This window comes from Oncorhynchus keta, chromosome 27 (genome assembly GCF_023373465.1).
Source record: "Oncorhynchus keta strain PuntledgeMale-10-30-2019 chromosome 27, Oket_V2, whole genome shotgun sequence".
NCBI classification, from domain to species: Eukaryota; Metazoa; Chordata; class Actinopteri; order Salmoniformes; family Salmonidae; genus Oncorhynchus; species Oncorhynchus keta.
Window position 1 is genome coordinate 35,635,827 of NC_068447.1, and position 70,559 is coordinate 35,706,385.

General features: G+C 44.9%; 4 protein-coding genes across 11 annotated transcripts; 1 reads left to right on the forward strand and 3 right to left on the reverse strand.

The window, feature by feature from the left end:
• Positions 1-4,274: 4,274 nt before the first annotated feature.
• Positions 4,275-5,424, reverse strand: LOC118359460 (urotensin-2-like). The gene is made up of 4 exons (XM_035737979.1): positions 5,319-5,424; positions 4,676-4,801; positions 4,509-4,552; positions 4,275-4,388 (listed from the first exon to the last, which is right to left on the reverse strand). The coding sequence occupies exons 1-4, from the start codon at positions 5,422-5,424 to the stop codon at positions 4,275-4,277; spliced, it is 390 nt and encodes a 129-aa protein (XP_035593872.1).
• Positions 5,425-17,980: 12,556 nt separating this feature from the next.
• ccdc187 (coiled-coil domain containing 187) lies at positions 17,981-43,402 on the forward strand. 5 transcript variants are annotated; one of them, XM_035738730.2, is made up of 13 exons: positions 17,981-18,111; positions 19,328-19,446; positions 27,476-27,538; positions 27,648-27,786; positions 28,758-28,851; positions 33,844-33,919; positions 34,863-36,260; positions 36,700-36,815; positions 36,934-37,017; positions 37,223-37,357; positions 40,304-40,392; positions 42,703-42,809; positions 42,903-43,402. In XM_035738730.2, exons 2-13 carry the CDS (start codon positions 19,398-19,400, stop codon positions 43,052-43,054), a joined length of 2,502 nt encoding a protein of 833 aa, XP_035594623.1. In that variant the 5' UTR covers positions 17,981-18,111; positions 19,328-19,397; the 3' UTR covers positions 43,055-43,402. The 5 variants fall into 5 exon arrangements, with proteins under 5 accessions (XP_035594623.1, XP_035594626.1, XP_052338188.1 ...); XM_035738728.2 differs by lacking the exon at positions 17,981-18,111 and adding an exon at positions 18,134-18,562; XM_035738733.2 differs by lacking the exon at positions 34,863-36,260.
• Positions 43,403-46,039: 2,637 nt separating this feature from the next.
• LOC118359869 (tumor necrosis factor receptor superfamily member 9) lies at positions 46,040-50,212 on the reverse strand. The gene is made up of 8 exons (XM_035738734.2): positions 49,411-50,212; positions 49,013-49,154; positions 48,471-48,590; positions 48,204-48,347; positions 48,004-48,076; positions 47,669-47,793; positions 47,435-47,575; positions 46,040-47,279 (listed from the first exon to the last, which is right to left on the reverse strand). The coding sequence occupies exons 2-8, from the start codon at positions 49,146-49,148 to the stop codon at positions 47,167-47,169; spliced, it is 852 nt and encodes a 283-aa protein (XP_035594627.1). The 5' UTR covers positions 49,149-49,154; positions 49,411-50,212; the 3' UTR covers positions 46,040-47,166.
• An 8,203-nt stretch (positions 50,213-58,415) lies between these two features.
• LOC127912530 (segment polarity protein dishevelled homolog DVL-3-like) lies at positions 58,416-66,544 on the reverse strand. 4 transcript variants are annotated; one of them, XM_052482231.1, is made up of 4 exons: positions 66,430-66,544; positions 63,637-63,682; positions 63,309-63,393; positions 58,416-61,952 (listed from the first exon to the last, which is right to left on the reverse strand). In XM_052482231.1, the coding sequence occupies exons 3-4, from the start codon at positions 63,340-63,342 to the stop codon at positions 61,390-61,392; spliced, it is 597 nt and encodes a 198-aa protein (XP_052338191.1). In that variant the 5' UTR covers positions 63,343-63,393; positions 63,637-63,682; positions 66,430-66,544; the 3' UTR covers positions 58,416-61,389. The 4 variants fall into 4 exon arrangements, with proteins under 4 accessions (XP_052338191.1, XP_052338192.1, XP_052338190.1 ...); XM_052482232.1 differs by lacking the exon at positions 63,637-63,682 and adding an exon at positions 64,354-64,399 and having other exon boundaries at positions 66,430-66,469; XM_052482230.1 differs by lacking the exon at positions 66,430-66,544 and adding an exon at positions 64,440-64,460.
• Between the last annotated feature and the right edge of the window lie 4,015 nt (positions 66,545-70,559).

The following is a 70,559-nucleotide window of genomic DNA, read 5'->3' on the forward strand; positions in this document are numbered from 1 at the left end:
TCTTAACTCCCTCCCATACTCCCCCTCCCCTCTTAACTCCCTCCATACTCCCCCTCTTAACTCCCTCCCAAACTCCCCCTCCCCTCTTAACTCCCTCCCATACTCCCCCTCCTCTCTTAACTCCCTCCCATACTCACCCCTCCCCTCTTAACTCCCTCCCATACTCCCCCCTCCCCTCTTAACTCCCTCCCATACTCCCCCTTCCCTCTTAACTCCCTCCATACTCCCCTCTTTAACTCCCTCCCATACTCCCCCCTCCCCTCCTAACTCCCTCCATACTCCCCCTTCTCTCTTAACTCCCTCCCATACTCCCCCTCCCCTCTTAACTCCCTCCCATACTCCCCCTCCCCTCCTAACTCCCTCCATACTCCCCCTCCCCTCTTAACTCCCTCCCATACTCCCCCTTCTCTCTTAACTCCCTCCCATACTCCCCCCTCCCCTCTTAACTCCCTCCATACGCCCCCTCCTCTCTTAACTCCCTCCCATACTCCCCCCTCCCCTCTTAACTCCCTCCATACTCCCCCTCTTAACTCCCCCCAAACTCCCCCTCCCCTCTTAACTCCCTCCCATACTCCCCCTCCTCTCTTAACTCCCTCCCATACTCCCCCTCCCCTCTTAACTCCCTCCCATGACCCCCCCTCCCCTCTTAACTCCCTCCCATACTCCCCCTTCACTCTTAACTCCCTCCCATACTCCCCCTCCCCTCTTAACTCCCTCCATACTCCCCTCTTTAACTCCCTCCCATACTCCCCCCTCCCCTCCTAACTCCCTCCATACTCCCCCTTCTCTCTTAACTCCCTCCCATACTCCCCCTCCCCTCTTAACTCCCTCCCCCCCCCCCTCCCCTCTTAACTCCCTCCCATACTCCCCCCTCCCCTCTTAACTCCCTCCCATACTCCCCCCTTCTCTCTTAACTCCCTCCCATACTCCCCCTCCCCTCTTAACTCCCTCCATACGCCCCCTCCTCTCTTAACTCCCTCCCATACTCCCCCTCCCCTCTTAACTCCCTCCATATTCCCCCTCTTAACTCCCTCCCAAACTCCCCCTCCCCTCTTAACTCCCTCCCATACTCCCCCTCCTCTCTTAACTCCCTCCCATACTCCCCCTCCCCTCTTCACTCCCTCCCATACTCCCCCCTCCCCTCTTAACTCCCTCCCATACTCCCCCCTCCCCTCTTAACTCCCTCCCTACTCCCCTCTTTAACTCCCTCCCATACTCCCCCCTCCCCTCTTAACTCCCTCCCATACTCCCCCTCCCCTCTTAACTCCCTCCCATACTCCCCCCTTCTCTCTTAACTCCCTCCATACTCCCCCCTTCTCTCTTAACTCCCTCCCATACTCCCCCCTTCTCTCTTAACTCCCTCCATACTCCCCCCTTCTCTCTTAACTCCCTCCCATACTCCCCCCTTCTCTCTTAACTCCCTCCATACTCCCCCCTCCCCTCTTAACTCCCTCCCATACTCCCCCCTCCTCTCTTAACTCCCTCCATACTCCCCCCTCCCCTCTTAACTCCCTCCGATACTCCCCCCTCCTCTCTTAACTCCCTCCCATTCACCCCTGCCCTCTTTACTCCCTCCATACTCCTCCCCTCCCTTCTTAACTCCCTCCCATACTCCCCCCTCCTCTCTTAACTTCCTCCATACTCCCCCTCCCCTCTTAACTCCCTCCATACTCCCCCTCCCCTCTTAACTCCCTCCATACTCCCCCCTCCCCTCTTACCTCCCTCCATACTCCCCCTCCCCCTCCCCTCTTAACTCACTCCGATACTCCCCCTTCCCTCTTAACTCCCTCCATACTCCCCCTCCCCTCTTAACTCCCTCCATACTCCCCCTCCCCTCTTAACCCCCTCCCATACTCCCCCCTCCTCTCTTAACTCCCTCCATACTCCCCCCTCCCCTCTTTACTCCCTCCATACTCTCCCCTCCCTTCTTAACTCCCTCCCATACTCCCCCTCCCCTCTTAACTCCCTCCCATACTCCCCCTTCCCTCTTAACTCCCTCTCCACTACTCCCCATTCCCCCTCCCCTCTTAACTCCCTCTCCCATACTCCCCCCTCCCCTCTTAACGCCCTCCCATACTCCCCCCTCCTCTCTTAACTCCCTCCATACTCCCCCCTCCCCCTCCTCTCTTAACTCCCTCCCATACTCCCCCTCCCTCTTTTCTCCCTCCCATACTCCCCTATATACAAAAGGCCTTTCTCTAGCAACAGGTCAGAAAGACAAACATAACAACAAATAATATTAATGCTGTACTTGTATTATGTAATGTGTACTTGTATTATGTAATGTGTACTTGTAAGTGGTCCAACCACCATGCATATTAAAGAGGATCTTGATTTTAATTACTGTTAATGTCTCTCTCTGTCTCTGTTTCTCTGTTTCTCTCTCATATTCTCTCCTGCTCACGATATCTCTCTCTCTTACAATGTCTCTTTCTCCTTCTCTCCCTCCATTCTTCCCTCCACCTCTTTACCTTTCCGTTGTCCAGAAAGTCTACAACAAAGTCTCAACCTGCTTTTCATTTGTTTCCCTTTCAAAAAAAACACATCAACATATACAGACAAAGGACAAGAGACAGACGCACACAAACATCAACGACATCACACCCACCCAGACCCACATGTTCCCTCTGCATCTATCTCTAGTGCTTGTAAGACTCTATGCCGTATGGCCTCAAATGGTGCTTTTCTGTTTCTCTCTATCGCCCACACATTTTCAATATTTAAATATTAATGCATTTGATTATTCCACTGTCTTAACGATGAAGGGTCATTTGATTCCCAGTTTTTAAGTAAACTTTTTTTTTCTTTCAAAATGATTGATGAGAAAAGTATGGTCCAACCTATTGGGTATCTCACCGCACCGTCATATGGCATGTCTTGAAATATGCAGATAGACGGATTCAAAGTACATTTACATTGTAAAACTCCCGACAGACAACTTTCCACTTTCTAGCTCCGCCCATAACTCATAACTTTTGGACTTTATAGAATTCTCAGAAGGTATGAATTATTGAGCCATTGTTCATTTTACACTTAAGACATGACTCTGCCTTTGTGCTGTAGAATTGGTGAACTTTGTGTATTGTATAATAAATGATATACATTAGTTCATACTGGATTAAGCGTACATTTTCGTTACCTGTAATTTTGTTAGTTATGTGTCAACATCAGTTATCAGTTATTTTTTATTCTTGGTTCCAGTAGTTTATATCTGCTTTTCCAAGGGAGTGGATGGACTGTTTCCGGGGTCGATGGACTGTTTCCGGGGTCGATGGACTGTTTCCGGGGTCGATGGACTGTTTCCGGGGTCGATGGACTGTTTCCAGGGTCGATGGACTGTTTCCGGGGTCGATGGACTGTTTCCGGGGTCGATGGACTGTTTCCGGGGTCGATGGACTGTTTCCGGGGTCGATGGACTGCCTTGCAACACAATGAGATTATACCTCCGTATCATTTTCTAATTCATCTGATATTCTACATATCTGCTTCTCAGAACTACAGTAAACAGTAGGACTTATTTGCATGTCTTCTAAACTGAACCACATACACTTATGATTGAAATAAAGACTAATGTAGATATTATCATGTTCTTCTTACATGTCTTTTCAATTATTATTTTGTCACATGAGATGGTGCGTAATTGCATTTGGTAGTTCAATGAGTCATTGAATGTTGAAAAACAATTCAAATCTCTTTTAAAAACTGATTTTTTTTTCGGGGACCAGGCATCCAAACAAAAGCTTTTCCAAATAGATGATTTTATTTCTGTTGAATATACAGCCATTTCGTTCTTCAACCTGGTCACGTTGCAACATCAAACAGTTATATTTTAAACATACAGGCATGACAGGGAAATATAGAGAACAGCATCAAAACGAAACAGTCCTCAACCCTACTGTAGAATATATCAACCTGTGGGATATCGATTCAGTCCATCACTGTCTGTGTGCGCATCCGTGTATGTGTGCTTTCCTGTGTGCCTTCCTGTGTGCCTTCCTGTGTGCATTCATGTGTTCCTGTGTGTGTGTGTGTGTGTGTGTGTGTGTGTGTGTGTGTGTGTGTGTGTGTGTGTGTGTGTGTGTGTGTGTGTGTGTGTGTGTGTGTGTGTGTGTGTGTGTGTGTGTGTGTGTGTGTGTGTGTGTGTGTGTGTGTGTGTGTGTGTGAATCTACAAATGTGCGTCGTGTGCAATAGAGGGGTTGTGTCTCAGTACAAGCCCCATCGCTTTGTCATAGTGTACGGTGGGAATGCATTTCTCTAAGGACGGTTGACTGTGTTAGACACAGTACTTCCAGAAACACTCTGAGTTGCCTCCTCTCTTTCTGAATGGCTTCCTGATGCCAAAGAAGCGACTGACGGGACTTAGGTGACTCTGTTTCTCCAGCAACACCTGAAACAGACAAGAATTACAGCTGTAGTACTTCATGAGTCATGAAACAGGTGTTCCCAAAACAAAACATGATCGTTTCTCAATATGTGCTTCTTATCTTCTATTGGTTTCAAAACTCACATCTGTTTTCATCTGTCTTGGTAGTAGTCCAGCTGCACTGAGACCTGAGGGAGACGAAGGGTGAGAGAGGATGTGTTGTAATATTTCTCTTGAATTGAAGCATCACAGTCTATACATTTATGATGTAACTGTTGAGGCAGGAGTCCAACTAGTTTGTATGATCTCACCATCTCTGCTCAGCTCTCCAGACAGTAAGGATGAGTATCTGAGTCCAGGGCCAGACTGGGGCAGGTATGTCTGCTCAGAGAAAGACAGCTCGTCTGGACTACCTGCACCACCATCCTCCAGAGATACTGAGCACAGAGGAAAACACAGTCAACCTACAGTCAGCGTACAGTTAACACACAGTGAATACACAGTCAACACGCAGCAATCTAGTCGAGATATACACTCTGGCTCTTCACTCTCCACTGAATAATCGATGATAAGGGTACAGTTGTGTTTATGTTAGTCCAACCATGATGATTAATGACTAATAACTAAGAAGCAGCGATGGCATTGATGGCATTAAAAGTGAATGGAACATTGCCACCATAAGCAAACATCATATTGCACATTCGATATTAACACTGCTACAGTTCTCAGACACAATCAACCAGGTCTCAAAGCAATTATACCATAACAGAAGGTCACTGATTACAAATTGTGTGTAATCCTCAAGATTGAAGTTTAATTAAGACTCACACAGGCCTTAATTACATATGAGACTATTGAACTACTCTGCCTAATAACCTCATAGTACAACAGCCTTTCCCAGCAGCTTGGCCTGTTAAGGAGTATGTTTATAAGGGTGGAGAATCTGGTACTCACCAGGACCCAGGTAGGGCATCTCTGCAGAGTCTGTGATGGGATGGGCCAATAGCGAGCCAGAGGCTACCAGCAGGAAGGTCCATGATAGTAGCAGGTTACACATCATCTCCACGGGCCAGTTGTGTCTGGGTTTTCTGGGTGGGTGATGGGTCCTCCTGAGGTCTGGAGAGAGTGGTCTTCTCTCTGCTCTGTCCCCCAATAGGTTATATACCCCATCGACTGCCCCCACTCCACCTCACGTCCCCACTCCGTCTTTAGTGTCACCACAATAGGGTGACTACGATAGGCCCATCTGATCTCACACTCTCTCTCTCTCTCTCTCTGTATGATAAATCAACATCCAGTCACTCAGGTGAGTTATTGGGAACTATAAAAAGGACCGTGGGTCTACGCGTCAGGGCCAAAGACGTATTTTACCATCCCGGTGGATTGATTGACTAGTTTTACTGAATCTGTAAATTGGATTTGCCCAGGTGTTCAGAACGCCCTCCTCTCATCTGCCTGTGGAGGGGCATCAGGTGGATAGACTAGGGCAGACAAATGGCTGTTTATTTTATTAATTAATCAACATGCTCTGTGACTCCACATCCATCAAGTTAGCCGACTCAATGCGTAACTGGCTTTATGGAATAGCGTTTAGCTCCTTCACCCCAGCTTCCTATCCTAACACAGGACTCGGTGGTCACTGTTCAATGCATTGAAAGCAGTTAGTGGGAGGTTATATAGGGGAGAGTGGGGTAAGGTGAGCAAATTTTTACATTTGGCATAACTCCATCAAGGGAAATATAGTACTCTTTCTAACAAAGATATCTATCTACATATAGAGTCGGAAGTTTACATACACTTAGGTTGGAGTCATTAAAACTCGTTTTTCAACCACTCCACAAATTTCTTGTTAACGAACTATAGTTTTGTCAAGTTGGTTAGGACATCTACTTCGTGCATGATACAAGTCATTTGTCCAACAATTGTATACAGACAGATTATTTCACTTATAATTCACTGTATCACAATTCCAGTGGGTCAGAAGTTTACATACACTAAGTTGACTGTGCCTTTAAACAGTTTTAAACAAACAAATTATGGAATGGTTTAGAAGCTTCTGATAGGCTAATTGACATCATTTGAGTCAATTGGAGGTGTACCTGTGGATGTATTTCAAGGCCTACCTTCAAACTCAGTGCCTCTTTGCTTGACATCATGGGAAAATCAAAAGAAACCAGCCAAGACCTCAGAAAAATAATTGTAGACCTCCACAAGTCTGGTTCATCCTTGGGAGCAATTTCCAAATGCCTGAAGGTACCATGTTCATCTGTACAAACAATAGTACGCAAGTATTAACACCATGGGACCACGCAGCCGTCATACCGCTCAGGAAGGAGACGCGTTCTGTCTCCTAGAGATGAACGTACTTTGGTGCAAAAAGTTCAAATCAATCCCAGAACAACAGCAAAGGATCTTGTGAAGATGCTGGAGGAAACAGGTAGAAAAGTATCTATATCCACAGGAAAACAAGTCCAATATCGACATAAACTGAAAGGCTGCTCAGCAAGGAAGAAGCCACTGCTCCAAAACTGCCAAAAAAAGCCAGACTACGGTTTGCAACTGCACATGGGGACAAAGATTGTACTTTTGGGAGAAATGTCCTCTGGTATGATGAAACAAAAATTGAACTGTTTGGCCATAATTATCATTGTTATTTTGGAGGGAAAAGGGGGAGGCTGGCAAGTTGAAGAACACCATCCCAACCGTGAAGCACAGGGGTGGCAGCATCATGTTGTGGGGGTGCTTTGCTTATGGAGGGACTGGTGCACTTCACAAAATAGATGGCATCATGAGGGAGGACAATTTTGTGGATATATTGAAGCAACATCTCAAGACATCAGTCAGGAAGTTAAAGCTTGGTCGCAAATGGGTCTTCCAAATGGACAATGACCCCAAGCATACTTCCAAAGTTGTGGCAAAATGGCTTAAGGACAACAAAGTCAAGGGATTGGAGTGGTCATCACAAAGCCCTGACCTCAATCCAATAGAAAATGTGTGGGCAGAACTGAAAAAGTGTGTACAAGCAAGGAGGCATACAAATCTGACTCAGTTACACCAGCTCTGTCAGGAGGAATGGGCCAAAATTCACCCAACTTATTGTGGGAAGCTTGTGGAAGGCTACCTGAAAAGTTTGACCCAAGTTAAACAATTTAAAGGCAATGCTACCAAATACTAATATGTAAACTTCTGACCCACTGGGAATGTGATGAAAGAAATAAAAGCTGAAATAAATCATTCGCAATACTGTTATTCTGACATTTCACATTCTTAAAATAAAGTGGTGATCCTAACTGACCTAAAACAGAGAATTTTTACTCTGATTAAATGTCAGTAATTGTGAAAAACAGTTTAAATGTATTTGGCTAAGGTGTATGTAAACTTCTGACTTCAACTATATTTCAGGATGTTGTGTATTCCTGGAAGTAAAGTCATCAGAATTCATGTAAACATAGCTTGTCCGGGTATGGGGTACGTTTAGCCGTGGGACAAGGTAAATGAGGCCTTCTACACATTTCTGTACTGAATGAAATATTACCACAATCACAATCACTTTTTTGTCTTTTAATAATTTGAATCATATTTTAACTCTGGCTTAACACCAAACAAACGCTTTGTGCTTTTTTTAACACTCTGAACATAGTCCAGGCAGGTAGTTACGTCATATCCCAGGGATAATGCCTTGCATTACGCCTGGGAAGAACATTTGCTCAACTTGCAATTGGCTCAACCATTGGCTCAACTTACCCCATGGCCATTGGCTCAACTCACCCCATGGCCATTGGCTCAACTCACCCCATGGCCATTGGCTCAACTCACCCCATGGCCATTGGCTCATTTACTTAATTAGCAGGATGCACTTTCATGCTAGGTTAAGGACCTCATATTGAAGTGTATAGAGACCCCAACTGATTTATAGAACAATCTTAAAAGTATCTACTTTAGATACAAGCATCATGAAACCTCTTAACATAATGAATTCCTTTAACTTGGTGAAAATGTTTTTTTTCGACCTAACTTACCTCATTTTGGTATAATATTTGATCAAGTTATTCATTTTGTGTATGGTTTCCGAGAAACAAGGGTGGCTTAATTTACCCCTTTGGCTCAACCCACCCTACTGTCCACTCCATGAGGATTGATGTGTTTATGAATATCAGTCAATGTTACTCTCTTGGTGGAGGTGTCATGTTGTTGTCTCACATTGGATTATTTGGACTATTCATCAAGGGCCCGATTCAGATTTAGGAAATGAACACCTTTCCTATGGTTTTGATTTAAGCACTTCACAGTATTTTGGTATTCAGACTTATACCGGTGCGCAACAAGCTCTTTAGGAGTGGCTCCCTTATGCACACTGAGTGTGTGACAATAAAACATCCTTTTCTTCTTCTTTTTTTTAACTGCTGAAAACCCTCCCACTTGCCATCCAACAGATTTCCTCATGGAGTTTTCATTTAATGGGGTTTTCAGTACATTTATCAAAAGCCATCACTTTAAATACAGTGTGTAGCTTTAATTCTAATTTTCTCGAACAGACTCAATAATATATAGAGAGAACGGGTTCAGCAGAGCGCCTGCTAAATGACTCAAATGTAATCAATGACAGAAAGCCATCAAAATATAAGCATGTGCATATCTCCGTTTCAGCAGCAATTGGTAGATTCAAAAATTCTCTAATCTTGTAGATTATTTATCGTTACAAACGTACACTGAACAAAAATATCAATGCAACATGCAACAATTTCAAAGATTTTACTGAGCTACAGTTCATATAAGGAAATCAGTCAATTGAAATACATTCATTAGGCCCTAATCTATTTCATGTGACTGGGAATACAGATATGCATCTGTTGGTCACAGATACCTTAAAAAACGGTAGGGGCGTGGATCAGAAAACCATTCAGTATCAGGTGTGACCACCATTTGCCTCATGCAGCGCAACACATAGTGTTGATTGTGGCCTGCGGAATGTTGTCTCAATCCTCATCAATGGCTGTGCAAAGTTTCTGGATATTGGTGGGAACTGGAAAACGTTGTCGTACACGTCAATCCAGAGCATCCCAAACATGCTCAATGGTTGACATGTCTGGTGAGTATGTAGGCGGGAAGAAGTGGGACACTTTCGGCATCCAGGAATTGTGTACAGATTCTTCCAACATTGGGCCGTGCATTATCATGCTGAAACATGAGGTTAATGGAAGCAGATGAATGGCACAACAATGGGCCTCAGGATCACATCTCCCATCTGCCCGGTACAGTTGGAACCGGCATTTATCTATGAAGAGCACATTACTCCAGCATTCCAGTGGCGTCGAAGGTGAGCATTTGCCCACTGCAGTAAGGTCAAGACCCCGGTGAGGATGACGAGCATGCAGATTAGCATCCCTGAGACGTTTCTGACAGTTTGTGTAGAAATGATTTAGTTGTGCAAGTTTCATCAGCTGTCCGGGTGGCTTGTCTCAGACGATCCCACAGGTGAAGAAGCTAGAATGGAGGTCCTGTCCTGGGCTGGCGTTGTTACACGTAGTCTGTGGTTGTGAAGCCGGTTGGATGTACTGCCAAATTCTCTAAAATTATGTTGGAAGTTGCTTATGGTACACAAATTAACATTCAATTCTCTGGCAACAGCTCTGGTGGACATTCCTGCAGTCAGCATGCCAATTGCACACTCCCTCAAAACTTGAGACATCTGTGGCATTGTGTTGTGTGACACGGCAGTGGTTAGACCGTTGGATTAGTAACCGAAAGGTTGCAAGTTCAAATCCCCGAGCTGACAAGGTACGAATCTGTCGTTCTGCCCCTGAACAGCCAGTTAACCCACTGTTCCTAGGCCGTCATTGAAAATAAGAATTTGTTCTTAACTGACTTCCCTGGTTAAATAAAGGTAAAAAATATATATTTTTTAAAAACTGCACATGCTAGAGTGGCCTTATATTGTCCCCAGAACAAGGTGCACCTGTGTAATAAACATGCTGTTTAATCAGCTTCTTGATATTGACAGCCACTGCTGTCAATGGTGGATGGATTATCTTGGCAAATGAGAAATGCTCACTAACAGGGATGTAAACACATATGGAACATTTCTCGGATCTTTTCTTTCAACTCATGAAACAAATCTTTACACATTGCGTTTATATTTTTAGGAATCTGCAGGTATGCTTCAGTTTGCTGCCATATGACTGGTTTCACATTTATCTCCAGCGATCATAAGGTAAAATGTATCTATAACAATTGTAATTTATTTACTATTATGCAAACTGATTACTCATTTACCTAACTCTTATCAATAGCTCTTATGGAGAATGGTATTATCTGAAAATAAGATGTTTTTCTACTTGAAACCTAGAGGCTGCTCGACTTTATTTATAGTTTCCTCGGGCAGAGAGGTGGTGGAATAGAGCTCCACCGTGGAGGTGTCATAAACATCCCCATAAATACCCATAAAACCTAGCAGAGAAACAGGGTAATGGTTAGGGAGAAAAGTGCATTAAAAGGGAATTCAGTTCTATTTACGTGTAACTCAGGTCTGAATTCCCCCTGAGTTGCACTGGGGCTGATGTTAAAATGTATGCAAACTTCTCTTAAAGTAAATCACATTGAACACATAACACATAAAAAAATATTTATATTCATTTTGATATTTATACTACAATACTATATCTGACCGAAATGTCCTACAGATGTAGGATCTTAATTTGCAACAGGAAATGTGGATTATAATTCATGGACATTTTTGTAGGGGTTGATAAAAAAAAATTGTAAGAGAAAATCAAGTCTGAAATTTCAAAGTGGAAATTACAAACTTCTTTTGTTTGTTTTTGTTTGAATTTGACCCCTTTTTCTCCCCAATTTTGTGGTATCCAATTGTTTAGTAGCTACTATCTTGTCTCATTGCTACAACTCCCGTACGGGCTCGGGAGAGACAAAGGTTGAAAGTCATGCGTCCTCCGATACACGAGCTGTGCTTCTTAACACAGCTCGCATCCAACCCGGAAGCCAGCTGCACCAATGTGCCGGAGGAAACACAGTGCACCTGGCAACTTTGCGCCCGGCCCACCACACGAGTCGCTAGTGCGGGATGAGTCAAGGATATCCCTACCGGCCAAGCCCTCCCTAACCCGGACGACGCTGGGCCAATTGTGCGTCTGTTGCGACAGTGCCTGGGCGCGAACCCAGAGTCTCTGGGGGCACAGCTGGCGCTGCAGTACAGCGCCCTTAACCACTGCGCCACCCGGGAGGCAAAATTACAGAAGCCTTTAATAAACCCCACTTATCCTGGAACGTGGTGATGAAATTAAGATCGTCTCGAGCTTGATGATGAGTTTGGAAGGTACTATGGTGTTAAATGCTGAGCTGTAGTCGATGAACAGCATTCTTACATAGGTATTCTTCTTGTCCAGATGAGTTAGGGCAGTGTGCAGTGTGGTTGCGATTGTGTCGTCTGTGGACCTATTTGGGCGGTAAGGAAATTGGAGTGGGTCTAGAGCAGGGGTGTCAAAGTCAAATGGACGGAGGGCCAAATAAAAAATTTAGCTACAAGCCGAGGGCCGGACTGTTCGAATGTTCATTGAAAATTTTTTAAATGACGCATATAGTCTAGTGAACCTAATTGAACCTACTGAAAACCTAACAAATATATTCCAATATGATCAGATAAATAAAGCAATATTTTCTTATGGCTCTGTCAGTAATCTTTAATTTTCAACAGACACAAAAGACAAATTTCCTTTATATAAAAATCCCCATAACATGAACATTAAATGAAAGAAACCGGTATTCAAGGCACCATCAGTAGCCTATATTTTCTATTTTAGCAAAAGTGGGCTAAATTTACTTCAAAGAAAAAAACAATAATAGCAATTTTCTATCATCCACTCAACTGAAATATTTTTAAAATATAATTGGATTGAAATACAATAAAATAAAGTGCAAAAATCTATTAATCAAAAACAACACTTTGTTTAAGGAGAAGTAACATGCAGTGAAAACAAATATTAAACTTTAACTTTTAAACTTGAACTGAGTAAAAACTCTAAATATGTGATTGCACAGTAATGTTCACTTGTTTGAGGTTGAGGGTGATACTTGGTGGTGTCCCATCTTTTCCACAAGTTCATCAATGTTCGGGGTAAGGCTCTGAGCTGAGGAAATCCTCAGAATTGAGTGGAGGTGTTCAGCAGTAAGTCGACTTCTGTGTGATGTTTTGTTCAAGTTCATCAAAGAAAACAGTTGTTCACACAGGTATGTGCTGCCAAACATAGACAACGTTTGAGCAGCCTGGATGCGCAGCTGGGGCATTGTGTCGGGGAGGAAACGGGCGAACTCCGCAGCACCCACTGCCGCATATTTTGCCCTCAGTGCATCATTGCATTGGAGGTCAATCAACTCCATTTGGAGGTTTGGTGGTGAGCTTTCCACGTCAACAGCAAATGGGTTACCGAGCAGTTCCAACCTGCTTTTTGTGCTTCAAAGTCAGCAAATCGGCGTCGAAAGTCAGCGGCAAGCATACCTATTTTATCAGCCAACTGTGCGCTCGGGAACGCACTGGTAGAGAGCTTCTCTTTCATGGTCTGGCAGCTGGGAAAGTGGCTCAAATTTTCTTTCCGCATCTGCGTCTCCCACAGAGTCAGTTTGGTTTTAAATGCCTTCACTGTACTGTACATATCAGAGATGACACGATCCCGACCCTGCAGCTGCAAGTTCATTGCATTCAGATGACTCGTAATGTCACACAGAAAAGCCATTTCACACAGAAACATTTCGTCTCGGAGTTGTGTTGTGTCTTTCCCTTTGCTGTCCAAGAACAGACAAATCTCCTCACGAAGCTCGAAACATCTTTGAAGCACCTTTCCCTGGCTTAGCCATCGCACCTCTGTGTGATAAGGCAAATCACCATGCTCCGTTTTTAACTCCGTCAGAAATGCCTTGAACTGGCGGTGATTCAAACCTTTGGCTCTGATAAAGTTAACTGTGCGCGTGATGATGCTCATTACATGCTCCATTTTCAAGGCTTTACCGCACAACGCTTCCTGGTGTATGATACAATGATAAGCTGTCAGCTCACCTGTCGCGTTTTCCTCTTGCATCTTTTCCCGTATCTTCGCCACCAGTCCGCTCCTGTGTCCACACATCGCAGGTGCTCCGTCGGTTGTCAAACCCACGAGTTTTTCCCAAGGCAGCTCCATCTCATTTACACATCTTGACACCTCTTCATACAAATCATGCCCCGTAGTTGTGCCATGCATAGGACGTAAAGCCAAAAACTCCTCTGTCACGCTTAGGCTGGAGTCCACTCCGCGGATGAAAATTGACAACTGGGCAATGTCAGAAATGTCGGTGCTCTCATCCACAGCCAAGGAATATGCAATGAAATCTTTTCCCTTTTTCACAAGCTGCTCTTTTAGATTGATGGACAACTGGTCTACTCTCTCGGCAATGGTGTTTCTGCTCAGACTCACATTTAAAAAGAGTTGCCTTTTTCTGGGCAAACTTCGTCACAAACTTTAATCATGCAGTTTTGATGAAATCCCCCTCCGTAAATGGCCGGGCTGATTTAGCGATCTCTTCTGCCAAAATAAAACTGGCCTTGACAGCAGCCTGGCCTTGTGATTTGGCTTTTTTGAACAGAGCCTGTCGAGATTTGAGGCCTCGTTTTAATTCCTCTGCCTTTTGTAGCCTTTGTTCCATGTCCATATTCTTGTTTTTGTCCGCGTGTTTCGTTTCATAATGTCGTCTCAGATTATACTCTTTCAGTACCGCCACACTTTCTCCACACAGAAGACACACAGGTTTTCCAGCTACCTCCGTGAACAAATACTCCGACTCCCACCTTGTTTGAAACCCCGGTTCTCAGTGTCCACCTTCCGTTTTGCCATTTTTGATGGGTATCTGAAAGTTAATTTTACTGTGATGCTGACAACTGCTGTGCCAATAAATATTGAAATGAAGCAGCCTACTGCTCGGTGCGTCACCGTTGCATTGTGGGAAATGTAGTATTGGTGCGTGTAAAAGATCTGCGGGCTGCCGGCTTGCTGCGGTCTGCGGGCCGGTTCTAATAATAAATCAAGATCATCCCAGGGGCCGTAAAAAACCTTCTCGCGGGCCGGATGTGGCCCGCGGGCCTTGACTCTGACATATGTGGTCTAGAGTGTCAGGTAGGGTGGAGGTGATATGGTCCTTGACTAGTCTCTCAAAGAACTTCATGATGACGGAAGTGAGTGCTACGGGGCGGTAGTCGTTTAGCTCAGTTACCTTAGCTTTCTTGGGAACAGGAACAATGGTGGCCCTCTTGAAGCAATATCCCATAATGTCAAAGTGGAATTATGTTTTTAGACATTTGACAAATTAATTAAAAATGAAAACTGAAATGTCTTGAGTCAATAAGTATTCAACCCCTTTGTTATGGCAAGCCTAAATAAGTTCAGGAGTAAAAATGTGCTTAAAACCTGTGTGGGATAGGGGGCGGTATTTTCACATCCGGATGAAGCGTGCCCAAAGTAAACTGCCTGCTACTCAGGTCCAGAAGTGAGGATATGCATATAAACTGTTAAAATGATGTCTGTGAGTATAACAGACCATATTTGGCAGGCAAAACCCTGAGGACAAACCATCCAGGAAAAGTTTTTTTTGAGGTGACTGTGTTTTCAATTGCTTTTCTATGGGAATCTAGATTTCTGAGGCATCTGGTTGCAGTTCCTAGGGCTTCCACTAGATGTCAACAGTCTTTAAAAATTGGTTGATGTTTTTCTTTTGAGTAATGAAGAAGTATGGCTGTTCAGACTGAGTGTCGAGTCTAGTGTACTGTTGTGTTTGGGGCACACGACCTCGCGCTCGCCCCACTTTCATTTTATCTGCTATTGAATACAGTTTATATTTGATTGATTATTTACTATATAAAATACCTAAAGTTGGATTCGAAAAGTTATTTGAAATGTTTGGACCAAGATTACAGGTAATTTAGTAAATAATGTGTAGTCATGTTGGGCAAGTTGGAACCGGGTTTTTCTGAATCAAACACGCCAAATAAATGGACATTTTGGGGATATAACGAGGGAAGTAATCAAACAAAAGGACCATTTGTGATGTTTATGGGACATATTGGTAAGGCATGAATTATATCGTTATTTCTGAGTTTTGTGTAACGCTTGGTGGGTTGAAATATGATTGTCATGTGTTTGTTTTATGGGGTGCTGTCCTCAGATAATAGCATAGTTTGCTTTCGCCGTAAAGCCTTTTTGAAATCTGACACGGTGGCTGGATTAACAAGAAGTTATGATTAATTTTGCTGTTATTGCACTTGTGATTTTATGAAAGTTAAATATTTGTAATAATTTATTTTGAATTTTGCGCTCTATAATTTCACCGGATGTTGTCGAAACGTTCCGCTAGAGGAACCCCTAGCCGTAAAAGGTTTTAACAAGTCTTTTGAATGACTACCTCATCTCTGTACCCCCCACATACAATGAATTATCTGTAAGGTCCCACAGTCGAGCAGTGAATTTCAAACACAGATTCAACCACAAAGACCAGGGAGGTTTTCCAATGCCTCGCAAAGAAGGACACCTATTGGTAGATATAAAATACATATAAAAAAGCAGACATTGAATATCCCTTTGAGCATGGTGAATGAATTACACGTTGGATGGTATATCAATACACCCAATCACTACAAAGATACAGGCGTCCTTCCTAAGCCAGTTCCTGGAGAGGAATGGAACTGCTCAGGGTTTTACCGTGAGGCCAATGGTGAATTTAAAACAGTTACAGAGTTGAATGCCTGTGATAGGAGAAAACTGAGAATGGATCAACAACATTGTAGTTACTCCACAATACTAACCTTACATGCCAGAGTGAAAAGAAGGAAGCCTGTATAGAATAAAAAATATTCCAAAACATGCATCCTGTTTGCAATAAGGTACTAAAGTAATACTGCAAAGAATTATGTTACTAAAGTAATACTGCAAAGGACTCAGGGGTGTGAATACATATGTAAATTAGATATTTCTGTATTTCATTTTCAATAAATGTCCCAAAATTTCTAAAAGCATGCCCCTTGTGGGGTATTGTGTGTATATGGATGAGAAAAAAAGTCAATTTGATCCATTTTGAATTCAGGCTGTAACACAACAAAATGTGGAATAAGTCAAGGGGTATGAATACTTTCTGAAGGCACTGTGTGTCTATAAAGGATTTTATACGCCTCCAGAAGGCTCATTGGCCCAGATGACATTTGAATTCAGTTTAAGTCAGAGCAGGGTTTGCCATGGGTCATTTAATCAGTTTGATTGATTCTCAAACTGTTCAACGGCCTTCTTCTGGCAGGATGTTATATTTGGGCTTTCACTTTTGCCTAGTCCTGCAATAAAACCTTTTTTATGTGTGCGTCAATACCAAATAGGCCTAGACACAGGCAGACGTAGCCATTGGCTGAGACGCTGGAGAGACAAGTGGGGGTGTGTTCATTAGAAGGTAACATTTCCCAACAAACGTACTGACGTACGTCCTCCTTTTTTAACATTTTATTAGACGTCTCTGACGTCAGTCCCCTGGCCTCTCGTATGATAATGAGGGTGACGGAAGCGACTGGTGACATTTATTTTACTGTTGGAAGGCCAAACAATTAGTTTGTTGGTGATTTACAGACTGTATAAGTCAATGGCCATCTAATTCATCTCAGTTTTATTGCCATTCAAAGAGCATGTTTTAATAAGTCTATTTAGTTTTAAATTGGAATGATTGTGTCCCAGTGCAAAAGGCTCAGATGATGGTCTCAACTTTGACCTGAGGAATATTTAAGGACTTTGCAGCAACAGGACACATTTAAAAGAGATTTAAAAGAGAAATGGCTTGAATGTTGTATAGAGTAGAGAGGTCTACAGCATACATTAAGGAGTACAAACCCATATCCAGAGATGGCTGATGATTGTGTGAGAAACAGATGAGAAATGGTGGGAGGAAAGGCTGAGAAGAGGGTGTCACACACCACCAAAATAATTGTCTCCTTTATTTTCTATAAGGATATGGCACATGACCTGGTGCGATTCAAATGGAGGCTGGTAATAGCAAGGCTTATTTGTTAACATATTAATGGAGTAGCCTGGATACTATCAAATGCTAGACTATGGCCAATAGATCCTCTTGACACATTGTATTTATAAATAATGCACATTCATGTTTGATGTATAACACTCCCCACACATTGCTAAACAGTTCCCTAAATGTTGCAGTGTGGCTGACCTTTGACCTTGTCTGTTCCACAAACAACTCAGGCCACTCACTTGTCACACATGTTGTCATCCCATGACCACAGATTCTTGTTTTTAGATAGCACCAACAGACGGCAGAAAATACCTCATTCAAATATGCATTGTTCAACTTTAATGCGAAAAATATCATTCCTATTTTAAACTGTTAATTTGAACTTTGAATTAGAAGGGAACCCCTGTATCTTATAACTGGTGGCAACGTTTTTTTTTGGTGAATCACAGACAATTATTAAAACGATGTAGTGTTCAGTCCCAGCCACATACACAAGTCTGTATAATTCAAAAATAAAAATGATATTGATAATAAGCGCCTATATAAATATTTACAAGTGTGTGCACGAGTTTGTGAGAGAGCACAACAGGTTAAAAAAAGGGATTCCGCACGCTGTCTATACATGGCTGTTGTCTAGTGCTACGGTCCAAGCTATCTGGAATACATGGGACTTGCTACCCCGTTGAGGTGAAAATGTAAAATGGTTAAGGTAAATGTTACGGTTAGGTAAGGGTTAAAGTTAGGTAAGGGTTAAAGTTAGGAATTAAGGGTTAAAATGAGGAATTAAGGGTTAGAGGTTAAGGGCGTCCCAAGGATTCCGGATTGCTCCTGCCAGTGTTTAGTGCCACGAGCCAAACAACTCGACAGAGATAGTGTGCTAAGTTTGTCCCCGCTGGCTTCCCATCAAACTACCAGACTGACGGCTTTGTTTCATTGATAAACTAAAAAGATAGTTGTATTAGGTCGAGACGCCTGGAATAGGTTTGCGAGACGTATCGGAGACTATGGCCAACATGAAAGGATAACTGCGGATAAAGTGTCTGGAAAATAAGGAACTTCGACAGAATCTCAAAGTTTATACTTTACTGTCATGTTTATTGTTGAATGCGCTTTTGTGTGCGCGAACAAACGATATTCAGGACTGTGGGCTGCGGATACAGGTAGGCTACAGCTTTAGGTTTTGTTTTGGTTGGGAATGTTTTTAGCGATTGATTGATGAGCTTGACAGACACGCATTAAACCTTTGATGTTTTTATTCATTTGACAAAGACCACATTGTGTCGACATTATCATAATACAAATGTCATTACAATGTTGTACATTGCCTTTGGAATGGAATTGGGTCCATCTCGTAGCGATCCTGCTGTAGAAAGCCTTTGCATTTAGGTGCGCGTTTCTCGACCTTTTCACTATTGTTCAGTAGAGTGTAAGTATTACATGTGTAACAGTGTTAAACGTTACAATATTGTCTCGAGTTTAGACTTTACCTTCCAACCATAACAGCTTATGTCAGTCAACAACCTTCATAATAGTACTTGAATGTTTAACATAAACATAGGAGAGTCTATAGGAATGATGTAATGTGTGCTTCTTCAACTGAATGCCTACTGTACAGTCGTCTGTCCAAAGAAACACCTGTAAGCCAAATTAAGATTTGAGGACTATGAAAGTCCACTGCTTAAGGTGCCTGCTGTGAAGTGTTGTCTCCTGTAAGAGTTACTACTGCAGATCAGTGTTGATCAGTGTTACAGGTGCTTCTACACCTGCATTGCTTGCTGTTTGGGGTTTTAGGCTGGGTTTCTGTACAGCACTTTGAGATATCAGCTGATGTACGAAGGGCTATATAAATAAATTTGATTTGAACATTACTTTTTTAAAATGATACTGGACTCTCTTATCTTTATGATATATCCATCATTCCCTAGGGTCTTGCTGTACTGATACTGCTGTGGGCAGCACTGAGGACAATGAGGCTGTGACTGGCCTCCTGCAGCCATGACAGAGCTGGAGATTGATCAGTCCCACCTGCCACGGGTCCAGGAAGGCAAGTAGAGAACTAGACTCACTGGCCAGGTCAACAGGTGTGTGTGGAAGTAAAGGTGTAGCACTTCAGGCCAGGCTACATATGCCCTGACCATACCACCTCGCCCTCACTTCAAATAATGTGCCAATGTGTGTGACTTTGGATTACTGTGAAACTAAACAAAAAAGCCAGACCCTCATTACGTAGAACTCCTGAGGGATTTCATGGAGGGAGGTGGGTGTTCGTTAGCAACCCAGAAGCCTGTAAATGTGTTTCAGTTGTGGCCTTGTCCTTCTCTCTGTCTTCCACCAGTAAGGGCTTTGCTTTTTGTCCATCTGGGATAAGAGGTGCTTGTGATGTCTTAGCAAGACAGGCAGGCAGGATTGTATACTGTCAAAGCCAAGGCTGCTGTGTAGCGAGTGGCCTGTGCACTGAAGATAAGAGCCTGGAATGGGATGGACATTCCAGAAATCCCCCCTCTCCCCTCTCTCCCACTGCAGTTGAGGGTGGATCGCCCCACTGGCTAGGTGCATATTAGATCTCTCTCCCCCCTCTCCCACTGCAGTTGAGGGTGGAGGATCGCCCCACTGGCTAGGTGCATATTAGATCTCTCTCTCCCTGCAGTTGAGGGTGGAGGATCGCCCCACTGGCTAGGTGCATATTAGATCTCTCTCTCTCCCTGCAGTTGAGGGTGGAGGATCGCCCCACTGGCTAGGTGCATATTAGATCTCTCTCTCCCTGCAGTTGAGGGTGGAGGATCGCCCCACTAACTAGGTGCATATTAGATCTCTCTCCCTGCAGTTGAGGGTGGAGGATCGCCCCACTGGCTAGGTGCATATTAGATCGCTCCCTCTCTCTCCCCCCACTCTGTATTGTTAGGCAAACTTTGCTTTTTTAACTTGCTACTATTTTGTTGGTACTTAATGCAGTACCGATACAAACTTACTGTTTTCAACCGATGGGTTCGCATTTTCTTACACTGTAATGACAGTCGTAGGTCATAGCTTTTTTTTTTCTTTGGCATTTCTGCATAAAAGCTAACTAATGAGCAGGACAGCATTAGATGTTGAGATAATTGCTCTTTCTGTACTTGTTTCCATTGACAATGGGCACAGTGTGTAAGAGAGCGTTTCCATGCTTTATTAAGCAGAGAACAGTGGACAAACAAAGCCCACTGTAGACTCTATTGCACCACTACACTACTTGCTAAAACAATAGCAGCACTCAAAGATGTCTTTCACTTTAAACTTTACCATCACAATACATTTTTACCAAAATGATTTGTCAGAATGCATTCATTGTTTTAGTTTGGTTTACTCAAAAGGGTTAAGTTATTTAATTTCCTACTGCTAGTTTGTGTTTTGCCTCTATTTCCTGAAGTGCTGTTCCCACTGTCCCAATTGTCCTTCCCAATTCTAGAAGCTCAGCCAAGTAAACTTGCTTAGTTTTCACTCCCCCCTTATCTGTTCCTGTTTTTTCTTCTCTGCTTTCCTGATATAGTCTGCCTCATCGGAGGAATGTAGCTCCCTAAGGAAGGCCCCCACCCCCCTCTGACCCCCATCCCAGTTACTTGTTTTCCACTATATAGCACAGCGAATGTCAATATTAGCTATATTGTAAAAATTCATGAAAACAAACTTGTGCTTTTTGGTTTTAATTTAAGATTAGGTATACTGTTAACAGTGTGGTCAGGTTTAAAATCACATTTTAAGGAGAGAAATTGTAGAAATGGGCGAGGGGGGTTATGACTTTGTGGCTGTGGCAACTAGTGACGGCCCAGTTACTCTCTCTCCCAGTCCACACATCCCTCCCTCGCTCTTCCTCTCTGCTCTGTGACAGCTCTAGCCCACACTGATATTTACCGTACAGTGTCTGAGCACACAGGAGCTGATGGTCCCATATCTAGTTAAAACATTCAAACTTATAGAGAGGGACGAAAGGCAGTGGCGCAGTGGTCTAAGGCACTGCATCGTCACTACAGTCCCTGGTTTGAATCCAGGCTGTATCACATCTGGCTGTGATTGGGAGCCCCATAGGGCAGCGCACAATTGGCCCAGCGTCAGCCAGGTTTGTTCTGGGTAGGCCGTCATTGAAAATAAGAATTTGTTCTTAACTGACTTGCCTAGTTAAATAAAGGTAATTTATTTTTTATAAATAAATAAAAAGAGCAAGGCCTGGTTGCATAAAACATCAAGTTTATTTCCTCATTTTTTCCCCCCCTTAAAGTTTCCTTGACTTAAAGTCAGTTGCACAAAACATTTAAGTGTGAATTTTCCCCTTAAATTAAGTAAAAAGGTTAAGGTCAAAACTACCATTCCAGTGTTTTACTTGCTATATTGTATTTACTTTGCCACCATGGCCTTTTTTGCCTTTACCTCCCTTCTCACCTAATTTGCTCACATTGTATATAGACTTGTTTATACTGTATTATTGACTGTATGTTTGTTTTTACTCCATGTGTAACTCTGTGTCGTTGTATCTGTCGAACTGCTTTGCTTTATCTTGGCCAGGTCGCAATTGTAAATGAGAACTTGTTCTCAACTTGCCTACCTGGTTAAATAAAGGTGAAATAACATTTTTAAAAAAGGGTGCCCATGAGGTCCCTTAAGTGCGTCATTAATTTTGGATATCAATGCAAACAATGTTTGTGGCGCCGAGTATTGTTTTATTCTGCCCTGTTTTCAAAAGGAAAACGTATACCAGCATGCTAGCTGCTTAGCTAAACAATGGAAGGTGTACAATCCATGGCTACAAAGCTAGCTACTCTGTAAGTTAGTGTGACATGCTAGAAATGAAAAGAAACAAGTTGAGGAGAAAAAAGTTACTGAAAGAAACGTTATCATTATTTTGCGATCTCCCAAAATAAATGCATTCTCATTGAGACATTCGTTCAGTAAATCGGGTCATCTCCATGGTAACCATAGACTCTTTCTGCCATACATGCCTTTAAACTACTGTAAAATCCCTTAAAATATGCAATTACCTAAGGAAATGTTTGAGGGGCTCTGTGCAACACCCTTAAGAGAAACACTTAAGATGTTTTATGCAACCGGGCCCAGGAAGGGAACAGTGGTGGGGGGGGGATTTGGCCTAAAATAGAACCCCTTTTCACTTTCTCCCACTCTCCCTCCACTTCTTTTGTCAACCAGCCACTTCACATCCACAGGCCAAGTGGCTGGGGAGATAAAAGCCAAGTGTTTCACCAGTGGCTTCCTCTCACTTTCGGTTGGTTGGACAGATTTGCACGTTACTCATTGTTTTAACACCAATCATTTTCCTAGTGCATGATTGACATCCCCGGTGGAGGAAGATTCATGATAAGGGAGGTTGTTTTTACCCAGAGGTCGTAAAGGTCATGGCTTCCTGCTTCTGACTCTTCACTTCAACATTTTACTGACTCTTCCTCTGGAGAGGCTGTAACAACAGACTTTGGAAAACAGCTACTGTCTGGAACCCTCATCAACCTGTTTCTCTCTTCTTCAAATGTTGGATCTATCAGAAACCCTGGATGTCGTCCCCCTTACTCCCTCATCTTGACAATTTGATACCGTGTTAACCCCTACCCACCAATTTGTCCTTCCTTCAAGTGCCACTACCAATTCCACCTGATCTCTTACTCCCTATCCTCTTACGAAACATGCTTTATAAGTCAGTGCCTTTTGTAAAGAAGCTTAAGATCCCCTCCCCTGTAAGATAATGTAAACAACATATTTGTGCTGAATCTATTCTCCTCGCTCTGTTTTTATTGTCACCACAGACTACTCCCTCCCAGCCCTGTCATGCAGTGTGTCCCTCCCCATCCACACCCCTGGATGTGGAACTTGAGCATAGTTTAAGTGTTGAATGAGTTCCAGAAAACAAGTTGGTTAACACACCTACCCAGGAAGCCCGCCAGTCACTTCCACCTCCACTGCTCTAGGGCCTGAGGGAACTGAGTTGAGCTGTCACTGCCTTCTGTTTAGCATGATGATTTTGCATTCAAATAATGTATTTCAAGATAGATGCACTTCTCGTGTGTGTGTGTCCCATCAATATAATTTTTCTGAGTGAGTTGAGGCCTGGAAAAAGACTTCAACTCCTGAGCTGTCCTGATTCCAAGCCAGATTAGGGACTAATCCTACTCCTTCCATGGCACAATGGGCAGTCTGGACACAAGGGCGGCTGGTCGATCAAGTTAGTGGTAAAGTCTCTCTAGCCATATGGCAGGTGTGTGTTGTCTGTCTGTCTGGATGAGGGTTAATGCTGGGCTTAAACTCTGAATACTGGCCAGACTCAGACTGGCATTCCTCCACAGTGATCGTGAAACTTAATGTGTCTCGGCTTAGTGTCAGAGAGAGTGGTCACCTTTTGACCTACAGTATTGAGCACTTTTGCATGCTGCCTTCAAAAAGACTACGGCCGGTATTCAATCTGATTATGCTTTGTCGGCAATGCACGTTTTAAAGGCAATTTTCACGGCGAATGCTGCAGATGTCGGTGCAATCGGAAATGACCTTTTTAAATAAAGCAAGATCTAATTGAATCCCGGCCTAAATTGACCAACTAGAAACGTCAGTCTTTGTTGTGGTACATGGTTTGAACCCCTGTATGAAAGGCCCAGGGTCGTGGGCGTCCTCCCTTCCCTGTTTACAGAACAAGAAAAAAGGGAGACATCCTCGATTTGACTGAACTTGGGCTGCTTGTGTAAACCCAAAATGTAACATGGCATTATTAGAGCAGGGTGTAGTGCAGGTAACTACAGGGCAACATTTCCCTGCTACTACAGTTCACCAGAGAAATGGTGGCTTCAGTCTCAACCTATTTAGAAAGGAGAGTTCGAGACAAGTTAGAGGGATACATGGAGACAGACAGAGACAGGGGTGTTGATCATTGACCGTTAACATGGGACTCTCCCAGTCGATGATGACAGCGGGTGTTTTAATTGGAATTTCACAATCTCCTCAAAGAAATGACTCCTTTTCATGACATCTGTAGTGTAGGCTATTTGATGTGTGTGTGTTTGAAAAAAGGACTGTAAAAGCTCCGATAGAATGTCAGAACTGAGGAACAGGAGAATGTGACTGGCTATGGGGTGGAGCCATTTGTCTGTCAAGCATGTAGTGTTTATTTTGCCAGAGTGACTTGACCATGTCAGCCCCAGAGTGAGTTTTTTTTTTTTTTTTTTTACAAATACACACTGCTGGCAGAGATGTTTAGACCCTCCTTGGGCTACTGTAAACAACCCACTGGTCTCTTAAAACTAGCTATTAAAACTAGATCAAAGGAGGGGGCAATACAGTGGTCATTTTTCCACCTAAAGTTTCAAATGTGTTCCACTAAAACCATTAACAACAACCAGCCTCCTCACTAAAGTTCTCCTCTGCAAATCTGGTATCCCTTTCTCTCTCTGTCTCGGTCTCTCTCTTTCTCTGTCCCTCTAACTTTCTGGTAGCTTATGGACTGGGGGGAATGGTTAACGATCTGGTTGTAATCTGATCTGGGGCATTACTATGTTCAGCAGGTGGCCGGTATATCTCAGTCACTGGGATGGGGGAGCTGTCACTGTGTAACACTGCCGGGCCATAATGCAGCAGTTTGATTGAATTAGGGAGTCTTTAGATGCTGCTGTGGGGGCCCCAACAGGCACCTCCAGGGACCAGGCACAAGGCACTAAAGATCGATCTGTACACACTGGCCTCTCCTCAGGAAGGACTCGGACATGCTGTTTAGGGCTGACCCCATTTAGCCGACTGGTCGATTGTTTGGTCGATAGGCTGCAGTTCGAGCAGTTGCAAAGAAAAAAGGAGGGGAATGGATACCTAGTCAGAGGTGTGGGGGGGCTGCCTTAATTGACATCCACATCTTCGGGCGCCCAGGGAGCAGTGGGTCAACTGCCTTTCTCAGGGGCAAGATGACTGATTTAAAAAAAATAAAAAATATATAAAAAAAACTTCGGCACACCAGTAGTACTGGACTCGGTAGTACTAGTAATACTGGTGTGTACTGTCTTTTTTTTGTTTGTTTTTTAAATGTAATTTTTACCCCTTTTTCTCCCCAATTTTGTGGTATCCAATTGTTGTCTCATCGCTACAACTCCCGTACAGTCTTCAATGTTTGTTTGGTTACGTCATTTCCTGTAACGCATTTTATTATTATTGTTAGTCTTTTACAATTGTCATTGTCAGTGGACACATTGTTTACAGAGCGCACAACCTAGGCTACACTTGTGAGAAACCAGGTTTGGTTCATTCCATTTACGAGTTGTCAATTTATTTGTTGTGTTTATTTATTGAAGCTTAGTGGTTAGCATTGGACTAGTAACCGAAAGGTTGCAAGATCGAATCCCCGAGCTGACTTGATGAAAATCTGTCTTTCTGCCCCTGAACAAGGCAGTTAACCCACTGTTCCTAGGCTGTCATTTAAAATAAGAATTTGTTCTTCATTGACTTGCCTAATTAAATAAAGGTAAAATACATTTGGTATTTTAATAGGATCCCCATTAGCTGTTGCAGCAGCAGCTACTCTTCCTGGGGTCCACTAGAGTTGTCTTTGTGGTAGACAGTCTGTAAAAAGTTGTTTTATATACTGAACAAATGTGTGTGTGTGTGTGTGTGTGTGTGTGTATATATGCAACAATTATTTTTACTAGAGTTACAGTTCATATAAGGAAATCAGTCAATTAAAATGAATTAGGCCCTAAACTATGGATTTCACATGCCTGGGCAGGGGCACACAGCTGTGGGTGTCTCTCGGAGGGCTTAGGCCAACCCACTGGGGAGCAAGGCCCACCCAACCAGAATGAGTTTTTCCCAACAAAAGGGCTTTATTACAAACGGATACTCCTCGGTTTCATCAGCTCTCCGGGTGGCTGGTCTCAGATGATCCTTCAGGTTAAGAAGACTGATATGGAGGTCCTGGACTGGTGTGGTGACACATTGTCAACGGTTGAGAGGCCGGTTGGACATACTGCTAACTTCTCTAAAACAACATTGGAGGCGGCTTATGGTAGAGAAATGACATTTTCTGGCAACAGCTCTGGTGGACATGCTTTCGGTAATTATGCCAATTTCATGCTTCGTTTAAAACTTGAGACATCTGGCATTGTGAGGTTGTCGGACAACACATTTGTATTGTTCCCACCACAAGGTGCACCTGTGTAATGATTTATTTCACCTCATGAAACATGGGACCAACACTTTACGTGTTGTGTTTTTATATTTTTATTCAGTATGAATACACTTTACAGATCTAAGAATTTAATATCTCTTGCATGTATTTTTGTTTCTTCACTATGTATTATTTTTGGGTGCTTGTGTAAAAGAGTGAGCACACTGCCATGAGGCAAACCTTTTTAGTGTGTGGCTGTAGGGAGGAGTGATGGTAGAGACAGAGGCCCAGACCCTACACACAGCACACAACATCGTCTGGTCTGGTCTGCTCTGGTGCACAGTTACACTGCAGCTGCTGGCATAATTCCAGACTGGGTGTTCCTCTGAGACTCGCTGGGCAGTCCTCCAGCCATGAAACTCATTGACTCTGGTCATCACACTACAATAATAGACATACCCAAACACACAGGAAGGGCTTGTTTGTATAGCCTGTTTAGATGTAGTCTATGTAATGTCTTGTACCCTTTCTGTTGGCCTCTTAGTACAAAATGTGATTGGACCAGGCAGTGTAGGATGTCATGGGTGACTATTGATGTGGTCTGCGGGACTGCTGTGCCAAAAACACAACTGCCCACTACATTGTCTCCTTGCAGCGCAATTCAGCACCAGTCAGATCTTTTGTTACGGTACCACAGTGGCAGTTGCACTTTCAGTATTATGTTTCTTTCAGTATTGAATCCACTGTACATCGAAACAGAATAGAAGTATTTGACGTCACTTGTCTTTCTCTCATTAAAGAACAAATATTATTTTCCCCCCCAAAGCTATGGTCACATATTATGACATGGAAATAAAGACGTTTAGTCCTTTTTTTGTAGAAATAAATGCTTTTTTCTTTTTTTTCTTTTGTGATTTGAAATGTTAAAATGGCTTTTGACCAACTGCCATTTTTTCCCCTTCAGTGTGCCATGTTTTTGCTGTCCTAGAGGATGGAGCGTTGGCACACAACCTACAGGAACAGGAAAGTAAGTACAACTATATCAATCCCAGTCCCTCATAGTAATGAGTCAGTTACAGTAGTAGTTGGTCCACTCTATCTGTCTGCGTGTAACCCTGTGTTCCCCTCTGTTCCAGTTGAGCAGTACTACACTACCAACATGCAGAAGAACCAGCTGGTGCAGAATGATATCCGCATTGCCAAGAGGCTGCAGAATGAGGAGGAGGAACAGAGAGCTCAACACGGAGCCCTCCTGAGCCAGGCATCTAGACAACTGTAAGGCACTGTGTTGATTTAAATAAATATTACTTACACACACACGTTCTCTACCTCATCCTCTCGATGTGCATGCACACACACACACGTTCTCTACCTCATCCTCTCGATGTGCATGCACACACACACACACACACGTTCTCTACCTCATCCTCTCGATGTGCATGCACACACACACTTTTTACTATCCCTGTGGGGACCAAAACATTTATTCCCGTTCAAAATACTATTTTCCCTAACTCCTAAATCTATCCCCTAACCTTCATTCTAACCCCAATTCAAACCCTAACCCCTAAACCTAAAATAGACTTTTTTCCTTGTGGGGACTGGTGAAATGTCCCCACTTCTCTGAATTTTCCTTGTTTTACCAGTCTTGTGAGGACTTCTGGTCCCTGCAATGATACTAAACCCACCACACACACACACACACACACACACACACACACACACTACCTGATACTCTCCATATTACCTCTGTGCATTTATTGTACTTACCTGTCTGTCATTATCTCAAACTCTCTAGTCCACCGGTATTCAAACTTTTCAGCGAGAACCCCATTTTTGTTTCCACCAGAATTTCTGGGGACCCTATGTTTTCGTGACCCCACTCCAAATCTAATGACGCAACCATAAAATATACACATTTCTAGTTATACATTGACAAATAACCTTACATTCATTACATTTTAATCTCTTATCAAAATGAAAATAAAATTGTTCCAACATGTTTTATTTTTCTAATGCATCTTTCTCAACAACCCCAAAAAGAATTGTGACCCTCTGCAGCTTGACCCCGACTGATCTAGACGGTTTCCATAAACACTTCTTAAATCATTTAAAATGTGTACTCTGGTATAGTGTACATATGGCTTGCAGCATGTTGTACATACTATACTGTATATGAAACACAGGGTGGTCTGATCTCTCGGTAGTAATCCTAGCCCTCTCCCCTGTCCCCTCTGTGTACACAGTCAGGAGGAGGACTCTGAGTACGCCAGGATGATCCAGGAGGAGATCTTGAGATGTGCTGATGAGGAGGCTCAGAGAAGGGAGCTGGAGGATGAGGTAAACTGCAGATGCCTTTTGATTTGAGGAGAGACTGGCGGTTCATAGTGGTTCTCTACAATACTGATTTTGTACTCACTGCTCAGTAATCCAAGTGGATTTCCTATAGCTTCCTGTATCTACTTCAGTTCTGTGGGGTCCAAATAGCTTGATATATAATGTGGCTCTGTAAAGAATAAGGTCCCAGTGGAGCTGAATGCTGCTCTGGGCCGCTGGTTTACCCACTCAGATTTGAGCAGGGTCAAAGGCCACCAGAGTGACAACTTGTGCGCTTTTAGCATGAATAACAAGTTGAGCAGTTTCCTGGTAATTCACTCCAGATTATGCTCCATCCCTTTTACTGTCCCACTGAAGGATAGTATTATGACAAACAGGCTAGATGGATGCAGAGGCTTTATCTGTACAATTTTGTAAAATATTTTGTCAAAAATGGGTGCATTGCCTTCAAAGTATTCACACCCCTTGAATTTAAATGTATTTGATTGTCATTTTTTTGTCAACAATCTACTCAAAATACTCAACGCATGTCAAACTGTCAAAGTGAAAAATTCTAACATTTGTAAAAAATAATATTATGATAAATAAAACACTGTTTTGATTAGGTATGTATTCAACCCCCTGAGTCAATACATGTTAATCACCTTTGGCAGCGATTACAGAGTGTATTTCTGGATAAGTCTCGAAGAGCAAGTGCTGAGCGATTTAACCAAAATTATGTTTTTTTGGGGGAGGTTATTAATATGGGCAGGTGGGACGGTAGCGTCCCACTTGGCCAACATCCAGTCAAATTGCAGAGCGCGAAATTCAAAAATACGTAATTGAAACTTTCTTGAAAATATGTTATACATCAAAATAAAGCTTAACTTCTTGTTAATCCAGCCGCTGTGTCAGATTTCAAAAAGGCTTTACGGCGAAAGCAAACCATGCGATTCTCTGAGGACAGCGCCCCGCATACAAACACATGCAAATCATATTTCAACCAGGCAGGTGTGCCACAAAAGTCAGAAATAGCGATATAATTAATGCCTTACCTTTTGAAGCTCTTCTTCTGTTGGCACTCAAATGTCCCAGAAACATCATAAATGGGCCTTTTTGTTCAATAATGTCCTTTATGTCCCAAAAATGTCAATTTATTTGGCGCGTTTGATTTAGAAATACACCGGTTTCAACTCGCCCAACATGCTTACAAAGTATCTAATAAGTTACCTGTAAACTTGGTCCAAACATTTCAAACAACTTTCCTAATCCAACCTCCGGTACCCTAAAACGTCGATAAAATTTAAGACTGAGTAAACTGTTTCTAATACCGAATAAAAACAAGGTGAAGCGCGCTCCAGTTGACCAAAACAGTAGAGTCCACCTGGAGTGACACTTACAATGGATAGGACTACTTCATTTCTCAAAAGAAAAACTATCAAACCATTTCTAAAGACTGGTGACATCTAGTAGAAGCCACAGGAACTGTAGCCAGCTCCTAATAAGGGTATCCCATAGTAAACAATTGGGAAATCCTATGACAATATATATATTTTTAAATCCCTGGATGGTTTGTCCTCTGGGTTTCGCCTGCCATATCAGTTCTGTTATACTCAGACATTATATTAACCATTTTAGAAAACACAATTTTCTATCCAAATCTAACCATTTATATGCATATCCTAGCTTCTGCGCCTGAGTAACAGGCAGTTTACTTTGGGAATGCTTTTCATCCGGAGGTGAAAATACTGCCCTCTACCCAAGAGAGGTTAAACAACTAATTGACCGACATTGGAATTCAAGTAATTGAACCTTTCATTTCGGGATTTTTGTGAGCCCAGCACACCGTTTCTCTAGAGAGAAATCGAATCATTCACGAGAGAAGTCCAAAACTATATGGGAAACATGGCAGAAGGAAGTTGTAGTTTTCATAGCAAATATTCAACCTAGTTCGGCACAGAGACATGGTAATTAATTCAATTACCATGATTTCTGACTCGGACACAGATGGATACTCCTTTACGCATGCTACGTTAGGTTAGATACACAGACCGCATATGCTTCCGCATGAAAAGAGGAATGTACACAATAAGACGATGGAGGCTTGATACCCATATGATGTAGTTTACATCATATGATGGCGCTTTTTGCGTCATATGATCCAAAAAGCATGATACACGAATGATTCCTGTATTTTGACAGTTTCCTATCTTAATGTTATTGCTGACAAACAAAAGATTTGGGACTATGTCAACAATGGACTAATCAAATGTATTTATAGAGCCCTTTTGACATCAGCAGTGGGTGGAATTATCCTTTAACAATTACAAGCATACCCATAACATGATGCAGCCACCACTGTGGTTGAAACTATGAAGAGTGGTACTCTGCTATGTGTTGTATTAGATTTTGTCACATTAGTGTTATTTACCACTGTAAATCATAGGTATCAGTGGTTTGGGCTGGATTATCCCTTTTAGATGAAGCTTAGATGCCTCACTCTCATAAAGGATCCTTGTTCAGAGTGAGTGAAGTCAGAGCAGACTGTGGGTGTGTCCATCATTCTAGGGGTAGGGTGGAAATCTTTTAGTGGCTTGGCCCAGGAACAGTAGTGTTGCTGTAAGTGGTGGTCTTTCATGTTGCCAGTCCTTTTTGTGTATACATATTCCAGTTACAAGGTTATTGCAAGTCCCCAAAAGACAGCAATTTGTTAATTTTAATGAATTCTTCAAAGACTTGATGTCTAAAGGTCAATGTCTTTGCTCGTCTGTAGAATCACTTGACTAAGCTTAGTCTTTACTCCATGGATTTAATAGTGCTAAATCACTTTCAGAAGCCTCAGTGTTAGCTAATTATAATGATGAGCAAACACACTCCAAGCAAATTCACCTTTATGGAAGATTGGCTGATGTAGTGTGTTGATTAAATATTAGCATCCCCGCTGACTGTTTAATTGCACAGCAGAACAGAAGGCACCAGGCGGTGCAGTCAGTCTAAATGCCAGATCCCCATGGCACTTCCTGAGCTAACCTGCCATGTCAAGCTGCTAATTGTCTGCTGAGGCTGGCAGCGCTGAGCTGGCGAAGTGCTCTGTGACTCAAGCTAGAGGAACAGTGCTTGTGCTCGTATGGTCTTTCTTAACACTTCACTTGTGTCATTAGAGATGTTGAACTGAGAACCCTCTAAACCTGCAGCGCTTGATCTACAAGTGGTGTCGAGAGGTTATACTGACAGGGATTGTTGTCCTTTTTTTGCAGACATAAAAAAAGTCTCTCTAAAAACACAAACCTTTTTGCTTCCTATGGTGTAGCTTAGACCTTACTTTACATAATCAGTGTTGAGTCTGTGCCCACCATCGGTGGAGACACAACATGCTCTTGAATACAGGTGTCACCTAGAGCCAGAAATCACCATAATTTGCAAATAAAATCATTAAAAATCCTACAATGTGATTTTCTGGATTTTTCTCTCATTCTTTCTGTCATAGTTGAAGAGTACCTATGATGGAAATTACAGGCCTCATCTTTTTAAGTGGGAGAACTTGCACAATTGGTGGCTAAATAATACTTTTTTGCCCCACTGTATTTTTATAGAGGGCTTCTTCATTACAATGGATAGATGATGTCTGTCTTACAGGAGGGCTCTGGGGATAAAGGCATAGCCCAGGTCTCTGGAGGTCTATTAGAGCTGCTCTTGTACAGGGTGTCTCTGGCATGCCCAGTTGACAAGGTGTTGGGTGAAAGTGAAGCAGTCCTCTTAGCACTTTTTCCAGAGCAGAGCCCAGTCTCTGCTTGCCCGGCAGGCAGGGGGAGATGAAAGGTTGATCTGTCTCTGGTCTGCTGGTCTGATCTGCTGGTCTGATCAGCCCCCAGGCCTTCCTGAAATAACCAGCCTCGCCAGGCCACCAGGAGCCTGGTCCTAGATCTATTTGTGTCGTCTTGCCACATTGACCATAAGAGTTGGTAAGACGGCACAAACTGAACTGGGACCATGCTAACCCAGAGTTGGTTTTGTGCTGAGCGGCCAATGTGGACCTGCCCAATTTCACTCATAATGGAGACAAGTGACCTACTGTGACTCTGCATTCAACACTTCCTCTGTCGACAAATGCCTTTCTAATGCAGGCCACCCAGATTCTGTCTATGCAATGACAGCGGCTAGCCCTCAGTGTTTATCATGCTGCGGGTTTCCACCCATGATAATAAATACTGTTTAGTTGTAGTGCTCTCATTTCCACAGAACAAGGCAAAGATACATGCGTGTTGTGTTCTATGGAGTTCATGTTTTGTCATTTACTGTTTGTTTGCGTTAACCCCCTGAACCACCAGACTGAGTCATGGACCATTGTGATCCTTGTTTGTACTTAGAGTATACTTCTTGGCATTGTTCTTAATCTGTGTCATAATCGTACACTTGTAGCCATGTTGTTCTGTGGATGCTTCACATCACTCACCATTCATTCTTTGCTGATTTCTTTGAAGGTTCTGTTAACTGCTAGTACTTGCTTTACCATCTTGAGTAATTGCTTCGGTCTTTGTACGGTGATTGTGGACAATATTATACTGACACCTTGTGGTGCTAATCTGTACTGTACATATTAATGACCTCCTTCATGGGCAGGGAAATCAGTGGAAAGGGTTTTTGAATGAAGGCTAGATGGTTGGAAACTTAATAGGAAGCACAGTCGTTGATGCCAACATTTCCCCACGTACACGCCTGGTTAACCTCACCCGCAATACTTGGCTGACATTTTTGACTCTGTATGGCAACTGAGTGTGTGAAGAGTCTGTTCTGCTCTGAATTGACCTCAAATCAGTCTTATTTACTTTGATATTTGATACCTGCTGAAGACATTTGTTTCTATCTCAAAACTATTCATTTTATTGACATGTGCTGACTGAATTTATTGTTACGGTTCTGGTCCCATGGATGAAACGATAGACACAGGCGTTTTGCAATAACATCTGTTAAACATGTGTATGTGACCATTGAAATTTGGTAACATTGTTTCCACAGGAAATGGCTAAACGCATTCAGGAAGAGGAGGGGCTGAGGGTCAGACAGAGGAGTAGGCAGGAGAGTCTCAGTGACGGTACGGCCACACTTTGTTTATCTTGTATAAGGGAAGCAACTGATACTGTCACTTTCCAAATATTGCTAACCATTCCAATAATGTCTCTAACGGTGTACTTAATGTGTAAAAGGCTCCTGTGTTGACAAGACCATTTGTTTTAGGGTTCCTTTTTATCTTTCTGTGGCTTCTTTTATTTCTGAAATCATGTCTAAATGATTGATTGCTTTGGTTTGAATCATACTTTGGGTGGTGCCTGTTACTCTGACCTTTCCTGATAATTCTGTTACTTCTCAATTATTTTTTTCAAAGCCATGATTGGGGTGCGTGCTGTTTTCTTTTATGATCACAACGAGGACAAAATATGACACTGAGGAACTTGAAATCTTAATGAACTAAATAAACCCCACTGTTTCTAATTTCACTGAAAGTGACGAACCATCAAGCCCTCCACACCTGGATCATTGTGACCGCGTTGTAGGTGTAGATCATAGATGCTGTGTGGTAAAGTCTAACGCTTGCATGGGGAGGATGGGCCCTAATCTAACTCTGCTTTGCTCTGCATGCTTGACTGCTGTCAATCCCATCTGCATCCACTTGACCCCACAGGTCTCCTGGCAGCATAGATGGTCAGCCTTATCCCTTTGGCAATCACTCAGCTATAGCTATCTCCTTAATAACATGGACCATGGCACTGTATGTGTTTTGTCTGTCAAGCTTGTATTTGAATGTGCACTTATAGCTAAATAATCTTATGATAATTTAATGACATGCCTCTGTTGGGCCCAATAGGGTTAAGAAGTGTTTTAAAAAAAAGTGCATTTAATTTAGCATGGCCCCTTGTATTTTCACATGCAGCCCAAGTCTGTCTTGCACTATTTACTGCACCTGCCTAATAATACATGTAAAACACAAACACCCACATTCACCTGCTTTTGTGTTTGCATGTTTGGCTTGACTAAAGACAGTGCCAGCGTCCCTGCCTCGGCTTGCCCACACCAGCCTGCTCTCAGCACCAGCCCCATACATGGAGAAGAGCTGCACCATCAGCCTGCTACCAGCAGGTGGCAGTGTTCTATCTCTAACACACAGCCACAGTCAGACTCTACAGCTGCGCCTCTGTCTGAGCCCTACAGGACAGCAGGACAGAATAACAGAACTCTATCATCACGTGATAGACACATGGATCCCCCTAGACGCATCAGAAACTACCTCCAATGCCCTCCACCTGACTATCTGAGTGATGAAGGCTCAGAGCACACAGACACTGTTTTCCCTGAACACCTCCCTCCATCCCGGCCGTGTAGACAGGAGAAACGTCTCAACACTGCCCCTAGTGGTTACAGGACTCCTGTGCACCGGCCACAAGAGCGAAGCAGCGGGAGTCTCAGCCGCCACAACCGCTTCAGAGAGGACCATGGCAAGGTTTGGGAGAGGGGCAGAGGAGAGAGGGAAGAAAGGGGGAGTCTGCGGGACAGGGATAGGATTTGGGACATGAATCCCAGGGTAGCTCGTGATGGGGGTTATGACAGGGACCCCAGGTCAGAGGATGGCAGGGAGCGGCACTACAGAGGAAGAACTAGTGACCCTGCTAGAGGGGTGCAGGATAGAGACCGAGATGAGGTCAGAAGGAGCTGGACCCACAGAGAGACCAGCGACAAGAAACAAGTCCGCTTCCAGGACGACACCAGCAGACGCTGTCATAGTTACCATGGCGACAGCAGGCGGGCAGGAAATGTCTGGGAACTGATTGCCCATGACTTAAGAGAGCGGGGTGTGGCCTTGAGGCAAAGCTTCAACGGGGGGTCACGGTCACAGCGGGCAAGGGGTAAGGGCAGAGACAGCCAGGTGCATGATGGGGGAAATACCATCGCCTGTAACAACTCTCAACCACAGAGGGCTTTTCAAATGGCCATTTGCAACAGGCCCAGTTACCATGGAGATGTCAGGGAAAGGAGTGCCTCACAAAGAGAGAGCCTCTGTCACCGTGGTCATGAGGGGGAGAGAGAAAAAATCCATGAAAACCTGACCATAGACGAGGCTAGTGGGACTGAGGTCTATGATGAACACTGTAGAGATGATAGGCTGTTCAGCAGAGAGAGCGAGGGGAGGAGTAGTGGAGACTCCAGACACAAGGTCAGCTCAGGTGGGGACAAGGAGAGGGAGGAGGGCAGGGGCGACAGGCACTACCATAGCGAGCGCAGGGTGAGGAGTGAACACCAGCATGAGGAGGAGGATAAGCAGTACCACTCCGAGGAGGAGGAGAGACCCCCACTCTCACAGAAAGTCTCCCAGCGCAGCCAAAGCTTCTGCAGCAGAGGGCCCTCCATCAGGGCCAGATCCAAGCACACCCACAGAGCAGGTAACACGCAGAGCTACAGGCTGCAGGTACCTCAGTGCTCTGAACAGGCAGACCTGCAGGGAGGCAGCTACTGTACTTTCCCTTTTGATTAAGGGTATTTTTTCAAAAGTGTGATATTTCCTCTGTAATATTGTTGGTCATTCTGATGGTCTGGGAAATATCTTAACCTGGATTTCCTTTATTCAGAGAACAGCTGCTCTTCTTCAACCCCTCTCCAGCCTTCATCTTCTTTGTCCTCTCATCTCTTGAAATGATCTAACAGACTGATCTAACAGCATGTGCTGTATCGTTTCTTTCCTCTAATTACATGTCTGTCTTCATCTTCAAGGTCTGTTATTTATATACCTATATACCTTTTATCATACCACATCACAGCATCACTCCCATCACACCCCTTATTTCTCTAAACCCTCCTGACTCCAAGTCTCTCCTCCCACAGGAGCCGCACTGCAGCTGGAGAAAGGGGCGTGTCTGGACCTGGGGGAGCTGCAGCAGGTGCTGCTGGATGAGGAGCTGGCCAGGAGGCTGCAGGAGGAGGAGAAGCTGCTGAGGAGGGTAAGGAACAGGAAGGATACCCCACCCACAGTGCCACCTGCTGGATGTACTTTCAGCTCTCCCGAATACTACTATGTTGCTGAGTGTTAACCACTCTTCTCTGGTGTTGTCATTGCAGAGTCCTCCAGCCCGTCCCTCCCACTATCAACGTGATTCCTATCCAGCGGGAGACTTCAGAGTGGCACAAGTGGCCCAGGATGAGGTAAGATGTTGTTTTGGAGGTACAGCCGTAAATATAATGATTTCGTCAGTTTCTTTAAGGGAGTCTCAAGTTTGTATGAACTTTTTATCACCCAATCTCACTAGTCATCAGATAAATCATAGGCTTAGCAAAACCATTAGAAAATGCAGCCTTCAAAGCCAAAGGTGTGATTATGACACTTTGTGGTCACTGTGTCCTCTGTCAGGAAATCGCCCGCTTCATGCAGAAGCAGGAAATGAAGTCAAAGCGTCGTTCACGTGACCTTGATGGCCCGGGGTCACAGCGTGAACCGCATGACCTGGCTGACCCCTATGACAGGAGAACTGCCAGAGAGAGACTGGTAGCTGCTGCTGTTTTTGGGGGGGTTTTCAATCGCTTTTTGGTGCCATTTTCACGTGTGTGTGTGGTGAATTTAACACTTGTAATGCAGCAGTCTCATATTAACAAGTATTTATTGTGCATTCATTTTGAAGACTTCTTTCACCATTGATCCAAAATACTGTTGAAGTCTGTAGTTTACATACACTTAGGTTGGAGTCATTAACTCGATTTTCAACCACTCCACAAATTTCTTGTTAACGAACTGTAGTTTTGGCAAGTCTGTTAGGACATTTACTATGTGCATGAGACAAGTCATTGTCCAACAATTACTTATAATTCACTGTATCACAATTCCAGTGGGTCAGAAGTTTACATACACTAAGTTGACTGTGCCTTTAAACAGCTTGGAAAATTCCAGGAAATTATATCATGTCTTTAGAAGCTTCTGATAGGCTAATTGACATCATTTGAGACAATTGGAGGGGTACCTGTGGATGTATTTCAAGGCCTACCTTCAAACTCGGTGCCTCTGCTTGACATCATGGGAAAATCAAAAGAAATCAGCCAAGACTTTAGATAAATAATTGTAGACCTCCACAAGTCTAGTTCATCCTTGGGAGCAATTTCCAAATGCCTGAAGGTACGACGTGTACTATTGTTTGTACAGATGAACAAGTATAAACACCTTGGGACCACACAACCATCATACCGCTCAGGAAGGAAACACGTTCTGTCTCCTAGAGATGAAGGTACTTTGGTGTGAAAAGTGCAAATCAATCCCAGAACAACAGCAAAGGACCTTGTGAAGATGCTGGAGGAAACGGGTAGAAAAGTATCTATATCCACAGGAAAACGAGTCCAATATCGACAACCTGAAAGGCTGCTCAGCAAGGAAGAAGCCACTGCTCCAAAACTGCCAAAAAAAGCCAGACTACGGTTTGCAACTGCACATGGGGACAAAGCTCTTACTTTTTGGAGTAATGTCCTCTGGTCTGATGAAACAAAAATGGAACTGTTTGGCCATAATGACCATCGTTATGTTTGGAGGAAAAAGGGGGTGGCTTGCAAGTCAAAGAACACCATCCCAACCGTGAAGCACGGGGGTAGCAGCAACATGTTGTAGGGGTGCTTTGCTGCAGGTGGGACAGGTGCACTTCACAAAATAGATGGCAACATCTCAACGCAGTCAGTAAGTTAAATCTTGGTCGCAAATGGGTCTTCGAAATGGACAATGACCCCAAGCATACTTCCTAAGTTGTGGCAAAATGGCTTAAGGACAACAAAGTCAAGGTATTGGAGTGGCCATCACAAAGCCCTCATCCTATAGAAAATGTGTGGGCACAACTGAAAAAGCGTGTGCGAGCAAGGAGGCCTACAAACCTGACTGTTACACCAGCTCTGTCAGGTGGAATGGGCCAAAATTCACCCAACTTATTGTGGGACACTTGTGGAAGGCTACCCAAAACGTTTGACCAAAGTTAAACAATTTAAAGGCAATGTTACCAAATACTAGTTGAGTGCATGTAAACTTCTGACCCACTGGGAGTGTGATGAAAAATATAAAATCTGAAATAAATCATTCTCTCTACTATTATTCTGACATTTCACATTCTTAAAATAAAGTGGTGATCCTAACTGACCTAAGACGGGGAATTTTTACTAGGAATAAATGTCAAGAATTGTGTTTGGCTCAGGTGTATGTATGTAAACTTCCCACTTTGGCTGTATAAGATTATAAAAAGATTGCTTTAATCGTCACCAACTTAATGATATCTTCTCAATGTAGTTATTTTAACAACCAGTCCAATCCATTAGCAATAAATGCAAGATGCATGTTTCAAAACTGTCCCTTTTGAATGTAATATGCTACAGTACATTAGGCAATGCACTACCCGTTGAAATTGACTGACCGCGTTTCCATTTCTCCCATGTTTGATCGAAGGTGTGTGATCATTGAAGACATCGTTCATAATCATGATGCAAAAAATACAAGTGGTGTTCTGAAATAAGCGCAACATACTGTTGGTGTACTGTAATCAAATTAAACAAATGTTTCTTTCACTTATCTCAATGTTTCAGGTACTAGTTTGCAACAAGCCTGTCCTGAGTGTTCGGCCATAGGTTGATCTAAAAACATGTTGTTTTTTTTAAACATAAGGAAGTGTAATGTCATCGCCTAAGCACGTTTTCACCCACTGGGTGGATAGCCTACTAATATTACAGTACTGCATTGGCCAATGCAATTTTAGTAAAGCATGTTGGACACGTTTAGAGGAAGCATTTGTTACATACACTGCCTTCGGAAAGTATTCAGACCCCTTGACTTCTACATTTTGTTACGTTACAGCCTTATAATTGTTTAAATTTTTTAAAGAAAATTCAACAATCTACGTACCCCATAATAACAAAGCTAAAACAGGTTTTTACAAATGTTTAGAAATATATTAATACTTCACAAATATCCATTTTAATTATTATGTGTAGTAACAAACCAGTTTAAAGTCTATAGGTTTACCAAACCGTTAATCTGACTGCTCTTAATTGATAATCACTTAAGTCCTAGTGAAATTGATTTTTAACAAATGTGAAGAGGATCCTATCAAAAGTAATGTGAGCACTGCATTATGGAAGAATGACTTTATGAACATGTATTGCAATGTGAAACATGTGTTTCTAGATTAAACTGATTTTAAGTTTAGTGAAAAAGTGACAATGATGAGGATGTTATACTTGGTCAATTGAAAATGTGCTTAGTTTTAAAATACTTGCCCTTTTGATCTGTTTTGAGTTTAATACGAAGTTGTGAATGTACCAAAGCGATTGGGGGAAGAAAAAAACAAACTGTAATGAGCCATTGCCTACGTAGTGTTAACTATTGACGCTACTTTTGAATAAAGTGTCTGTCTTATTTCAAAACAATGTTTTCAATAGGAATATTGTTTATAATTACTGTCCTGTGTCTCAGATCCAGCGAGAGAGACTGGGCTCAGATGACATTCCATCTCCTACTGAAGACTGCTCTCCAGACTATCAGGCCCCTAGACCCACAACCCAGTGAGTCAGTGTGTGTGTGTGTGTGTGTGTGTATAACACTGGGAAACCCCAGGCTGGAAGTGCCCTCCTTTAGCACCTGACTGATTTATCATTTGCTGAAGAAGTATGGGGCTTTTGAAAAAGTAATTGCTAGAGATAATTTAAAAAAATTAAATTTAAAGTTCTTTGTTTTTCAACCAAAAAAACACATTCCACATTCACAGATGTGACTGACTTAAAATAATAATAATATTGAAAACTATATATATATATATAATAATTTAAAAAATACAAAAAATAAATTATATATATATATATATATATATATATATATATTTCTTTGTATATAAAACTTGCAGGAGCACTATCAAGGTACTTATTGGCTATTTCCAGCCTTAGCTGAGACAACCAGCAAATAATTAGTTTTTAGATTTTACAGCACCTTACACAACATATCTGCTAATTTCCCTAATCACCCCATTCACTCTGTCCAATTTGAATATAGTTGTGTAGTGGAGACCAGAGTCTATCAAATTTGGGCTGTTCTTGCAGAGGTCATAAGTGTTTACTTTCTCCCTCTTGAAAAGCTCAATCTGGTCAATCCACATTTTAAATGTAGGAGGGGTATTGGAGGCCCACAATGGGAGAATACATTTCTTAGCGAAGTATGTAATAGTCATAAGCAAATGCTGGGCATTAAGAAGATGGATACACGGGGTCATATCAAACTGTACATCTAGTATTTTCTGTGCAGCAGTATGTACAGATTGCCAAAATCTGGCAATCTCTCTACAGCTCCAAAATACATGCATATAGGTTTTACTTTCAGAGGTACATCTTTTACAGTTTGGAGAAATGTCTGTTTTCATTCTATGGAATCTCAAAGGCGTGTAATAAAATGTGTACAAAAATGTGTAATTAGATCATTTTTACATTAGTAGAGGCGCAGTATACCCTGTTGCAAACCTCCGCCCATAACTTATCACTGATAGTCAGACCAAGGTCCTTTTCCCAGATTATTTTCAAAGGAGTAAAGGAGGAGCCTCCTTTCTCAGAAAGGAGTCTATAGATGTAAGAGATTTCACCTTTAATGGATTGTGCGGTGACAAGAAGGGTTTCAACTTCATTCAACTGAGCTCTAAACCTCCTCTTGGAAGTAAATGAGGAAATGACATGTCTAATTTGAAGATGTATAGAAAAAGGGATCTTGGCACATTGAATTCACTGCAGTGCTCTTGAAAGGATTTCAGTGTAGTGGTTTTCTGATGAAATAGGTTTGAAAAGGTCCTGATCCCTAGAGTATGCCAAAGATTAAAGTTGGCATCCCTCAGGGCTTTTGGCAAGTCTGGGTTGCCTACTATAGGCGAGTGAGGACATATTTGGGAGGAAATGCCCAGGTATTTCTTACAGTCCCTCCGTTAGTAGGGTGCTGTAAATCAAAGGTTTTGGCTATGTTGCCCACTTCACTAACGTTATTAATGAATATAATTGAGCTTAGGGGCAATGAACCACAGGGTTGGGCTTCTATCTGAATCCACGTTGACTCTTGTGTGTTCGTGATCCAAGTTAGCATGTTGTGGATTTGGGCAGACCAGTAGTACAATTGAAGGGAGGGAAGGGCAAGACCACACTTAGATTCAGGTTTCAATAGAGTGGAGAACTTGATCCCAGATTTGTATTATTGCCCCATATAAATTTGGTGATGCTTTGGTTAGTTGTTTTGAAAAAGGAAACTGGGAGATGGCATGGGAGCATCTGACATAAATAGTTCAGTTTAGGGAGGATGTTCATACGGATTACATTAATTCTTCCTACTAAGCTAATTGGGAGGGAGATCCAGGAGTGGAATCATTTTCCTTGAAAAGGCTATTCAGATCTGGTGTTATGAAGATCCCATGGTATTGAAACCCCTGTGTCTTCCATTGGAAAGGACATAGTGTCTTCATAGAGCTGGTGATTGTAATATTGAGAGGGCAGACAGTGGATTTGTTCAAATTGATCTTATAACCTGAACTTGCCATACTGGGCAATTGTCTAAAATGGGAGGGATTTCTCAGGGTTGGATATGTAGAGCAAGACATCATCCGCGTAAAGCGAAATCTTGTGCTGCAGGCCGCCTGCAGAAACACCCATAATAATTGGATTGCTCCTTATCAACTCTGCCAGAGGCTCCGCCCCCAAAGAGTAGAGCATTGGAGACAGCGATTACCCTTGTCTTGTGCCCCGATTGCTAGAGATTTTGATATCCGTTGAGTGGGCTGCAATCATGTCGTGGTAGATTTGGCTATGAAAGTAGTTCTATATTTCAACCAACTACTCATATCTTTACAGATCACAACAGCCAATCAGAATCAGAAACATTGCAGAGGAACTGGACCCAACTTTCAAGGCTAGTAGACAAGGCGAGGAGGGCATCAGAGCAGGACCGACAATCTCTGGTAGGAATAACAACACCGCGGATCATCTCATCATAACATGTAGCTTCTACTGTAGAGGTAATGAGCAGTTCTAAAACATCCTGTTCCTTATAGGCACATCCTCCTGCCAGTCTCATCCCACTCCTCACTCCGGCTTACATGATTTTATGGAGGAGCCAACGTTCATCCCGCCCACCAAGAGGCAAAGCGACAAATCTGTACACTCCAAATCCAAAGAGAAGAAGGAGAACTGTAAGCAGCAGTGATGTCAGTCTGAGACCATGGGCCCGGGAGTATAACCACACACCCCTCACATTACTTTACCTGACTGCAAGAGGATTTAAAGAATTATATTTAGTTATCCCAACTAGCACTTTAACCAGATAAAAAATGTTTAAAAAAAAGAAAGAAAAGGATTTTGTTTTTGTTAAAAGGACTGGTCCAGATAATTTATTCACGTTTAAGTAGTGAGTGCATACATTTTTGTACTTTTTCTTACTGGGTTCATATAACTCAATAATATTCAAAGGGAAGAATTATACACTGAACAAAAATATAAACGCAACGTGAAGTGTTGGTTTCATGAGCTGAAATAAAAGATCCCAGAAATGTTCCATACGCACAAAAAGCGTATTTCTCTCAAATGTTGTGCACACATTTGTTTACATCCCTGTTATTGAGCATTTTATCCGTTGCCAAGATAATCCATCCACCTGACAGGCTTGGCATATCAAGAGGCTGATTAAACAGCATGGCGCTGAAGAGTATTTCTGTGTGTAATAAAGCCCTTTTGTGGGGAAAAACTAATTCTGATTGGCTGTGCCTGGCTCCCCAGTGGGTGGCCCCACCCATGGTTGCACCCCTGCCCAGTCATGTAAAATCTAGATTAGGGCCTAATGTATTTATTTCAGTTGACTGATTTCCCTATATGAACTGTAACTCAGGAGAATATTTGAAATGGTGGCATTTATATCTTCAGTGTAGTTGGCCTTGCCTATTCATATTTGCCTTCTGTGTTGATGAGAGAATGTTAATATCAGTTTGTTTTATTGTTTGACTTTTTTGGTTTTCTTATTTAGTATTAAGGGAAGATCTGAGTAACACTCAATTCACATGGCAACACATCTGAAACCCTGTTTTAGGGATGCTATCCCCTCTTGATATCTGTCTGAGAAAGACCTGAGGGGATCTTTTCAGAACAGACTTATCATGTAATTCACTTCTAAAGTGTCAAGTTTCCCAAATGACTGGGAAATAGAATTGTCACTGTGAATCCAGTATTTCCTCAATGGGCTGTCTCAGCCTAGGCTTGTCACGTCATACATTTATGACATGGAATCCCCTTACTGTGCTGGAGTCCCCTTACTGTGCTGGAGTCCCCTTACTGTGCTGGAGTCATCCTCTTAACTCCACATCTTCAGTGTTTTACAGTTAGGCCTGTTGGTGAACTCTTAAGTTATGCTGTATGACAGGAGGTCACGGCACACCGAGCATACTGCTGATACGAGGTAACTCCACCTTCTCCCATGAACCTAAACTTTACATTGAGTAGTTATGTAAGTGCAACTACTGAACTGCATCCTTCCTCAATCTAGTTTTCCCACCAACTCTCTGATTCTGATAATTTTGCACCACTCAAACTGTCAATTGAGTACATTCAACAGAGTTCCATACTCTACATTTTCATTCCTTTTATTTAAACATACTTTTAAAAAAATATACAGTAATACAGCAACTACATGTTAGACAAATCACTGCTAGAACTTTATCTTTATAGCACTGGGAACAGTGCTCTCATAGGTTTCTCTGAAGTGTTTCTGAATAAAATGAACACCCATGAAACCTCAACTGTGTGATATTAATTCCTCTTAGAGAAGCTGATGCTGACAGAGGAATGTGCTGCAGTAAATGTAGCTGATCTTCTATTTTGTCAAGGTCATCAATAAGTCATATTGGTGTAAGTTACAATTTTACATTTGTCATTTAGCAGACACACTTATCCAGAGTGACTTAGTCGTGAGTGCATTCATTGCAAGCGCCATGCTCTACCAACTAAGCCACGCAGGGCACATTTCCTGCCAAGATCTTTATGGTAAGATGGATACAATAAGACAATCCAGTGGTATTTGCTAGTTCTTTATTTAAAAAAAATATGAAACGATATTGCTTATTTAATCAATCTCTGTGCCTAAGTGAAAAGATATACAATACATAAAATCCCAGGAGCCGGCCAGTCCAAGTACTTAAGGATATTCACATGGACGGCACTCTAAAAATCCATCAATGTGACTATCATCTTTAGTGTAACTGGCTTTCTGAAGGTCCTGTCCTCAGATTACCGTGACAGTCATTTGTGGTGGTGATGACTAATTTACACTGCTACTACTGTAGGCCCATTCCATGAGTGTGGGTTCACGTTTTCCACCATGTAGGCCCTAATTGTGAAATGTGAGATGTTCCATCTCAGTGGGCTACGCCTGTCCAAACTAGAAAAATACAGTAACTAAACGTGGGTGTGAACTGTGGTGCACTACTCTGCTTCTTTGTAGACTCATGAAAAGTAAAGGTTACATTAGTACAGATCTGAATGGGAAGTTTATATAGGATCATTTGCCTGAGATGCTCTTCCAGCGTGTTTGACACGGTTTCCCCTCTTCCCTGTGTGACTATACAGCGTTTATGATTCTGTTAGCTTTATTTACACATGACCTATGCTCCTTCTTGTGTAATTTCCCAGCAGTGATGGTACAATGGGATTAATATGACACATTTAATCATAATCCTCTCGGCTTTCCCAGCTCTGCCTAACAGAAAGCCCAGAGGGAGTATTCATTTCTTTTTTACAACCAAGGCTAAGTGGGCTTGAGTTAACAAGCATTTCCAGCAAGCCGAAGGAACACCGATTTAGATCATGCTTATGATTGCAAACCTAGTGGTGAAAGAGTTCACTCTGGTCTTGATCTTATCAGACGAGGTTAAAGGAAGCCCTTTGATCACATTCAATGCCGACATTGTAAATTGTGCGCCAAGTGCAATTAACATTTGTATTGGTTAACAGACTTTTCCAGTTACTTTAGATATACGTCTGTGTAAAGGGGAAACCCCCACCTGAGAGGATTCTCTGACCGTAGCATTTCCTCCTACATTATTTGGAATGTCCAGACCCTTTTTGAAATCTCTTCCTGGAAAAGTTGGGTAGATTAAGCTGCCTTTTTATTATAACGTCATACTGTGTCCTGCACACATTTCAATGTCCTTGTCAATGTTTATTTTACCAGGTAGGTTGACAAAACACATTCTCATTTACAGCAATCTCTTGGTGAATGGTTACAGGGGAGGGTGGGATGAATGCTCCAATTGGAATGTCCTTAACTCTATACCAGCCAACAAAAGCAGTACATTCACACAGGAAAGTGGCTCCAAGTCACATACTGTACTACAGTGGTACATTGTTATCATAAATGAAATTCTTAAAGTGCTGAGGCATTACCCTGTACTTGCTCTTCGTCATACCTTGCGCAATGAAACGTTCGTCACACCTCGGGTTGTACAGTATATTAAGTAGGGATATTCCCTTCAGCTTAAACTGTGGGCAGCTAGGTTTAGCCATTCAGGGAACTGAGAAAACGTGACTATGATACTGTATAAGCCAGTGGGAGGCATGGAGGCTGCCAGTCACAACTATACAGAGCTTCCTATGTTGTACTGCTGTACCCCCTCATTCACTGTTACATTATAGTCATGGCTCTGATACTACTCTTGAAATGTGTATGAAGGTAGTATTACATATTCAGGCCATAAAGGACACTTGCCATCAGTTTATGAAACCAGGAAATGTAAATAGTTGAACTAGTCCAGCTGCAGCCAATTGCTAATGCATATGTCATATAGTGACATCAGTGTTTTTCCCCCTAAAATTCCCCATCACTACTGACATTTGAATATCAGTTTACTAGCTAGCTGACATGTACATGATCTTAACATAGTGACCTAGTTTACCTTTGAATGTGCTTGTGTGATAAGAAAATGACTGAGGTATTAGAAATATCACAGAATAAAAATATATCACAAATTCAAAAAATGATCTAAGCCTCTGTCTTATTCCCAGCGACTCAGTAGCATGGTCCAGCAGAGCTAGAGTCCAACTGTATCAGCAGTAGCATCAGCCCGGGCTTGAGGCTAGCAATGTGTAGGCATCAGAGTGCCCGTGTGAAGTAGTGATCATTAGGTCAGACCCAGTATGACCCTGTTCCAAGTTAATTGTCACATCCACAAGTACAGTGAAATGCCTTTCCCAACAATGCAACATATCAGTAATACTCTTAAATAAATTAAAGTAAAGTGGAACAAAAACACATGAAAGTAAGTCCACTGCCACTCACACAGGCAGGAGCTTGGTCTCAAAGTCTTGGGAGCACAGGATTTCAGAGCTGCTGCCCTGCTCCTGCTGAGGGTGGTGGAAACTGGTCACCACCAGGCTCCTGGGTTCATCTAAGACAGAGGGAGAGCGGAGGTGAAGATTGAGCCCTCTCAGATTAAATTATGTTGACGCTTCGTTCAGGATTACAGTTTGAAAGCTGACAGAACAATGTTGCACTGCTGTATGATGAGTAGGAATGAATAACATTGTATAAGCATCTAATTACCTGTAGGGGGAGTTAGCTCAGTAAGGGTTGGCTCCTTGGGGGCTGTCTTCTCTGGCTTCTTTTTGGTGATGATGATGACCAGAAACAAGACGATAAGGAGGATAAAGACCCCAAATGAGGCACTTATAGCCCAAAAAAGCCCTGTGCCATCAAAGAAAGAGGCGTTGTCATTTTTTTTTAAAAACAAGGTGATATAACATACATTTTGCCATGGGTTAGATTCACTGGTCTTACCCTCAGGGTCCGCCTGTGTTGAAGGTAAGGTGTTGACTTCTGGCGTTACAATGTTGGCAATGCCGCACTTGCTGTCACTGACTGCATCTCCCACTGCAACAATGTGTTCATTGGGATGCAGACAGCTGGGACAGAGATGGAGAGATAAAGATTAAGGATTGGCTCTCCAATATCAGATTACATTGAGTAGCCATAGCGGAGGATTTTAGTTCTGAGTTGCTGAGATTAAGTCAAGTGTTTTGCTGCATATGGTAATTTATGCAATGGCATTAGTACTATCGGTAATTCCAATATTGACGCAAACTCAAGAGTTTACAGGGGGGATTAAATGGAACCTTGTTCTCCAAGACTTGCACTTCTCATGGATTTTGTCATTGAAGGTCCCTTCTGGACAATTCCGGCAGGACCCTATGGAGACAGACATGCAGAGGGTCGGACATGGTGAAAATGTTCCATGTGTCCTGATCTTGTGTCTTACTAGGCATGCCAGATAACTTGTTTGACTTTAAGGTCTGCAGGTATAGATGTGTCTTACTTGCAGCGGGAAGAGGTTCCTGGCCCGTCCCACACTCCTCAACACAGAAGGAGCAGTGGTCATCACCACATCGGAATCCTGCCCTACAGTCACATTCTGTGTCCTTGCTTTTTGTACAGGCCGCCTTAAGGAATTGGGCGCCACCTACACACACGCAAGCAAGCAAAAGAGTAAAATGAATGTTAAAACGTCTCGCTCATCAACGATAGATATTTAAGTGTAGAGGAGAATAGATTCTATCAAATGGGTAAATCTCTGGTGACATACCTACACACTGAGTACACCTGAGACAGGAGTGTGATGTACCATCAGTTGTATAGGTCTCATTCCGACATGGAACGCAGAGCTTTTCTGGGTCTGGTCCACAGTGTGTCACCAGACGGTTCCCTACACAAAATACACCGGCAACAATTGAAAACACATCTACATCCATAATAACATCACAATCGCTCCATCAGTAGCAATTTCAGTGGACGGTAAATGTATTTGATAGGAAACTATTTCCAGCCCTCTTCCACATGCCAGATACAGTTGTTTGATCATTATCCATACACTCCCCTCTGGTGGTACTAATAGAAGCCACTGAAACTCAACTGGGTCACTTTAGTGGTATACCCACTAAAGGATACATATGATTTAATTAACCTGGGATACAGTAGATTGTTCATCCCCATAAAAGAGAGAATTTAACCAGATAAAGCCTTTAGAATTTACTTCTCAAAATCCAAGCCCCATTACATTAATTCTTGATTATTTCTAGGTTACATTTAAAGTTAAACCATTTACAGTAGCCTAGTTTAGACATTTACCTGGATTGCACCTTTCACAGCAGACATCAGGAGAACCAGCAGAGGTTGTCCATTGTTTACAACCTATCTCACCAGTGCTACTCAGGCAACACAGTGTGAGCATAGAGATACACAGTACCCTGAGGACCAGATGCATCTCTCGCTGCCCTCCAATTCACACAGAAAATTAGGAACACAGAAGGGCTATGGATTCCAGGTGCAGTTGCTTGACAGTAATAATAATCCAAATGTTATAGCAACAGCAGTACCCTACTTGAAAGCACCCTTTCATATGATGAGACTTCAAACTCTCCTGGCTTTATGTGATTTGGGGGGCGTGGACAAAAAAACTTTTTTTTTTTTACTAGGCAAATCAGATAAGAACACATTCTTATTTACAATGACGGGCAGATTTTTACCTTGTCAACTCGGGGATTCAATTCAGAAACCTTTCGGGTACTGGTCCAACGCTCTAACCACTAGGCTACCTGCCGCTGACAAAATCCTAACGTTTGTCACCAGTTGCAGGCGTAAAATACACTATTTCAGACGCAGATTAAGTGCTTGAAAGGGATATGTCAACAGAACTAATTACAAGCAGAGAGATGTTCAATAAAAAGTTGAAATGACAAATACAAGTAACGAAACTAAATTGGAGAATGAAAAGATTATCAACGGTTTTTCTTCCGTTTCCTATGATAACACGTTATCTTCTGTCCTGTAGCCTACTCATTGAAGTTGCGGTCCACGAGTGGAGACGTGATTTGCAGTTGAACGATTCGTTCTCTTTGAACGACGTTTATTTTAGCCGTTCGCTCCTCCAGCTCAGCGGTTCCAGAGACGTAAACCGACCTCCAATGCGCGAAGGAAAATAGATCATGAGCATAGAAATACATGTTTAGAACGGATAATTGATCGCATGGTGCCAGAATGAGAAACTAAAACCTACAGCATGTGCTCAGCAAACTCGAGAACAAGTCGCATTGCGTATCATCTTGCCCGGCTACCCAGACTCCATGCTCCCGCCAAATGCTACGCCCGTTAGTTGCTTCTTTAGTTTCCGGGTCTGGGACGTCTGTTTTGTGTTTGATATTGGTGAATTATATATCCGATCTAAGGCTTATGGTATTTTCTCAATACAAATGGCGAAAACCAAGTCCTGTTGTAGCGTACCTCATTGTTCAAATTCAAGAAAAAAAGTTGTATCTAATGTCTGGTACTTTGAAGTCAAACAGGGTTGGTCTGGTCTTGGTGGGCTAGCTCGAATTGGTTAACACTACCTCAAGAATATAAATGATGTCATATTGACTTTTCATAGCCGGTCATTCAGAGTTAGACAAAACAGCAGGTCTGGGACAGGTAAACAGGGTTACATAGCTGCAGGCAGCACAGTTGAAACTGGAGCAGCAGCATGACCAGGTGGACTAGGAACAGCAATGACTCATCGGGCCAGGTAGTCCTGAGGCATGGTCCTCCGAGAGGAGAGAGAAAGAACGAGTGAATTAGAGGGAGCATCCTTAAATTCACACAGGACACCGGATGAGCCAGACTAATGTTGCTAGCTAGAAATTGTAGAAAGTCCTTTGGTTACAACTAGCTAGCCAGATGTTGAAAAAATGGTTTAACTCACCCTCACTACTGTAACTAACGTTACCCCATACTCCCGATGCCAGCTAGCCAAATGTTTAGTTTTCTCGCTAGCGAGCGTCATTGCTAGGATAAGTTAGCTAGCTTGATGCCTAACCTTGCTTGCCCTGGCATTGGCTACTCGCTAGGAGGCTAACCAAACACACAAGATGACAGGTTTGATAGGATGTAAATAGCTAGCTACACTATATATACAAATGTATGTGAACACCCCTTCAAATTAGTGGATTCGGCTATTTGTCTCTCCCGTTGCTGACAGGTGTATAAAATCGAGCACACAGCCATGCAATCGCCATAGACAAACATTGGCAGTAGAATGACCTTATGAAGAGCTCAGTGACTGTCAACGTGGCACCGTCATGGGATGTCACCTTTCCAACAAGTCAGTTTGTAAAATGTTTGCCCTGCTAGAGCCGCCCGGTCAACTGTAAGTGCTGTTATTGTGAAGTGGAAACATCTAGGAGCAACAACGGCTCAGCCGCAAATTGATAGGCCACACAAGCTCACAGAACGGGACTGCTGGGTGCTGAAGCGTGTAAAAATCGTCCTCGGGTGCAACACTCACTACCGAGTTCCAAACTACCTCTGGAAGCAACTTCTGCTCAATAACTGTTCGGCGGGAGCTTCATGAAATGGGTTTCCATGGCCGAGCAGCCGCACACAAGCCTAAGATCACCATGCACAATGCCAAACGTCAGCTGGAGTGGTGTAAAGCTCGCCGCCATTGGACTCTGGAGCGGTGGAAATGCATTCTCTGGAGTGATGAATCACACTTCACCATCTGGCAGTCCGATGGACGAATCTGGAGAAGGAGAATGCTACCTGCCACAATGCATAGTGCCAACTGTAAAGTTTGGTGGAGGAGGAATAATGGTCTGGAGCTGTTTTTCATGTTTCAGGCCCCTTAGTTCTAGTAATGGGAAATCTTCAACGTTGTAACATACATACACTGACATTCTAGATGATTCTGTGCTTCCAACCGTTGTGGCAACAGTTTGGGTAAGGCCCTTTCCTGTTTTAGTGTGAAAATGTCCCTGTGCACAAAGCGAGGTCCATACAGAAATAGTTTGTCGAGATCGGTGTGGAAGAACTTGACTGGCGTGCACAGAGCCCTGACTTCAACTCCATTGAACACCTTTGAGATGAATTGAAAAGCCGACTGCGAGCCAAGCCTAATCGCCCAACATCAGTCCCCGACCTCACTAATGCTCTTGTGGCTGAATGGAATGCCTTTCCAGAAGAGTGGAGGCTGAGAGTGTAGCACCAAATGGGGACCGACTCCATATTAATGCCCATGATTTTGGAATGAGATGTTCGACCAGCAGTTGTCCACATACTTTTGGTCATGTAATGTATTTATCTAGCTGGTTTTGCAAACGTTAGCCTAGCTAGCATCAAGTAGAGCCGATATAAAATTGCTGTAAAAACCACTCTAGCTGAGTTTAGAAGAAAGACAGAAGTTTATTTTTTACAGGAGAGTTACTTTTGATCCACCATAGAACAAGGAGTTAGCAAAGATTTGTATAACTATCTGTGTCTGTAGCAAATATTTTCATAACTAACCCAAGATTGACCAGAGCCTGTCGTTTCCAATGGGAGCAAATTAATCATAGTGGGCAGAACAAGCAAGGAGGTGGGCAGAGCCAAGCACGAGCTAGTGAGATCCTATTGGCATGTTCTAAACATTTTATTTGCATATTTCTGTTAGGGAACGCCTACTCTGTGAGTTGCGCGTCTGCAATAACTCAATTCATCCTTGCACTCCTCCTAAACAAGGAAATATTTTGAAATGTTGGCAAAGGGTAAAGTCTACAAAACACAGTCCACTCTGTTTGTTACATATTCTAGTTTTGGAAACAGAAAACTATATGGAGATAAAAATGTTTTATCCAAGAGAAAATTAGCAGAACCTCTGCCAAAATCCATCTCATTCCATCAACTCCCACTGCCGGCCGTTGGGTGTCCTCTCGTCAACATTTCCGGTAGTGAATGGAACGCCAACCACATGCCCCACCCCCGTGAGAGATAGGCCTTGTGGCTAACGACAATACAGCTGAAGAATTTAGTGTAAGTCTTCAGGCTACTTATCACTCTCATGGCAGTCAAGCAAGGCATTCCCCCAAGAGTCGTTCACAATCTAGTCCGGTTGCGGCCACAACTGGACCTCGTTTCAAATGTATCAATAAATAATCTTATTTGTATGCCTCGCGATCAACAAATGTACATTGTTAAAAGCACACGTTTACAAGTTTCAGTCACAAATGACAACTTTTCAGTTCATAGTTCGCCATTACAACTTTTGTACCATCGGCTGCCATTTAAAAAAAATGTCTGCCAGGACCCCATGGGGCCAAATGGTGGCTCCATGTCTATATAATTTCAGCGTATACTGTACTACATACATCTACCAATGTGCCAAATGTTGTGCTCTTATCACATAGTGCACGATCGAGTCATTATTTTGCTTAAGCGCCCCACTAGTATACAAAATATAATTGTACATTTTCATTCCTCCCTACTAACAAAAAAATCATAGCATTCTTTATTATTTTTTGGTGACTAGTTGCTTGACAAAGTTCGAAAATTGATCAAAGAAAGCGATTCAAAATGATGCCATTTTTGACACACTGGGGTCAGAATTGAGCCCAGTTTATGCTTTTAAGCTTGGTGAATGTCTCAAGGGAATGTGATGACATTGTACTGACAGAAGAACAAAGATAAAATACGTTATAATTATTCACCCACTCACACAATGGGAAAATGGGAATGTCCTCTTAGGACAGAGAGGAAGACATTGCCAAATGTATTTCTCAGGAGAGAAAAAGGTCAGACAGAGACAGAGAAGGAAGCGTCAGGGCATTACATAGTATATTGTGCAGTGCAACACAAGGTTTGGGAGAAGGCATTACACAACTTTTAAACTTTCCTTGTCATGCCCTTGTGCATATCAGCTGTTGTTTGACTGACTCACCCATGTGGCTGACTCGGGAGTTTACAACTACTATAATTACTATTATTCCACAGATAGTTGCCTGTGATGGACTGATGAAGCATGGAAATTGAAACAAAAAAGCAACCTGTTATGCCGTGAAAGTACCAACGACTCCTTCCAAAATGTTACTGCATAAAATTCCAAGCAGACAGATCAAGCCCTCTTTGAATAGTTTGAGCCGGTGTGTGGACATGAAGCTATGGTTATGGCTAGGGTTGGGGTTGAGCCGGTGTGTGGACATGAAGCTATGGTTATGGCTAGGGTTGGGGTTGAGCCGGTGTGTGGACATGAAGCTATGGTTATGGCTAGGGTTGGGGTTGAGCCGGGGTGTGGACATGAAGCTAGGGTTATGGCTAGGGTTGGGGTTGAACCGGGGTGTGGACATGAAGCTATGGTTATGGCTAGGGTTGGGGTTGAGCCGGTGTGTGGACATGAAGCTATGGTTATGGCTAGGGTTGGGGTTGAGCCGGGGTGTGGATATGAAGCTAGGGTTATGGCTAGGGTTGGGGTTGAACCGGGGTGTGGACATGAAGCTATGGTTATGGCTAGGGTTGGGGTTGAGCCGGTGTGTGGACATGAAGCTATGGTTATGGCTAGGGTTGGGGTTGAGCCGGGGTGTGGATATGAAGCTATGGTTATGGCTAGGGTTGGGGTTGAACCGGGGTGTGGACATGAAGCTATGGTTATGGCTAGGGTTGGGGTTGAGCCGGGGTGTGGATATGAAGCTATGGTTATGGCTAGGGTTGGGGTTGAACCGGGGTGTGGACATGAAGCTAGGGATATGGCTAGGGTTGGGGTTGAGCCGGGGTGTGGATATGAAGCTATGGTTATGGCTAGGGTTGGGGTTGAGCCGGGGTGTGGACATGAAGCTATGGTTATGGCTAGGGTTGGGGTTGAGCCGGTGTGTGGACATGAAGCTAGGGATATGGCTAGGGTTGGGGTTGAGCCGGTGTGTGGACATGAAGCTATGGTTATTGCTAGGGTTGGGGTTGAGCCGGGGTGTGGACATGAAGCTATGGTTATGGCTAGGGTTGGGGTTGAGCCCGGGTGTGGACATGAAGCTATGGTTATGGCTAGGGTTGAGCCGGTGTGTGGACATGAAGCTAGGGATATGGCTAGGGTTGGGGTTGAGCCGGTGTGTGGACATGAAGCTATGGTTATGGCTAGGGTTGGGGTTGAGCCGGGGTGTGGACATGAAGCTATGGTTATGGCTAGGGTTGGGGTTGAGCCGGGGTGTGGACATGAAGCTAGGGTTATGGCTAGGGTTGGGGTTGAACCGGGGTGTGGACATGAAGCTATGGTTATGGCTAGGGTTGGGGTTGAGCCGGTGTGTGGACATGAAGCTATGGTTATGGCTAGGGTTGGGGTTGAGCCGGGGTGTGGATATGAAGCTAGGGTTATGGCTAGGGTTGGGGTTGAACCGGGGTGTGGACATGAAGCTATGGTTATGGCTAGGGTTGGGGTTGAGCCGGTGTGTGGACATGAAGCTATGGTTATGGCTAGGGTTGGGGTTGAGCCGGGGTGTGGATATGAAGCTATGGTTATGGCTAGGGTTGGGGTTGAACCGGGGTGTGGACATGAAGCTATGGTTATGGCTAGGGTTGGGGTTGAGCCGGGGTGTGGATATGAAGCTATGGTTATGGCTAGGGTTGGGGTTGAACCGGGGTGTGGACATGAAGCTAGGGATATGGCTAGGGTTGGGGTTGAGCCGGGGTGTGGATATGAAGCTATGGTTATGGCTAGGGTTGGGGTTGAGCCGGGGTGTGGACATGAAGCTATGGTTATGGCTAGGGTTGGGGTTGAGCCGGTGTGTGGACATGAAGCTAGGGATATGGCTAGGGTTGGGGTTGAGCCGGTGTGTGGACATGAAGCTATGGTTATTGCTAGGGTTGGGGTTGAGCCGGGGTGTGGACATGAAGCTATGGTTATGGCTAGGGTTGGGGTTGAGCCCGGGTGTGGACATGAAGCTATGGTTATGGCTAGGGTTGAGCCGGTGTGTGGACATGAAGCTAGGGATATGGCTAGGGTTGGGGTTGAGCCGGTGTGTGGACATGAAGCTATGGTTATGGCTAGGGTTGGGGTTGAGCCGGGGTGTGGACATGAAGCTATGGTTATGGCTAGGGTTGGGGTTGAGCCCGGGTGTGGACATGAAGCTATGGTTATGGCTAGGGTTGGGGTTGAGCCGGTGTGTGGACATGAAGCTAGGGATATGGCTAGGGTTGGGGTTGAGCCGGTGTGTGGACATGAAGCTAGGGATATGGCTAGGGTTGGGGTTGAGCCGGGGTGTGGACATGAAGCTATGGTTATGGCTAGGGTTGGGGTTGAGCCGGTGTGTGGACATGAAGCTAGGGTTATGGCTAGGGTTGGGGTTGAGCCGGGGTGTGGACATGAAGCTATGGTTATGGCTAGGGTTGAGCCGGTGTGTGGACATGAAGCTATGGTTATGGCTAGGGTTGGGGTTGAGCCAGGGTGTGGACATGAAGCTATGGTTATGGCTAGGGTTGGGGTTGAGCCGGTGTGTGGACATGAAGCTAGGGATATGGCTAGGGTTGGGGTTGAGCCGGTGTGTGGACATGAAGCTATGGTTATGGCTAGGGTTGGGGTTGAGCCGGGGTGTGGACATGAAGCTATGGTTATGGCTAGGGTTGGGGTTGAGCCGGGGTGTGGACATGAAGCTAGGGTTATGGCTAGGGTTGGGGTTGAGCTGGTGTGTGGACATGAAGCTATGGTTATGGCTAGGGTTGGGGTTGAGCCGGGGTGTGGACATGAAGCTAGGGTTATGGCTAGGGTTGGGGTTGAGCCGGTGTGTGGACATGAAGCTATGGTTATGGCTAGGGTTGAGGTTGAGCCGGTGTGTGGACATGAAGCTATGGTTATGGCTAGGGTTGGGGTTGAGCCGGGGTGTGGACATGAAGCTAGGGTTATGGCTAGGGTTGGGGTTGAGCCAGGGTGTGGACAGGAAGCTATGGTTATGGCTAGGGTTGGGGTTGAGCCGGTGTGTGGACATGAAGCTATGGTTATGGCTAGGGTTGGGGTTGAGCCGGTGTGTGGACATGAAGCTATGGTTATGGCTAGGGTTGGGGTTGAGCCGGTGTGTGGACATGAAGCTATGGTTATGGCTAGGGTTGGGGTTGAGCCGGTGTGTGGACATGAAGCTATGGTTATGGCTAGGGTTGGGGTTGAGCCGGTGTGTGGACATGAAGCTAGGGTTATGGCTAGGGTTGGGGTTGAACCGGGGTGTGGACATGAAGCTAGGGTTATGGCTAGGGTTGGGGTTGAGCCGGGGTGTGGACATGAAGCTATGGTTATGGCTAGGGTTGGGGTTGAGCCAGGGTGTGGACATGAAGCTAGGGTTATGGCTAGGGTTGGGGTTGAACCGGGGTGTGGACATGAAGATAGGGTTGAGGTTAGGGTTATGGCTAGGGTTGGGGTTGAACCATGATGTGGACATGAAGCTAGGGTTAGGGTTGGGTTTGGGGATAGCATTACAGCTGTGGAGACATTGTAATGCCATTCTAGGGTTCTTTTCTCCAGTCACTTTCTTTTCTCCTGTCACTGTCTCTCTTTTTTCATTTGCTACATTTTCTCACCACTTCCCTATCTATTTGTGTATGTACCTTCGAAGGGTGAGCTCTAACAGTAGGTGTCTTGTTAGGTCCCATCCTTTGGAATTACTTACTCTCAACAATGACATTGTTAGATCCCATTGGATAACCTGGTTAAACTGTTGGGGTAAACTATTTGCACCTTTATGTGTTGCTTCTAAGTATCTGTCTTCAATCTTCTTTCTACCTTTCACACCCCCCACTTCGTCCTACACACAGGGCCGTAGGATGTAAGGTCATGACATCAAATGTCAACACCTCATCTGCCTAAAAACCTTACGTCAATAGCAAACACCCACGTCTCCCACTCTAGACAACACTTGCGTACACAGACAGAAAGCCGTAGTGTACACCCCTAACACTACAGCTTGTAAAAGAGAAATTGAAACACTGTATGGTAGACCAAATAAGAGCTGCTCATAGTCAGTGTATGGGCTTAGGCGGTTTGGAGTAGTTATTTGCACCGAACAGGGTCATACTGAGTCACTCCACATCTCTCACAATAGATTCCACCAGCTGTGCAACACAGCCATAGTAGTCACTGCGTGTTCGGATCTGTAGCCCTGGAGAACCTTGCTCTAGTGAGTCTACAGTAGAAGCTACGCCTCTGCATCTGGGGTCGCCTCTTGAGCCACAAGCAGACACATCACTTCCTGTTAGAAACACCACATCCTCCCACTCATGTGACTGTGACAGATAGCATTTCAGCAGGGTCTCATGGCGTCAGAGCGGGGTCTGCTCTGGCCTGTTGTTAGCCTCCCTCAGCCTTAGACCATCAGCCCACAGGGAAAGTACAGCAGTGTTTGTACCAGTAAGTTCCACTCAGAGGCGGGTAGATTTAACATCAAAGCAGATCACTTCATCAGGGCTTTGAGGGCAAGGACAGTAAAATAAGACGTTACAGAACTTACTCCACCCTTCCTTGACAGAAATAACACCACATTATCGAAACACAGTGTATAGTGTAGGCCTATGTGTATGGGCTCTTACTGCTGGTTAAATATAGTAAATGCAACTGATATGGATATTGGCTTCCATTTAGATATGTACAGCACTTACCGTCATTTACTACAGTTAAAAGTTGTCAAACCAACCTTTTTACTGGTTTCTGCAAACAAACAAAAAAATCCACAACCAAACAATTGCACGGTTCACAATGTTGTCGTTGTCATTTTTTAAGAAATTCAGACAACATCTTTGTACATATATATTTTTTATTCTTATATATAATACATTTCTATGTACAATTTATTCCTGTTTTTGTAAAGAAATAAAATGAAAGACAAAGCTCTGATTGCAAACAGTGTTTCATACCAAAGGGCCAGAGAAGAGAGAGCAAGAGAGAGAATGAGAAAGTGCTCAAATAATGATCAGAGTGTTGCGACAGAAAGGTCTTATGCATCACACCGTTTCTGTGTTGTCGATAGACTTGGGCTGGGAGTCAATTCGATTGAAGGTTATAGGCATTGCCGACTTTCAAGGCAATGTGTTCCCACGTTTGCGGAGACTACTTTCATGGTAAACATTGCATATGTCGGCTCAATCGAAAACTACCTTTACATCTCTATGGCAGAATCTGTAATCAGATCTGCTTCAGCCATCATCCGCATAGCGTTTGTTGGAAGTGGAACTACGTTAGACTTGTGAAATCCACAAGTGGATCCTGGCATTTATACCTAAATTGGACATTGCCATTGGCTGCACAGTTATCGCCGGTTAAACCTTGATCTTAGGCCTTAAACACAGCTTAACCAATTAACCAACCTTCACAAGAAGGACTTTCAAATCAAGGGCTGGAATTTCCTAAAAAATGATCTGGTGATATCACAGAAAAATACCTACACTGTACAGAACTACACACCTCACTGTGAGAAGCATTGGTTATCACTCTGATCTCTGTTTCAGTCAACACTTTTAAGAGACCCTGTTGACTTTAACTGATGACGATCAGATCTGTTTTAGGTAGTAGATCTGTGGTGGACGGCCACTGTTTGCAACTCTGTTTGCAGCTACACTACATGACAAAAAGTGTGGACACCTGCTCGTCGAACATCCTTTCCTGCTATAACAGCCTCCACTCTTTTGGGAAGGCTTTCCACTAGATGTTTGAACATTGCTGCGGGGACTTGCTTCCATTCAGCCACGAGCATTAGTGAGGTCGGCCACTGATGTTGGGAGATTACGCCTGGCTTGCAGTTGGCGTTCCAATTCACCCCAAAGGTTTTCGATGGGGTTGAGGTCAGGGCTCTTTGCAGGCCAATCAAGTTCTTCCACACTGATCTCGACACACCATTTCTGTATGGACCTCACTTTGTGCACGGGGACATTGTCATGCTGAAACAGGAAAGGGCCTTCCCCAAACTGTTGCCACCAAGTTGGAAGCACAGAATCGTTTAGAATGACATAGTATGCTGTAGCGTTAATATTTCCCTTCACTGGAACTAAGGGGCCTAGCCCAAACCATGAAAAACAGCCCCAGACCATTATTCCTCCTCTACCAAACTTTACAGTTGGCACTATGCATTCGGGCAGATAGTGTTTTCCTGGCATCCGCCAAACCCAGATTTGTCCGTCGGACTGCCAGATATTGAAGCGTGATTCATCACTCCAGAGAACGTGTTTCCACTGCTCCAGAGTCCAATGGCGGCGAGTTTTAAACCACTCCAGCTGACACTTGGCATTGCACATGGAGATCTTAGGATTGTGTGCGGCTGCTGGGCCATAGAAACCTATTTCATGAAGCTCCTGACGAACAGTTATGGTGCTGATGTTGCTTCCAGAGGCAGTTAGGAACTTGGTAGTGAGTGTTGCAACCGAGGACAGACGCACTGACTTGTTGGAAAGGTGGCATCCTATGAAGGTGCCATGTTGAAAGTCACTGAGCTCTTCAGTAAAGCCATTCTACTGCCAACGTTTGTCTATAGAGATTGCATGGCTGTGTGCTCGATTTTATACACCTGCCAGCAACGGGTGTGGCTGAAATAGCTGAATCCACAAATTTGAAGGGGTGTCCACATACTTTTGTATGTATAGTGTATGTGGAAACAGTTCAAAATCTAATGTGTTCACAACACGAGTCTGTTGTGGTCAGGACTCCATTGACTGCAATAATAATGATGCATTGGACAAAGCACAGCTAGGACAGTGGTCAAATCCTGGCCACTGAGTCACAGAGGGAAACGATGTCTGACTGAGTGTCTACGTATGAGTCAGCCATAGAGCGAGACAACGTACGACACTGACCGTCAATGCAAAATCATGATCACGTAAATAACATCAAACATTCTCCAGTGTATGGATTCTTCCTTTAGACCTTTGGCGAGAGGCCCAACCCCCAAATATCTAACAAAATGAATGTGTCTATTCCTTTTAAAGCAGTTGAGATAGTCATGCAGATAAGCAGCCTATAGTTTAAACTAACAACTGGTTACAGTGCCTCCCTTAGTTGGACAAATACAAGGGCTGTGAAATAGGCCGAGGCTAGCTTTGACTAGTTAGAATATGTCACGGTCCCCTTGCAGACCGGATAGCAGGTCAGTCAGTTAGAGCAGGAGTTTTGGTATGTTTTGGCCAAATAGTAGAAGTTTGTGTAAAGGGCGACATTCTAGGAGGCTGACTCATAGTCCAGAGCCTCCAGTGAGGCTTCCCTCTTCCAGAGCTCTGTGTCCGGGTGGGTCTGGGGGATTGAGATCCAGACCCAGTCAGTTGGCTTGGACGTCTGGTTCAACAAACAGCAGGTGCTTGTTCTCCACATAGTAACTACATGCTCTCGGGACTGGACTGTCTGTGGCAGCTCACAAGGATCACCACATTGAACACCACTCACATCAATTTCACAAACTGTTCACGTCACGTCAATACAAAAGAGCTGGCTGGGGGTTCTGATCAGACACTGAGGCTCTGTGTGTTTTTGTGATGACAGGACTCTCTTCAGTTCTGTTGTGCTCTTGTCTCCTGTCCTCCCCTGCTCCGACATCCGAGGGGCCGTTGTTGACAGCATGGGGACGGAGGGCACCAGCGTCTACATTCTCAACTCAGGAATAGTCAGTAGCAAATGGGGTAAAGAAGAGAAGGTGAGGTGGGACGGACGAGCGGTAGGACGGGGGGGGGCTTGTTTGTGCTCAGCAAGTTTTTAAAAGGCACTGTCCTGTCTGTCACATGATGTCAACAAAGAACTCGCATGGATTACCCATAGCGTGCTGGAAGGACTGGCGGCTAGCCGTGAGCTCAGGGGGGACGGCTCCTAGCCCCCGTACCGGGGGAGCCCCGGGAGGGGTGCTGCTGCTGACGGAGGTCTTAGAGGCCAGCCGGGACAGGCAGTATGAGGGGGGCAAGCCTGGGGGGCCGTAAGAGGAGGCGTGGCTTCGCTCACTGTGGCCACACGAGCCGGGCCCAGGCTTGGTGAAAGGGGCGTGTTTGTAGATGAAGGATGTGTGGCTGTGGGTGTGGCTGTTCTGTGATTGACAGTGACTCCTGTGAGACTGAGCATGGCTGAAACCAGAGCGGGCGTGGCTGTGACTTGAGTGGGCATGGCTGCTGTGATGACTGTGATGACTCTGCTGGCTTGCGGACTTATCGCAAGGGCGCCTCGCTCCTCTGATCCCCTTTGGCTCAGTTTCACTGCATGTGGACCTGTGACCCTTCACTTGTGGGGAGGAGTTTTGATCAGGGCCCTTCCCTGTCCCTGCGCTGGGGTTGGATCCACTGCTTCTGCTTCCTAGGAGAGGAGAGAGGGACACACACGTCATCTGGGCAGCCACACACCTGGTTAAACCACACCAGACACACAACAGCAGCTCCAACTCACCAGCTTCTTATTACTGATTTTGAACAGTTGGCTGAATTGGCTGCCATTGCTATGATAATCATGGAGGTTGGACATTCATTATAATTCTCATCCACTTTACAGGCCTAGATTCAATCGGTTGAAGCTTTAACCGCCGATAGCCAACAGCCGCATATAGCTGATGTTTTGGCGGTGTCGTAATGTAGGTGTAACTGCGTTGAAGCTGTCATCTCAGGGAGAAGCTTCTCTTGTGATCATTTTCAGGCAGTCATACCTGTCCCACTCCCGTTAGAAGTTCAGAATGACAGAGTACAGGCCATATAGAAGTAATGACGCTCAAATTGAAAATCATGAAATTAAATGATGAGGATTTCTATCAGGCTAATCGAGGTGTAGATTACACCTCACATTCCAGTGTTCAAATTTGTAAACGAGGCTGCATGGGATTTTTGTTACTGTGACTTCGTGCAGCCAATGGCAATGTCCGCTTTAGGTACAATGCCGGGAGCCGTTGTGGATTTGACAGCTCCACCTCAAACACCGTCAAAACGTCAGCTATGCAGATCTGATTGAATCAGGCCCTTCATTGCCAACAGTCACAGGCAAATGTAACGATACACCTGCATCAAAGACACATTCTAAAATTGGAACATACTGCATTGATAATATCAAAACAAATGGGGCTTTTATGATTTGATTTTAAAAGGAAAGAGCATTCATTCCATTGTTGAATTGTACAGAGAAAAATCACATTGATTGTATTGATACAGGTGTAAACATTACATAATTATTATCACATGATCAAACATGTTCCCCTCCTTTCGATAAGCAATGAGCACAACAGGACTGGGTAAAGTGGTTCATGACTGCCCCCTGCCAGTGAGAATGATAGTGCAAGATTTTGCCTGATTTGATCACCCTGAATCATGCAAACTTTCATTCTGAGATTACAGCAGCACAGGACCAAGAGAGGGAGAACCGACGATCAGGAGAGTCACACAGACACAGCTGCAGAGGCAGAAACAGAATGGACACCAACATACTCAGAGGGAGAGGCACGGGAAAACAAAAACCTTAAGCTGTGGTATGAGGAGAATGTGGTGTATATTTATATATCAAGAGAAAGAGATATAGTGAGAGAAAGATAGGAAGAAATTGAGATGTAGAGAAGGGAGAGCGCAAAGGGCAAGAATTAAGGCAAGATAAAATGTATAGTGATGGATTGAGAGAGATAGATAAAAAGGAGAAGGAGAGAGGTAGCAGAGAGTGGGTTAGCTGTTAGCTTACCGGTTCCCCAGAGTCCTGAGACTACCTGGTCCATCAGTCTACCGTTGCCCAACAGAAACAGAGGGAACAACAGAGTTACACACACCTCCCAGCCCAGCCTAACCCGTCTAAACCCAGTCTACTGCTGTCACCTCCCAGCCTAACCTGTCTAAACCCAGTCTACTTCTGTCACCTCCCAGCCCAGCCTAACCTGCCTATTGCTGTCACCTCCCAGCCCAGCCTAACCTGTCTAAACCCAGTCTACTGCTGTCACCTCCCAGCCTAACCTGTCTAACCCAGTCTACTGCTGTCACCTCCCAGCCCAGCCTAACCTGCCTATTGCTGTCACCTCCCAGCCCAGCCTAACCTGTCTAAACCCAGTCTACTGCTGTCACCTCCCAGCCTAACCTGTTTAACCCAGTCTACTGCTGTCACCTCCCAGCCTAACCTGTCTAACCCAGTCTACTGCTGTCACCTCCCAGCCCAGCCTAACCTATCTAAACCCAGTCTACTGCTGTCACCTCCCAGCCCAGCCTAACCTGCCTATTGCTGTCACCTCCCAGCCCAGCCTAACCTGTCTAAACCCAGTCTACTGCTGTCACCTCCCAGCCTAACCTGTCTAACCCAGTCTACTGCTGTCACCTCCCAGCCTAACCTGTCTAACCCAGTCTACTGCTGTCACCTCCCAGCCTAACCTGTCTAACCCAGTCTACTGCTGTCACCTCCCAGCCCAGCCTAACCTGCCTATTGCTGTCAACTCCCAGCCCAGCCTAACCTGTCTAAACCCAGTCTACTGCGGTCACCTCCCAGCCTAACCTGTCTAACCTAGTCTACGGCTGTCACCTCCCAGCCCAGCCTAACCTGCCTATTGCTGTCACCTCCCAGTCCAGCCTAACCTGTCTACTGCTGTCACCTCCCAGCCCAGCCTAACCTGTCTACTGCTGTCACCTCCCAGCCCAGCCTAACCTGTCTAACCCAGTCTACTTACTATCACCTCCCAGCCCAGCCTAACCTGTCTACTTACTGTCACCTCCCAGCCCAGCCTAACCTGTCTACTTACTGTCACCTCCCAGCCCAGCCTAACCTGTCTAAACCCAGTCTACTGCTGTCACCTCCCAGCCTAACCTGTCTAACCCATTCTACTGCTGTCACCTCCCAGCCTAACCTGTCTAACCCAGTCTACTGCTGTCACCTCCCAGCCCAGCCTAACCTGCCTATTGCTGTCAACTCCCAGCCCAGCCTAACCTGTCTAAACCCAGTCTACTGCGGTCACCTCCCAGCCTAACCTGTCTAACCTAGTCTACGGCTGTCACCTCCCAGCCCAGCCTAACCTGCCTATTGCGGTCACCTCCCAGTCCAGCCTAACCTGCCTATTGCTGTCACCTCCCAGTCCAGCCTAACCTGTCTACTGCTGTCACCTCCCAGCCCAGCCTAACCTGTCTACTGCTGTCACCTCCCAGCCCAGCCTAACCTGTCTAACCCAGTCTAATTACTATCACCTCCCAGCCCAGCCTAACCTGTCTACTTACTGTCACCTCCCAGCCCAGCCTAACCTGTCTACTTACTGTCACCTCCCAGCCCAGCCTAACCTGTCTAAACCCAGTCTACTGCTGTCACCTCCCAGCCTAACCTGTCTAACCCAGTCTACTGCTGTCACCTCCCAGCCCAGCCTAACCTGTCTAAACCCAGTCTACTGCTGTCACCTCCCAGCCCAGCCTAACCTGCCTATTGCTGTCACCTCCCAGCCCAGCCTAACCTGTCTAAACCCAGTCTACTGCTGTCACCTCCCAGCCTAACCTGTCTAACCCAGTCTACTGCTGTCACCTCCCAGCCCAGCCTAACCTGCCTATTGCTGTCACCTCCCAGCCCAGCCTAACCTGTCTAAACCCAGTCTACTGCTGTCACCTCCCAGCCTAACCTGTCTAACCCAGTCTACTGCTGTCACCTCCCAGCCTAACCTGTCTAACCCAGTCTACTGCTGTCACCTCCCAGCCCAGCCTAACCTGCCTATTGCTGTCACCTCCCAGCCCAGCCTAACCTGTCTAAACCCAGTCTACTGCGGTCACCTCCCAGCCTAACCTGTCTAACCTAGTCTACGGCTGTCACTTCCCAGCCCAGCCTAACCTGCCTATTGCTGTCACCTCCCAGTCCAGCCTAACCTGTCTACTGCTGTCACTTCCCAGCCTAACCTGTCTAACCCAGTCTACTTACTGTCACCTCCCAGCCCAGCCTAACCTGTCTACTGCTGTCACCTCCCAGCCCAGCCTAACCTGTCTAACCCAGTCTACTTACTATCACCTCCCAGCCCAGCCTAACCTGTCTACTTACTGTCACCTCCCAGCCCAGCCTAACCTGTCTACTTACTGTCACCTCCCAGCCCAGCCTAACCTGTCTACTTACTGTCACCTCCCAGCCTAACCAGTCTACTTATTGTCACCTCCCAGCCCAGCCTAACCTGTCTATTTATTGTCACCTCCCAGCCCAGCCTAACCGGTCTACTTACTGTCACCTCCCAGCCCAGCCTAACCAGTCTACTTACTGTCACCTCCCAGCCCAGCCTAACCAGTCTACTACTTACTGTCACCTCCCAGCCCAACCTAACCTGTCTACATACTGTCACCTCCCAGCCTAACCAGTCTACTTGCTGTCACCTCCCAGCCCAGCCTAACCTGTCTACTGCTGTCACCTCCCAGCCTAACCTGTCTAACCCAGTCTACTTACTGTCACCTCCCAGCCCAGCCTAACCTGTCTATTGCTGTCACCTCTCAGCCCAGCCTAACCTGTCTAACCCAGTCTACTTACTGTCACCTCCCAGCCCAGCCTAACCTGTCTAACCCAGTCTACTTACTGTCACCTCCCAGCCCAGCCTAACCTGTCTACTGCTGTCACCTCCCAGCCCAGCCTAACCTGTCTTACCCAGTCTACTTACTGTCACCTCCCAGCCCAGCCTAACCTGTCTAAACCCAGTCTACTGCTGTCACCTCCCAGCCTAACCTGTCTAACCCAGTCTACTGCTGTCACCTCCCAGCCCAGCCTAACCTGCCTATTGCTGTCACCTCCCAGCCCAGCCTAACCTGTCTAAACCCAGTCTACTGCTGTCACCTCCCAGCCTAACCTGTCTAACCCAGTCTACTGCTGTCACCTCCCAGCCTAACCTGTCTAACCCAGTCTACTGCTGTCACCTCCCAGCCCAGCCTAACCTGCCTATTGCTGTCACCTCCCAGCCCAGCCTAACCTGTCTAAACCCAGTCTACTGCGGTCACCTCCCAGCCTAACCTGTCTAACCTAGTCTACGGCTGTCACTTCCCAGCCCAGCCTAACCTGCCTATTGCTGTCACCTCCCAGTCCAGCCTAACCTGTCTACTGCTGTCACTTCCCAGCCTAACCTGTCTAACCCAGTCTACTTACTGTCACCTCCCAGCCCAGCCTAACCTGTCTACTGCTGTCACCTCCCAGCCCAGCCTAACCTGTCTAACCCAGTCTACTTACTGTCACCTCCCAGCCCAGCCTAACCTGTCTACTGCTGTCACCTCCCAGCCCAGCCTAACCTGTCTTACCCAGTCTACTTACTGTCACCTCCCAGCCCAGCCTAACCTGTCTAAACCCAGTCTACTGCTGTCACCTCCCAGCCTAACCTGTCTAACCCAGTCTACTGCTGTCACCTCCCAGCCCAGCCTAACCTGTCTAAACCCAGTCTACTGCTGTCACCTCCCAGCCCAGCCTAACCTGCCTATTGCTGTCACCTCCCAGCCCAGCCTAACCTGTCTAAACCCAGTCTACTGCTGTCACCTCCCAGCCTAACCTGTCTAACCCAGTCTACTGCTGTCACCTCCCAGCCCAGCCTAACCTGCCTATTGCTGTCACCTCCCAGCCCAGCCTAACCTGTCTAAACCCAGTCTACTGCTGTCACCTCCCAGCCTAACCTGTCTAACCCAGTCTACTGCTGTCACCTCCCAGCCTAACCTGTCTAACCCAGTCTACTGCTGTCACCTCCCAGCCCAGCCTAACCTGCCTATTGCTGTCACCTCCCAGCCCAGCCTAACCTGTCTAAACCCAGTCTACTGCGGTCACCTCCCAGCCTAACCTGTCTAACCTAGTCTACGGCTGTCACTTCCCAGCCCAGCCTAACCTGCCTATTGCTGTCACCTCCCAGTCCAGCCTAACCTGTCTACTGCTGTCACTTCCCAGCCTAACCTGTCTAACCCAGTCTACTTACTGTCACCTCCCAGCCCAGCCTAACCTGTCTACTGCTGTCACCTCCCAGCCCAGCCTAACCTGTCTAACCCAGTCTACTTACTATCACCTCCCAGCCCAGCCTAACCTGTCTACTTACTGTCACCTCCCAGCCCAGCCTAACCTGTCTACTTACTGTCACCTCCCAGCCCAGCCTAACCTGTCTACTTACTGTCACCTCCCAGCCTAACCAGTCTACTTATTGTCACCTCCCAGCCCAGCCTAACCTGTCTATTTATTGTCACCTCCCAGCCCAGCCTAACCGGTCTACTTACTGTCACCTCCCAGCCCAGCCTAACCAGTCTACTTACTGTCACCTCCCAGCCCAGCCTAACCAGTCTACTACTTACTGTCACCTCCCAGCCCAACCTAACCTGTCTACATACTGTCACCTCCCAGCCTAACCAGTCTACTTGCTGTCACCTCCCAGCCCAGCCTAACCTGTCTACTGCTGTCACCTCCCAGCCTAACCTGTCTAACCCAGTCTACTTACTGTCACCTCCCAGCCCAGCCTAACCTGTCTATTGCTGTCACCTCTCAGCCCAGCCTAACCTGTCTAACCCAGTCTACTTACTGTCACCTCCCAGCCCAGCCTAACCTGTCTAACCCAGTCTACTTACTGTCACCTCCCAGCCCAGCCTAACCTGTCTACTGCTGTCACCTCCCAGCCCAGCCTAACCTGTCTTACCCAGTCTACTTACTGTCACCTCCCAGCCCAGCCTAACCTGTCTAACCCAGTCTACTTTCTATCACCTCCCAGCCCAGCCTAACCTGTCTACTGCTGTCACCTCCCAGCCCAGCCTAACCTGTCTACTGCTGTCTCCTCCCAGCCCAGCCTAACCTGTCTACTTACTGTCACCTCCCAGCCCAGCCTAACCAGTCTACTGCTGTCTCCTCCCAGCCCAGCCTAACCAGTCTACTTACTGTCACCTCCCAGCCCAGCCTAACCAGTCTAACCCAGTCTACTTACTGTCACCTCCCAGCCCAGCCTAACCAGTCTACTTACTGTCACCTCCCAGCCCAGCCTAACCTGCCTACTTACTGTCACCTCCCAGCCCAGCCTAACCTGTCTACTTACTGTCACCTCCCAGCCCAGCCTAACCTGTCTACTTACTGTCACCTCCCAGCCCAGCCTAACCTGTCTACTTACTGTCACCTCCCAGCCCAGCCTAACCTGTCTACTTACTGTCACCTCCCAGCCTAACCAGTCTACTTATTGTCACCTCCCAGCCCAGCCTAACCTGTCTACTGCTGTCACCTCCCAGCCCAGCCTAACCTGTCTAACCCAGTCTACTTACTATCACCTCCCAGCCCAGCCTAACCTGTCTACTTACTGTCACCTCCCAGCCCAGCCTAACCTGTCTACTTACTGTCACCTCCCAGCCCAGCCTAACCTGTCTACTTACTGTCACCTCCCAGCCTAACCAGTCTACTTATTGTCACCTCCCAGCCCAGCCTAACCTGTCTATTTATTGTCACCTCCCAGCCCAGCCTAACCGGTCTACTTACTGTCACCTCCCAGCCCAGCCTAACCAGTCTACTTACTGTCACCTCCCAGCCCAGCCTAACCAGTCTACTACTTACTGTCACCTCCCAGCCCAACCTAACCTGTCTACATACTGTCACCTCCCAGCCTAACCAGTCTACTTGCTGTCACCTCCCAGCCCAGCCTAACCTGTCTACTGCTGTCACCTCCCAGCCTAACCTGTCTAACCCAGTCTACTTACTGTCACCTCCCAGCCCAGCCTAACCTGTCTATTGCTGTCACCTCTCAGCCCAGCCTAACCTGTCTAACCCAGTCTACTTACTGTCACCTCCCAGCCCAGCCTAACCTGTCTAACCCAGTCTACTTACTGTCACCTCCCAGCCCAGCCTAACCTGTCTACTGCTGTCACCTCCCAGCCCAGCCTAACCTGTCTTACCCAGTCTACTTACTGTCACCTCCCAGCCCAGCCTAACCTGTCTAACCCAGTCTACTTTCTATCACCTCCCAGCCCAGCCTAACCTGTCTACTGCTGTCACCTCCCAGCCCAGCCTAACCTGTCTACTGCTGTCTCCTCCCAGCCCAGCCTAACCTGTCTACTTACTGTCACCTCCCAGCCCAGCCTAACCAGTCTACTGCTGTCTCCTCCCAGCCCAGCCTAACCAGTCTACTTACTGTCACCTCCCAGCCCAGCCTAACCAGTCTAACCCAGTCTACTTACTGTCACCTCCCAGCCCAGCCTAACCAGTCTACTTACTGTCACCTCCCAGCCCAGCCTAACCTGCCTACTTACTGTCACCTCCCAGCCCAGCCTAACCTGTCTACTTACTGTCACCTCCCAGCCCAGCCTAACCTGTCTACTTACTGTCACCTCCCAGCCCAGCCTAACCTGTCTACTTACTGTCACCTCCCAGCCCAGCCTAACCTGTCTACTTACTGTCACCTCCCAGCCCAGCCTAACCTGTCTAAACCCAGTCTACTGCTGTCACCTCCCAGCCTAACCTGTCTAACCCAGTCTACTGCTGTCACCTCCCAGCCCAGCCTAACCTGTCTAAACCCAGTCTACTGCTGTCACCTCCCAGCCCAGCCTAACCTGCCTATTGCTGTCACCTCCCAGCCCAGCCTAACCTGTCTAAACCCAGTCTACTGCTGTCACCTCCCAGCCTAACCTGTCTAACCCAGTCTACTGCTGTCACCTCCCAGCCCAGCCTAACCTGCCTATTGCTGTCACCTCCCAGCCCAGCCTAACCTGTCTAAACCCAGTCTACTGCTGTCACCTCCCAGCCTAACCTGTCTAACCCAGTCTACTGCTGTCACCTCCCAGCCTAACCTGTCTAACCCAGTCTACTGCTGTCACCTCCCAGCCCAGCCTAACCTGCCTATTGCTGTCACCTCCCAGCCCAGCCTAACCTGTCTAAACCCAGTCTACTGCGGTCACCTCCCAGCCTAACCTGTCTAACCTAGTCTACGGCTGTCACTTCCCAGCCCAGCCTAACCTGCCTATTGCTGTCACCTCCCAGTCCAGCCTAACCTGTCTACTGCTGTCACTTCCCAGC

Bases quoted from the DNA above. Each gene is read 5' to 3' on its own strand.
- LOC118359460 (XM_035737979.1), bottom strand. From the start codon at position 5,424: ATGATGTGTAACCTGCTACTATCATGGACCTTCCTGCTGGTAGCCTCT. The intron at 4,553-4,675 runs GTGAGATCATAC...CGTCTCCCTCAG, and splicing joins TGGAGAGCTGAGCAGAGATG to GTCTCAGTGCAGCTGGACTA. The intron at 4,389-4,508 runs GTGAGTTTTGAA...TGTCTGTTTCAG, and splicing joins CAAGACAGATGAAAACAGAT to GTGTTGCTGGAGAAACAGAG.
- ccdc187 (XM_035738727.2), top strand. From the start codon at position 18,493: ATGTTTATTGTTGAATGCGCTTTTGTGTGCGCGAACAAACGATATTCA. The intron at 18,563-27,475 runs GTAGGCTACAGC...TTTCCCCTTCAG, and splicing joins ACTGTGGGCTGCGGATACAG to TGTGCCATGTTTTTGCTGTC. The intron at 37,018-37,222 runs GTAAGATGTTGT...GTCCTCTGTCAG, and splicing joins CACAAGTGGCCCAGGATGAG to GAAATCGCCCGCTTCATGCA.
- LOC118359869 (XM_035738734.2), bottom strand. From the start codon at position 49,148: ATGCATCTGGTCCTCAGGGTACTGTGTATCTCTATGCTCACACTGTGT. The intron at 48,591-49,012 runs GTAAATGTCTAA...TATTTTGTGTAG, and splicing joins CTGTGAAAGGTGCAATCCAG to GGAACCGTCTGGTGACACAC. The intron at 47,280-47,434 runs GTAATTAGATGC...CCTCTGTCTTAG, and splicing joins TGAGCTAACTCCCCCTACAG to ATGAACCCAGGAGCCTGGTG.
- LOC127912530 (XM_052482231.1), bottom strand. From the start codon at position 63,342: ATGGACCAGGTAGTCTCAGGACTCTGGGGAACCG. The intron at 61,953-63,308 runs GTAAGCTAACAG...CTCCTCTCCTAG, and splicing joins CTCAGGACTCTGGGGAACCG to GAAGCAGAAGCAGTGGATCC.